This window comes from Temnothorax longispinosus, chromosome 8, assembly GCF_030848805.1.
Source record: "Temnothorax longispinosus isolate EJ_2023e chromosome 8, Tlon_JGU_v1, whole genome shotgun sequence".
Lineage (NCBI taxonomy): Eukaryota > Metazoa > Arthropoda > Insecta > Hymenoptera > Formicidae > Temnothorax > Temnothorax longispinosus.
In genome coordinates this window covers 9,380,575-9,441,522 of record NC_092365.1, presented here as the reverse complement: position 1 = coordinate 9,441,522, position 60,948 = coordinate 9,380,575, and the positions used below count along the sequence as shown (strand labels likewise).

Here is a 60,948-nt window from a genome sequence, read left to right as displayed (position 1 = left end):
CATTTTACTGAGCTCAGTCTTTTCACAGAAAACGATTAATTCGCGGCACGTGCTTCCGTCATGATGGTCGAGGATGGATCATCACCATGTGCATTCGATATCTCTGAAACCAATGATTGATTTATAGACCGGAGGTCTCTCTCGGACGTTAGAAGTATATCTAACGCCCCTGCTGGAATGATCACGGTTTACACGATATCGAACGAATTTACCTTGTATCCAGTTCAAGGAATCCTCGTAATAATGATCAATCGACCACAAGCCCGAAAGGCATTCCAGCAAAAAATTAGAGGTCGCGCAGACCGAGTCAACAGGACTTTCCATCCGCCGCAATGATAGTCGTGTCGATTAAGCCTAACAGGGCATTCCGTCCGCAGCAGTGATGGTCGCGTCGACCAAATCCGACAGGCGTTCTATAATTTTCCAATGGTGGCGTCGTCCATTTTGGCAAACAGCGTCGTAGCATAAGCGCTATGTATCTTCAATTAATACAGCACAACCCGTTAATATAGTCTTAGCGCCGTGACTCTTTATCCGATTTAACTGTTGAAAATAAATGCGAATCAGAAATATTACCGCGAATACTTTCGGTAACTCAATTCGTATAAAGAAACGTAATGGCGGAAAAATGACTCGTCACGCAGGACGATCCGAAACGTAGGACGAACGACAAACGAATGCTCGCAGAGCGGCAAGCACGCAACGGCAAACAAAATACGCGCACGCGTTGTTACGAGTTCTCGAACTCTCTGTCTCTGTGTCGCTAGGCGGACTGCGCCACGCGCGGATTATGCAACACTAACATAGAAAGCAGTAGCGGTAGCTACCACTAACGCCATCCGCTGTAGTTCAATAGAACTATAATTCTCACTAACAACTATCGCGTCGACAAATATATAATCTCCCTAGTTTTTTTTTTTACTTTTTAACAGTTCGATAAAAAAACTAGTTGAGTAAAAAAAAATTCTCCCGATGGAAACAAGAAAAACTATCGTAAAACATTGTGTATAAATTTGAAGCAAATCGGTCCAGCCGTTCTCGAGATATTCTGAGAACCGTGAACCGTGTCACATTTTACGCCGGCCACGAGAACAGCGCTCCGAGGGAATAAATTCCCTTAAAAAAATTTGTGAACGTGCCTCAATGTAGATACTTTTAAATAAAAAAAACCCGGATTGAATCGAATTAATAGTTTCCAAGATAAAAATTCCCGAATTTCACCTTTTTTTCTTGCGGTCTAATCATATGTTTCCCCTTAATTATTATAATATTCGCGCACCACCAATCGCGCCGTGCTTTTATTTAGCCCGCTATCTATATCTGATAAATATATTAAGTATAATAAAATAACTCAATAACTTTATTAATATTTATATAATAACTTTATTGATATAACATTAATATAATTATCATATTTGTATTATCTTTACAGAAGATTATAGAAGGTGTTCAAAATAACTTCCATTTTCTTCCGCACATAACGCGATTCTTCGCATTATGTTTTCTCGCACTTTCGATAACATTACGGGTGTAATTTCTTGACAGGCTGCTTCTATTTTTTGTATAAATTCGTTTCTACAAGGTGGCAGCATCTCATAAACCTGATCTCGTATGTAACCCCATACAAAAAAATCCATAGGTGTTAAGTCAGGAGAGCGTGGGTGCCATTCATGCAGAGTGCTATGGATGCCTATCCATCTGTTAGGAAATCTTTGATGTAATATATTACGAGCAAAAAGGGATGTATGAGCAGGATGGCCATCTTGTTGAAAAATAATATTTGGTAATACAGCCAATGGAACATCTTCTAATAAATTAGGTAGTGTTTTCTCCAGGAAAGCGAAATAAACTTCTGCTGCTGCTCTAACATTAATATTTTCCGGAAAGAAATACGGCCCGATAACTTGATTATCTAAAATTCCCATCCAGACATTAATATGGAATTGGCCCTGGATGTGTGTTTCTTTTCGGCAATGAGGATTTTCCTCCGCATAATGATGTTCATTATGTCTGTTTATGCGCCCATTATTGCGGAAAGTGCATTCATCTGTCCAGAGAATTCTCCTCAAGAAATAATAATTAGCGATGTTGTTTATGTCATATGTTGTTATCACGCGGCTGCGGCGAGTACGCATAATTATTTTTGAAACGCAGCGGATTGCTACTCGGTCCGTTTACCTTTTCTTCTGCGCTCGCTCCGGCAATCGCTTCTTGCAAAATTGCAAAATGCTGAGCTCGGACGAGTAACTTGATCTCATCTCTCAATTCTAATTAGAAATTCTGTAATGCCTGTTGTTCAATCGTTTCTAATATAGTTCGCTTGCTTTCTATGGTGTAATTTCTTCCTTCTATCATGGAATCGTATAATTCCATAGCTAATTTATCTGCTCTTAATCCGAATGCTCTTGCGCTTTCTCCAGATTTTTGGTTGAGTGTATTAAAATTAACACATAATACTCTAATTGCAAGTGTGTGGTACTTTTTCGGCTCAAATAACAAACTTCTAACTCTTTCTTTAATTGTGCGAAACATTGTATCTCGTATCTCTCGCGTTTGAAAATCTATCATTGCTTTTCCTTTTAATTTTGTACATACCACTGCTTTTAATAATATTTCTTTTTCTATCGGATTTATGTTTTTTATTGCGTATGACGCGGCGCTCAAAAATTCTTGTAATTTATTCGATGTTCCGTCGAACTCGAAAATCATGTCTCGTGCCTCTTTTAAACGTAGATATCCGATAGCGCGATCCGCTTAATTCCGAATATTATATGACGTTCGTCCATACGTAACTTCGAACGGGAGGTTACTTATTTGCTAGTGTCTCGCGTGAAATTCGCGGCGTTTAAGATTCGCCGTTTCTAACTGATTTACGCGATCTTGTAAGTTGCGGATTCCATGTAATATCTCGTCGAGAATGGAATCTCTATCGTCCGGCTGTAATCCGGGCATTTGGCTACGATTATTCGCCGGGGTTCTCCTTTGAGATAGCACTCCATTTAGACGGTTTATTTCTTCATCTATTTCCTCTGGGGTTACCAGCGCATTTTCATTGTTCGCGTCGCGGTTGTTAATTGCTGCTTCCGCCATCTTGATTACGTTTACGTTTTTTGGTGCTGAGTAATATTCTTGCGGGTTGAATATGTTGCTATCATACAAAGTCAATGAGAACTCTTGTCTTTGTAATAGTCTACTGGTCGTACTGTCCGCGTCTTCAGATTGTGCGTACGCGTGCGAGGGGTGAAGTCTATTTTCCTCGGAACAGTTATTATGTCCTATTAAACTCGCGTCTAAATCGTCGAATTGAAATTCGCGTTCGACTACGATGTTAGAATGTAATTCCGGTTCTGATCCGCTTTCACTTGAGTAGTACGCGTCTAAATTTCTGCGCACGGTTTCGCGATTGTCGCTTACGACTTCTTTGGTCGTTTGAACGGGACTTAACGGGCTATTTTTACGCGCTCGTCGTGACGTCTTGCTATGGAGTTACGATTAGTTTAGTTCCGTAAGTGGATTATCGCTTTCCGACATCTACGGTAATTGCGCTTTACATAAATTGCTTAATCGACTTACATTAAGGTCGCTAGTCGCATGCTGCTGGTCGGTGCTCGTGCTGCTTTATCAGTCGGTGAGCCTCCGTTGAAGTAGGTCGGTGCCGTCTCGGGTTACGCTGAACGTTGGTCCCTCGTCGGCTGCTACCGTGTGTTCCGCTGTTGTCGAATCTGGCTGCTGTGTCTCCGTTGAGGATGTTGCACCGCCTTAACGATTCACTTTTTCTGTTTCAGCTGCCGTTCCCGTCTTCCTGCCAGTGGATCCCAGACCGCTGCCACCAGTTGTTGTACCCCTTTTTTGCGGAGAGGCACTTGGATTCTTTTTGGTCCACGGAGGATACGGAGTTGATAGAAATAAACGGCACTTTTGAATAAAGGATAACTTTTAATAATTACTCTGCGTTACAATCGTTATTCGCGTTGATGCCCGTCACTGCTCTGGTTCCCGACTCTCATTACCCTCTCGTCTGCTTCTCTCGTTCCGTTTTGTTCGCTCGTTCGTCCTTTGATTTCGCTGAGTTGCCCGATCGGATGTAGGCCAATCGCGCAACTCATTATTTTGATTTCTCTTTGTCTCGTGGGCGTTTATACTAATACCGTTTCTTATAATACTCTGTTTGGTACATAACTTTAAATAATAATGTTTCTGTGGTGTATGTACATGTGAGAGCGCGGATGGGAGAGTGCAGAGAGTGGGGAGAGCCGGAGCAACGCCGGCACTTCGATGTAACGAGCCAGTCAGTCAAATAAATACTCTAGCCCACACCCGATCTCGATCGATACCTTCCCCCGCCTGAACGAGGAAGATACAGAGCAGATGGCGACGAGGCTAAAATCATTATAATCGCAGATGCGTGTAAGGGTGAATGGCGGAATCGGACGAGACGAAAAGCGGACTGGCCTGGATACATAAGCTACGTAAGGAAGAAGTACTTACGGAGCTGCGGAGCAGAGGAATTCCGGCGAACGAAATCAGCAAGTTGGACGAATTGCGCCGAATATTGAGAATAGCGGTACAGACCGAACAAGAGGCCAACGAGGAGGAAAAATCGAACGAAGACGAAATCGAAGACGAGCCGGTAATGGAATACTCAACGCAACTCGATTTCAAAATTGAAGTTGACGATGGGGAACAAATCGTAGAACGGGTAGAGTTCTATTTCGAAGCAAAAGGCATAACAGATGCGAATAAGCAAAGGGCGATTTTTCTGACGAAAATCGACGCAGAGGCCTACGCGGTAGTACGAAAGGTATGCGCACCAGCAAAACCGAAAGACGTGACGCTAGCGGAAATCATAAAAAAAGTAAACGAATACATAAAATCGAAAGCCAATGTGACAGTGCTTCGATCGAGGTTCCGGGAACGGATACAAGCGGAGAAGGAATCAGTGGCACAATACGTGGCCATACTACGGAACCTAGCAACCGAATGTAAATTTGCATCAGAAGATGAAGCAATAAAAAACCAACTGCTTAGTGGAATCCGGAATAAGGATATTAAAATTGCCCTATTCCGAATGACGGCGCTCACGCTTGACTCAGCGATTGGAACAGCAACAGCCATCGAAGAAGCACAAAAGGCAGACAAATTCAAGGTTGAAGCCGAAGAAGAGAATAACAACTCGAACAAGGAAGAGAAAACGGAGATCGACCGTTTACAAACACACGGTAGGAACTACGGGGGACTGCGAGAAAATCTGAGGAATGCGCGTACGAAGCGTTATAGACAGCCACCCTCACCAACTCAACGCAATCAACAATATCGTCCATCGACATCAGGGCCGTCAAGAGGGCCTATGACAAGACCGCGATGCTTCTGCTGTGGAAAACCAGGCCATGTGAGGGACGATTGTTGGTATCGAGAATGGACCTGCAACGGATGCGGAGCACGGGGACATCTACAAGCCAATTGCAAGGAGCGGACGCAACACGAGAAAAAGCCGGTCAAGAAGATGCAGCAAAACAAAGAATCGAGCGAGTCCGAGCCGGAGTCGGAATGGTATGCAGATTTGTTTTCGGTTAGAAAGAAATCGAGTAAATGTAATTCAATTAGAGTAAAACCACAATTTCTATAGGTTAAAGTAAAAGAGCGAGAGTTGAACATGGAGGTCGACGGCGGCGCGGATGTCTCATTGATAAGCGAAAAGGAGTACAAGGATATTTTTGCGGAGATACCATTAGTCGCCTCGGAGACAACACTAAGTTATTACGGGGGTGAAGAAAGCGAACCGATAGGAATGTTAAGAGATGTAAGCGTGAAATACGGAAAAATTAAAACGACGGGAAAACTATACGTGATGGGAAAGACCGGAAAACCCCTACTCGGGCGCGATTGGTTACATAAATTAGGGTTGTGGCCGCTAGGGATAGAGCAGTCCGAACAAAAAATAACGGAATTAAAACAAATGAAACAACAGACGAAAGAAGAGGGGAAAATTCAAAAAACGGTAGGACAGCTCTTCACTAAGTATTCTAATTTATTCTCGCCAAGACTAGAGAACTATACGAAATCAAAATTTGTGATTAGAATGAGAGTCAGAGCGGTACCAACGTATATAAAACCGCGAACGCTACCCTTCGCGTTAAAGGACAAGGTAGGCGCGGAAATCGACAGATTAGTGGGAAAGGGAGTTCTCTCACCGGTAGAAACTAGCGAATGGGGGACGCCAATCGTACCGGTCGTAAAAAAGCGATGGCAGTCTAAGAATATGCGGCGATTACAAGGTAACCGTAAATCCGAAATTGTTAATTGATAGACACCCATTACCCCGGATTGAACACCTTATTGCGAATTTACAGAGGGGAGTTTTCTTTTCGAAAATAGACCTGAAAGAGGCCTACGCGCAGGTACTGGTGAGCGAGGAATCAAAACAAATACTAACGATAAGTACACATAGAGGTTTATTCCAACCGAATAAGTTACCGTACGGCATAGCCTCGGCACCGGGATTCTTCCAAAGACAAATGGAGCAGATCTTTGCAGGAATGCTGGGCATAAATGTATTCCTCGACGACATAATTATTACCGGCAAAGCGCTGGAAGAAACCGTACAGAGAACAAGCCAAGTCCTTGATAAATTGAGCGAATGCGGGTTGAAATTAAAAAAAGAAAAATGTGAACTATTAGTCCGTAAAATTCGATATTTGGGCGTGGAAATAGACGAACACGGGGTACACGCACCGCAAGAACGAGTAGACGCAATAGATAAAGCACCGGCACCAACAACAAAAAGGGAATTGCAAGCTTTTCTGGGAATGTTAAATTACTACGCTAAATTTATCAAGGATCGGGCCACGAAACTGTATCCATTGTACGATAATTTAAAAAGGGATAAATTTCACTGGACGAACACATGTCAAAAAGCCTTTGAAACAGCTAAACAGGAACTAAAATCAACCAAGGTACTTATAAATTACGACCCAAATAAAAAAATAAGTTTAACGTACGACGCATCAGACTACGGCGTCTCGGCGATACTTGCACATGTGACTCCAGAAAATGAACGGCCGATAGCATATGCATCGAAAACAGTGTCGATGAGCGAGCGCAACTACGCACCAATTGACAAGGAGGCCCGCGCGATCGTGTTCGGCGTAACAAAATTTTATGACTATTTGTACGGGCAAAAATTTGTGTTAAAAACGGACCACCAACTGGTACGAATCTTTGGCCCAAAAAAAGGCATACCGGTTATGGCAGCACGTAGACTGCAGAGATATGCAAGTTTTTTAAGCGCGTTTGATTACGACATCGTATACGTACGTTCGGAGAACAACAGCGCGGATGGGCTTTCAAGACTTCCAACCCCAGCGACAAAGAAAAGATTAGATTCGAAAAAGGAATTTACGCACTTAAACCTGGTACAGCAGGGACCATCTACCTGTTTTAACGACAGGGTCGTCGCGAGACAGACGAGGAAAGACACATTATTAGCCCAAGTTACGAGGTATATACTGGAGGGGTGGCCGAAGCGAAAAACAATTCCAGAAATATTACGACCGTTTGAAACACGAAAAGATGAATTAACCATAGAACAAGATTGTATTATGTGAGGGTATCGGGTAGTCATTCCGGAAAAATTAAAAGACCGAATAATCAAATAATTGCACGCAACACATTCGGGCGTAGTAAAGATGAAAGCGGTTGCACATTTATTTTTCTGGTGGCCAAAGATTGATAACGATATTGAGAACGTGGCGCGAACATGCCACCATTGCGTAGAATTTAGAGACGATCCACCGAAAGTAGAACTAAAGCCATGGAAATGGCCGGAAAAACCGTGGCACAGAGTGCACACCGATTTCATCGGACCATACAAAAATCACAATTTTTTATTGTTAATAGATGCGAAAACGAAATGGCCACAAGTATTTTTAATGAAATCAACAACAACGGAAGCCACAATAAAGGTCTTCAGGAATATGTTTTCACGCTTCGGGCTCCTTTCCAGTTAGTTAGCGACAACGGACCTCAATATACGAGCGAGGAGTTTAGCAAGTTTCTAAAAAAATTAGGAGTAATACACACCTTCTCGTCAGTAAAACATCCGGCGACGAACGGCGCCGCCGAAAATTTTGTTAAGACATTTAAGAGAAAACTAAAGATACTTTTGAAAACGGGAGAATCAGTCCAAACGGCAAAAGACAGAATCTTATTTGATTACCGGTCAATAAAACATTGCACAACGGGCGAGTCACCGGCAAAATTAATGCTAGGCCGCGAACTGAGAACCAGATTTGACCTATTACGCCCCGACATAGGAAAAAAAGTAGAACGCGAGCAGAACAATCAAACACGAAATACAGGAGGAAAGAGAGTAGTACAATTTCAAGAAAAAGAGGTAGTATGGGCAAAAGATTTCAGTAAGAACGCACCGCAATAGGTAAAAGCCGAGGTTATTAAAAAATTAGGACCAGTGACGTACAAGATTATATTAGATTCGAGACTAATAGTAAAGCGACACGTAGATCAAATAGTGAGGGGACCTAAACAGACTGAGAGGGCCCTAGGGGACGAGCCGAAACAAGAAACAAACGACAAGGTTCCCTTGCGGCGGTCAGCGAGACTAGAACTCCGAAAGGGTACGGAACATTGTAAGCCGACAACGAAAAGATTGTAAACCGAGTTAAAATTAAGAAGGGAGGAATGTGGTGTATGTACATGTATGAGAGCGCGGATGGGAGAGTGCAGAGAGTGGGGAGAGCCGGAGCAACGCCGGCACTTCGATGTAACGAGCCAGTCAGTCAAATAAATACTCTAGCCCACACCCGATCTCGATCGATACCCCCGCCTGAACGAGGAAGATACAGAGCAGTTTCTTAATCCTATTTTGTAATATTAATTTAAGGCCGCAATACAATGAAGTCATAGGATTTTTGGATGAGATTGAAGGCCCAAAGCTGGTGGGCAAGACTCAGCATTATCGATTACTTAAGTTCATCTTAAATAATAACAGCCAACATCGTATTCAAGTGGTAGCGTAGAACGATGAAATAAACAGAATACAGGTTTATGTACAATCTAATAAGGTATAATAAGTAATTTGTAATTTATTTTTCTTTTCAACTTTAATACATTATTATTTTTTATAAACAATTATTAGCTATGTTTAAACAAAACAAAGTAGTTAATCTCCTTATCAAGCGATTAAATGTAATAGATTAGATCTATTAGTAAGAATAATTTAATAACTCAGTGAACAGATTAACTACTTCATCTTACTTGAACATAACCATTATACATTTCATTCCATTATATTTATGTCACAGTTAGTGTATATTAATAATTTTAATAGTACTCTAATTTATTTTTATATTATTTTTATATTTTACAGATTATACATATAGATGGTGCAAAAACAAAGAAAACAAAAATGTTAGAATTTAATCACGATACTTTACCGTATGAATTGGTTATATCTTCAAATGTTCTGATACCAATAAATTTACATATTATTAATATCTGTTAAACAGGTTTTTTTACAATACTACACTAAAGTCTATATCACTATTACACAGGCTATTATTTTAAATACACTGTCGTGATAATCAATGCATTCATGCGTCTAAATTAATATTCCAATTTTCAAAATAATAAATAACTTTTAAAATATTTTTTTGATAGGCCCGTCTTAAATACAATCTTATGTTGTTATAAATTACAAGAGCCTAATTTTTAAATTTTCTTACAAAAATACAAGTTTATACAAGTTAATTGACTTAAAATCATGTTACAGACAATCAACTTGCAACTTTTCTGTAAAAGTAAAATTTACACAAACGCTTCTCTTACGATAAATTTAAGAATCAAGCTCGAGAACCGTATTAGCATCTTAGGACATTACTTAGGACGATCTTAAAAACGGAACTATGGACCAAAGAGGGAAATCTTTTACCTTTCAATTCTGACCTCCTACCTTTCATTATACAAGATAAACAAAATAAAATGACTGTTTGAAACGTACAAGCTCGCGCAGGAGCCTGAGCTCAAGAATTATAGAAAAGGGAACGATACTTTTCTTGTTGTTACGTCGGTAAAGAGATTGTGTATTTCCATGGCAGTTATGTTATAATCAATGAATATATTGTAATAAATGTTATACAGAGAACACATAGCATAAATACAAAATAAGATAATGTTGAATTATCAATGCATAATCCTTTCTCATGTGTCACTACAAGAAGTTAATCTCTCATCATAAATGATTGTAAGAACTCAGATTTCCGTTATTTGTATCTCAATCAGAGAAAAACAATCAAGTGATTTCATTACTTAAATCTGTTTGAAGAAAGGATTATACAAGTTAAACATATTATTCAAAACACATTACATAAATATAGCAAGAATATACAAAGCATAAATAAGTTGAAGTACTGTGTCAACTAGTAATTCGTCGAAAATAATCCTTAGATGTATATATATCTCTCACTTAACAAGTAAGCAAATAAACATATGGAAAGTAAAGCAATCGAGAGAATGTTTAGGCTTATATAAATTTTGTGCGAGATTCTACAACTACAATATAATGTACTTTCTTTCTATTAATTGACACAGTAACTTCCGCAATATATCAAGTTATATAAGTATTTCAAGTAAGTATGGTAAACAATTCGATAAATGAAGAGCGAACTCAATTAAATGATAATTAACTTTTCGTATGTAATACGGTGTTTCGTAAACGTTAATAGCTGGTAAATAGCCACGGGTCGAATCGCAATATTCGTTAAGATAATATCGACTATGCGTAAATATCCGAATCATGCGTGCATCGATAATGTAAGTTAAATTACTACACATCGAGAATCAATGACTTTATTCGCGGATTGCAATCATTCAAAATGACTTTAAGTTCGACTGAGCTCAGACCGATAATTAATTCCGGAATATTTAGGCAGCAATATAGCCTTTCTGCGAGGATGTAATTCGTCGCCCCGTGAGTTATGCGAGGATGCTATCCATCGCCCCGTGCTTTCTCGAACTCTGTAATCAGACGATCGCATTTTATGATGACATTGCATTCATCATAATCCGCTTGAGAGTTGCCGATCAATCTCGTAAGTGATCTCTGAGTTACACGAGTTCGAAATGTTACCTGAAAGCATCCGCCGTTGTTATCTCTGGATAGGATAGTCATTGACCAAAACCGTGAGGGCCTGTGCAAAGGGCTAAGATGGCCGCTTCTTTCCGTTTTACCGAGGCCTCGTCGCAATGGCTAAGTTCGTCCTTCCTTCAGTCGTATCTAGCGAGGTACTTTCAATCGCCTCTGAGCAGGGCTGCAATGCCTCCTCTGATATTACGGAGACGTCCTCGTTGTTTCTGTCTCAGACTCAATAGTCTGGCGGATTTCAATCGCGTAGCAATTATACGTATATCCGACGCCGAAGTAATGATAAAAGAACGCGACTGTACGCCTCGCTAGCCGGAAGACGAATACCTTCCCGGCGGGCTTCACGTTCATCCCGACACGTTCACGCTTGCGCAGTATCGTCAATCCGTGCCTTTTTCCGGCGCTGGGGCGCAACGTGGTCGTCGCAGCGCTCGCGAAACACTTAACGCTAAAGATAACTAGGGAACTGTAACACCGATGCCATCTATGAGCATTCTACCGAATCGCCACTTATAAATCCACTATGTTCACAGATGTCTACATCTACACAATCTCTTCACGCTTTTTATTGCCCGTTTTTAACATTTCGCCCGTCTTCGTTTATTGTAGATAACGAATCAACTATGAAGTTTCTGTATCAATTGGAAAAGGACAAAGTTTAGTGATAGGTCTTTGTAATTCAGAAATTTGCGTACGTACCGTAACAACTCTAGTATGACCTTCTTGATCAGGATGAGTCTTAACAACCCGACTTAAAGGCCACTTCGCTGGAGGATACCTCTCATCAACTACTAAAACCAAAAAACCTTCTTTTATAGATGGAACAGCATTGTTCCACTTGTATACCGCAAGATATCTTTGCAGACAGTCACGTGACCATTGTTTTCAAAAGTCTTCTAGCATTTTTCTTAGGAGTTGCCACCGAGAAAGGTGAGAGACCTTAACGCCGTCTAACGATGGTTCGGAAATAGTAGTCAGAGCCTGCCCTATAAGAAAATGACCCGGGGTCATTGGATCCTCAGACTGCGGACAAAGGGGTCGAGAATTCAACACAGCTTCTATCTGAATTAGCAAAGTATTCATCTCTTCGTACGTAAGCTGTTGATCACCGGCTACCTTGTTCAAATGCGTTTTAACCGATTTAACGCCAGCCTCCCATTTTCCTCCGAAATGAGGAGCCGCAAATGGATTGAACTTCCACTGAGTTCCGTCCTTAGCGAGAAGCTTAGCTAATTCTTCTGACTCCTTGGAGCTGGCTAGAAAAAGCTTACAAAGCTCGGGCATCTGCTCCTTTAAAATTAGTACCGCAATCACTAGATAACGTTGAACAAATTCCTCGACGAGAGGTGAAACGTTTGTACGCCGCTAAGAAAGCATCAGTTGTGTAGTCCGTAACCAATTCTAAGTGTATAGCCGAAGTCGAGTAACAAACGAACAAAGCTATGTAAGTCTTGTAGGTCTTTGCATTCCTACCTTTCCATGTTTTCGTGGTAAACGGACCTGCATAGTCCACTCTCGAATGCTCGAAAGATCGAGACGGGTTTATCCTTTCAGTAGGTAACTGACCCATGATTTGATGTGCTCTTTCCTGGCGAAACCGAGTACAGACTACACATTTGAGTATGAATGATCAAACTACGACTCGACCTCCAATTATCCAATAATTGTTCCTAATAAAGGAAAGAGTATCCTGAACTCCTCCATGGAATGTACGAGCATGAGCGTCAACAATAACCAAAGAAGAAAGCTTTTTTAAAGGCGCAACCTTTGTTTTAGAAGCTATAAAGCAGACTGTGACTTTACCTTCGCTCGAGGTTACCCTGGCAAAAACAACTGCAGCCATGGCCTGTTGCGAGGCATCGCAGTATCCGTGTATTTCAATAAGTGAACTAGCTGTCCAACCTATTTATCGTGGAAATTCGAATTTCGGCGTATTGTGTAAACTATTTACAAAGTCTGTCCATTTTTTGATTAGTTTTTCCGGCAATGGGTCATCCCAATCTAACTTAATTGACCATAACTCTTGCACAAATATCTTGCCGACAATAGTAACAGGCGACAAAAAAACCCATTGGATCGAAAAATTTAGCAATCGTAGACATAACAGTCCGTTTTGTGATAGTTGTCAATGTAGGGAGCTCGAATGTAAATTCAAACGAATCCGTTAAAGCGTTCCAAGACAACTCCAGTACGTGAACAGTCTCATCTTTATTAAATGAAATCGAATGAGATGTAATCTTTCTATCGGGTGGTATGTTTTCCAAAACATCAGGGTGATTGCTCATCCATTTCTTCAACAAGAAACCGCCCGCCATGCAGAGCTTGTCCAAATGAGCAACTTTATTTTGAGTTTCCTGAATAGAATCCGCTCCGCCATGAAATTCGTCTACGTATCTACCTTTCTCCATGATTGGAATAGCTAAAGGATATCGATGTCCTTCATCCTTTATCAACTGTACGAGAGCACGTATGGCTAAGAAGGGTGAGCAAACCTGACCATAAGTAACAGTTGTGAGCGCAAAAGTTGTGATTTGTGACAATGAATCTAACCAAAAGATCCTCTGATAGTCCCAATCCGACGGGTCTACCTTCATTTGTCTAAACATTTTTTCGATGTCAGCTATGAAAACATAAAGAAAGAGGCGGAACCAGAGGAGTACGTCGAACAAATCAATTTGCAACTTAGCACCTGTGTGCAATAAATCGTTGAGTGACACGCCCGTAGTTGTTGGACTCGACCCGTTAAACACAACTCTCAACTTAGTGGTCAGACTCTGTTCTCGTAATACGCCATGGTGAGGGAGATAGTACACCAAAGAGGGCTCCGATTCTGATGAAGGCACTATCTGCACGTGACCTAAGTTTCTGTACTCTACCATAAAATCCGAGTAAAGATTAAAATAATTAGAATTTGTCTTAAATCTGCCAGACAAACTCCTGATTATTCGCAAAGCCTTATCTTTTGAGTTGCCAAGTTTAAACGGATTTGATTTGAAAGGAAGTCTAATAATATATCTCCCAGTTTCGTCTCTCTTATGCGTAGAAAGGAAGTGATCCTCGCAATCCTATTCTTCTTTAGAAAGTATTGGAATTTTCGACGAAGAAACTTCCTCTAATTCCCAGAATTTATAAACTAAATCGTAAAGTTCTTGGCTAATCGACACGTGATAGCTTTGTCTATTAACTAAGGAAGTTTCAAGCGTAGTTGGTCTCGAAATTACCCAGCCCAACTTGGTAGCTTGCGCTACTGGCGTTCCAACATCACCTTTCATTAGTTTACTTTCGAGTAAAGCAATCGAGAGAATGTTTAGGCTTATATAAATTTTGTGCAAGATTCTACAACTACAATATAATGCACTTTCTTTCTATTAATTGACACAGTAACTTCCGCAGTAAATCAAGTTATATAAGTATTATGTACGTGAGCAGGTAGTAAGTCTACACAATGTATAAAATAACTCGTCTTTATTGCGTGCGAGGCAGCGGTCATGCGACCGAGTCGGCTGTTACAATATGTCTGCCCGAAGGCTCTTATTCTTTTTGGCGGGACCGGAAACTCACTATCGTGCCCTCTTGCGGTTGTACTCTTATGGCTATCGTGCCCTCTCGCGGTTTGCACTCTCAGGGCGGTTTATTCAACTTACGAACATAACAATAAGTATTTCAAGTGAGTATGGTAAACAATTCGATAAATGAAGAGCGAAGTCAATTAAATGATAATTAACTTTTCGTATGTAATACGGTGTTTCGTAAACGTTAATAGCTGGTAAATAGCCACGGGTCGAATCGCAATATTCGTTAAGATAATATCGACTATGCGTGAATATCCGAATCATGCGTGCATCGATAATGTAAGTTAAATTACTACACATCGAGAATCAATGACTTTATTCGCGGATTGCAACCATTCAAAATGACTTTAAGTTCGACTGAGCTCAGACCGATAATTAATTCCGGAATATTTAGGCAGCAATATAGCCTTTCTGCGAGAATGTAATCCGTCGCCCCGTGAGTTATGCGAGGATGCTATCCATCGCCCCGTGCTTTCTCGAACTCTGTAATCAGACGATCGCATTTTATGATGACATTGCGTTCATCATAATCCGCTTGAGAGTTGCCGATCAATCTCGTAAGTGATCTCTGAGTTACACGAGTTCGATATGTTACCTGAAAGCATCCGCCGTTGTTATCTCTGGATAGGATGGTCATTGACCAAAACCGTGAGGGCCTGTGCAAAGGGCTAAGATGGCCGCTTCTTTCCGTTTTACCGAGGCCTCGTCGCAATGGCTAAGTTCGTCCTTCCTTCAGTCGTATCTAGCGAGGTACTTTCAATCGCCTCTGAGCAGGGCTGCAATGCCTCCTCTGATATTACGGAGACGTCCTCGTTGTTTCTGTCTCAGACTCAATAGTCTGGCGGATTTCAATCGCGTAGCAATTATACGTATATCCGACGCCGAAGTAATGATAAAAGAACGCGACTGTACGCCTCGCTAGCCGGAAGACGAATACCTTCCCGGCGGGCTTCACGTTCATCCCGACACGTTCACGCTTGCGCAGTATCGTCGGTCCGTGCCTTTTTCCGGCGCTGGGGCGCAACGTGGTCGTCGCAGCGCTCGCAAAACACTTAAGGGGATCCTAAAGCCGTCTGTAATACCGGCTTTTTTTCTTAGCACTAATCTTTTAATTGACTTTATAGAAATGCAAAATTCTTGTCTAGAATTAAAGTACGCATCAAAATCTAGGTCATGGTGGTCAAATTTATATCGAAAACGAAAAAAAATTAATATTTTTGTTAATTTTTGGTATACGTGACGACAATATTTGCTTTGTACAAAAATTCCACGATAAATATCCACAAAATTAGACCGGCATGACCTAGGAACAACATTTAAGAACAATATCGTGCAATTAGATCTAAGATTGAAAACCTAGAAAAAAAGATTACTTTATATAACTTTTATATGTGCAAAAGCACATTCAGGTTGACAGGATAAGCAGTATTGCGTGTGGCAAGAGATGGCGCAGTAATCGAACAAAGACAGATGCCTCTCGTTAGACAAGGACAGATATAGATATATGACAAGAAAACAGAATTAGAAATGTTGACATTACCGACGTCGAGGAAGTTCAGCTTTCACTTTAGGATCCCCTTAATGCTAAAGATAACTAGGGAACTGTAACACCGATGCCATCTATGAGCATTCTACCGAATCGCCACTTATAAATCCACTATGCTCACAGATGTCTACACCTACACAATCTCTTCACGCTTTTTATTGCCCGTTTTTAACAATGACCAATTTTGATCTTCAAAAATATTGTTTTTAAAGAAAAATGTTTCAAAAAAAGTTGCGATGTTTTAAAGGGGATATAAGTTGAAGTTATAGGATATTTTATTACTATTTTTTGAGATATTCAAAGTAAAAATCTAAATATCTTTTAAGTGATACTCTATCATGAACTAAATATAAAAAAAACTAAATATTCGAAAATTACCAAATTTTCCTTGAATATTTAAAGAAATATTGTTGCGCTCGCCGAGTCCGCGTTCACGTCTCACCGCTCGTTCTCTCACTCGCTCGCGCAACCGGCACTCGCGGTCAATGAGGCGACACAATATTAGAAAAGGAAAGACTCGTTTATTAGAGCAAACGGATGTAAATACAGAATCGAGCCGTCACGTTCGCTCGGAGACGGAGGCTCGGAACAACAACAACCGAAAAACAGTAAATCGATAAATCAATAACAGCTGGTCGTCAGGGACGCTTCGCAACTCGCCGCCTTGTAACGGGTGTCAGAGCACGGGCGCAACAATATTAAACAAATAAAAAAATAATTCAGATAAATGTTGTTCATTAATTAGTAAGAAAAGATAATACAATAAAAAAATTCAGGTTTCTGTTTAAAAAAATAAAATTGATCATGAATGATGTTGAAAATCGTTACCTACAAATAAATTATAACATCAATTTATGTCCTCTTAAAAATATTAAAACTTTTGTTGAAAACATTTTTCTCTAGAAACAATAATTTTGAGATAAAATTTTGTCACGTTTTATTTTATATCTAACTTAACTCAAGTGACATGTATTTCAAAAAAAAAGATGTGAAATCTTGATTTTCTTCTTCACAAAATTATATTACCTAACTTAACTCAAGTGACATGTATTTCAAAAAAAGATGTGAAATCTTTAAATTAAATTGCGCCAATTGTAAAGAGAATATGTATATTGCTTTGAAAGATAATTGTTATGCAACTACTTTAAAGAAATAAAACCCAAGTAGTATCTTCGTATTCCTATTCAAGGGTCTTTCTATTCTAACCAAAGTGGTAATAGCTTCTTAATTCTCTTTAACAAATTTTTAATATTACAAAGAATCATTATAATTACAAAAAATTAAAGAAGTAACAGTACAAAATAAAAATATTTAATTAAAACAAAATAAATAAATTTTTCTTGTAAAAAAACTTGGCGCTGCTAGACTTTGAAATTTAAACATTAGTACTAAAATTTTTGATTAAATAAAAAAACAATAAACATAATTTAAGGAAGAATGCGACAGGAGAAAAAAAGCAGCGCCAAGTTTTTTTACAAGAAAAATTTATTTATTTTGTTTTAATTAAATATTTTTATTTTGTACTGTTACTTCTTTAATTCGTTGTAATTAAAATGATTCTTTGTAATATTAAAAAGGGCCTAGCGGAGTAAGCATGTGAAATCGGCCCTTGATCATACAAAGCTGACATTAATGTCACAAGTTAGTACCAATATGATAAAACTTTCCACCAAATATTATTTTTAAAAATTCATTTTTTTAGAAGTAATGCAGAGAGAAAGTAAAATAAAGAAATGTATTTTTCTCAAAAACCACTTGACCGATTTTGATGAAAAAAATATGTTATGTAGACTAATACAACTAATTACCAAAAAAATGTCCAAAATGTTTGCCAAAAAAAACAAAAAAAATATTTGAATTTTTTAATATTTTTTTAGGGTGATATTTTCGAGGTACCCCTTTGAATTTTTTACGAGAATTTCTCTTAAAATGTCCACTATAACATATTTTTTTTTCAATTTTTTTAAAATGGTGGAACATAGTTAAAAATACGTAAGCGTCGCATCACTCCGGCGCACAGTGCAGTGCCATTCCGCGTTGCGGGTGTTCGATGTAACTTTAATAGCACATATGTACGTCTGCAATTAGCCTATAATGTGTATACTTTTTAATTTTTATAGTTTCCAGAGTTTACCACGTGGAGGTTGCAGAACGGTTTTAAACTCCTTATCGGGGTGCTTTTTTAACATGAGTCCCCTCGCCTCTCACTATATTTCCGTAAAATCGGGGTGCTTTTTTAACGTGAGTACCTTCGCCTCTCACTACGTTTCCGTAAAATCGGAGTGCTTTTTTAACGTGAGTCCCTTCGCCTCTCACTACGTTTCCGTAAAATCACCGTCGAGCTATCGTCTGGACAGGAGACGTGACTATGTCACGTCACAGTGTGCGTGCAATGTAGCGTGCTATCCTTGTCTATATCTTTGTCTATACAAGGACAGATACAGTCAATAACATGGAAAATGGTAATTTTGTCGGTTATACAGACGGCTCCAGCATCCCCTTAAAGCGTATACGGGCTGACGAGTTAATAAATTTTGACTACTTTGATCTCTCATATCTCTGGAATCAATTCTCACCTCAACTTAAAAATTTTTTGTGATTGATGTCTTGTCATAAGGTATCATTTGATACACAATTCAGTTCCAATATCGCGGGACCAAAAATAGGCGAAAAAACCACTGATTTTGGGGTCACTCTTTAAATGTGAAAAATATAAAATTATTTCAATAAGTTCTCGAATCGTCCCCAATCAGAAATAGATATTAATCACGTAGAAACGAATTTCCTAATTGGTCTGAGTTATTCGATACAAATGTTCTAGTTTAAATGCGACACTACTTTGTAAAATGTTAAGTTATTGTTTTCTCTACTCTACGATCAATATAGCAATCTTTATAAATTTCTTTCTTTCTAAATATAAATATTCTACACAATCGAAAAACTATTTTACAACATGAGTAAAAAACGAAGTCAAAAAGCGAAATAATCAATTTTGATGCGATTAAAGGGGATTAAATCATCAATGGCAATTGTATTAAACTCTAGTCCATACTGACTAAGAATCGCGGATTATGCGTGAAAATTGTAGAGTTTCTTGACAACTCTTATGTACAGATGGATTCAAGGGTTTCTAGCTTCATCTGGTCCCATGCTACTTGTTCAGCATGTCCGTTTATTATCAGTTCTTCAGTAAGGAAAATTAGCTTAAAAAAAATTCAATTAATTTCAATTAATTTGCGCGTCTGCAAAAATATTCTCAAAGATTGGATAATAATAACTACTTACCCTATAATTTTGTATCATAAAATAAATATTAGTTTGAATGCGACCTTCAATCTGAGCTTGAGCAGCAACTCCCTTTGAGGAACAATTTTGTACCACATTGTAAGTTTCTGCCGACCATTTACCTGCAAAAGAGTAACATCAAAGTATAATTACATATCCAAAGATAAATAATTTTGAGTAGAGAACAATAATCTGGAAGAATAGTATACATAACGTCAATATATAGTTACCGTTCTTTGGCTGAATATTTGCTAAAAAGATTTCGATGGCTTGGAAGGGTAGGCTCAAATAATTATATTATACATCAATGACCTTACAAATTACTAAACTGCCAGTAACCACCGTGATCGAATAATCGTACTACGCTTCTCTCTCCCGATGGATCTGGACGTTCAATGCATCCTCTAATCCATTTGTTACTCCAATATACAGCCACATAATCATCTTCTGCAAAGTAAAAGGTATTGTATTGTTACGCCCGCTCGCGCCCGTGCCGAGACGTCGTTCTCGTGGGCTGAAATTGGCTTCGCTCCGCAGAAGTTTCAAGCCGAAGCGCGTCCCTTGACAACGGGGACGCATAGAATTATTGATTTAATTACCGCCTGTCAGATTGATCTGGTGACTCGAATCGTTCGGTCCGGTTTCCCAGAACTTTCTTGTATTCCGTTCTGAGTTTAAATAAACCCGAGTTTTTGTATAACGAGAGTGGTTATTTCTGCGATCCCGGAAGTACGCGGACGCGTTCGTGAGTGCGCGCGACACGAATAGCGAACGGAGCGTAACACTTTTTGGGGGCTCGTCCGGGATCGCGCGTGTGAGTGTGTGTGCCATGACGACGCTAGTTGCGACGAGAAAGAGACGCCTGGTGGACTCTTCGGAGCTTGCGACGGAGTCGGCAGCTTCAGAGACGGCAGCTCTCCAAGCCGTGCTACAGGAGATGCGGCAAATGCGCGAGGAGCAGGCGCAACGTGATGAGGAACTCGCCGCAATGCTTCGCCGGCACGATGAGGAGCTCCAATTTTTACGGGGAGACCGGTTGCCTTCTCAGGAAACACAGCTAAGTCCTTCCAATATTAGAGCGAATCGCGGTCCGGAAGTAGAAGCCGTTGGTGTGGGAAATGGCGCGCGCAGTGAAATCGGATATAAACTTAAACCTGACACGTTTGACGGTGTGGTTCCGTTGCGAGAGTTTTTCTCGCAATTTAATTTAATCGCACGCGCGAATCAATGGGACGATGCGATCAAAACCGTAGCTTTAGCGTCGTGCTTAAGGGGAAAAGCGCGTTCTGTCCTAGAATCGGTAGAAAATTTAGAGAATTTGGGTTACGAAGAACTAAAGTCCAAATTAGAACTACGTTTCGGTGAGGGGCAACTTTCGCAAAATTATTATACTCAGTTTACGAACAGAAGGCAAAGATTCGGGGAAGATTTAGCTACTTTCGGTCACGAATTGGAAAGGCTCTCTCGATTAGCTTATCCTGAGTGTCCCTACGCGGTTCGAGACAAGATCGCGTGCGCTCAATTTGTTTCTTCCCTTTCGGACGGATTTGTTAGAAGGACTCTTCAGCTAGAAGGGATTACCTCGCTGAAGTTGGCCATAGAGAGGGCAAAGGCCGTCAAAATTATACAGGGAGGAAATTTTGAAAGAAGGAGAGATTTTGAGAAGCGATTTGAGAAGGGGAAGGATAGGGGCGTGAAGAGTAATGAAAAGGAGGACGGAGATAAAAAAGTCGAAGAAAGAGGAAAGAAAGGTTATGGTTATGAGCGGAGGGATTGGAATAGAACAAAAGAGTGTTGGAATTGTGGAAAGGAGGGACATTTCCGGTTTGAGTGTCCTGAGAACAAGGGAAACTCGGTTTAGTTGCTCTCGGCGGGGGAAGAACAACTGAAGTGGGCATTACCCCGAGTGTTAATTGTTCTCAAACTTTTTCTGTTAATCGAATAAAGTCAAGTTCAAATTATTTTAGTTATAAGGGGATGTTGGATGGTAACGAGTGTTGTTTCAAAATAGATACGGGTTCGGATGTTTCGATTCTTAGTAGAAGAATGGTTAGAGAGGGCAAGCACATCATTCAGATTAAGGACAATTCTCTTAGATATCCCACTGGAGAGGTAGTTCCCATCGAATTTAAGGTCATGGCAAAAGTTCTCTTGGGAAAATATTTCGTGGAAATTCCTATGTATGTAATAGACATGGATGATGATTGTTTATTAGGTGTAGATTTCTTAAGGAAGATAAATTTAGAAAATGTTTTTGAATTTGCTTTCATTTCTTCGGAATCCGATAAAGAAAAGGTTTTGAGTTGTTCTCGAATTCAAGTTTCTTCCGAAAGAGCTCCATTCTTGAAAGAACTCTATACTAATAATTCCTCAAATTTAAATAAGGCTCAGAAAGAAATTTTTACGGATTTCTTAGAGGAGTATCAGGATGTATTTTCCGAGGAGATTGTTGCTGGTAATTGTGGAGTCGTCGAACATGTCATCAATTTAGAAGATTCTTCTCCCATTAAGCAGGTTCCTCGTCGAATTCCCTTACGAATGCGAGGGGAAGTAGAAAAGATTATTGAGGAAATGAGAAAGCAAGGGGTCATAGAAGAGTCGCAAAGTCCGTGGGTTTCTCCTGCTGTTTTGGTAAGAAAAAAAGATAGAACGTTGAGATTTTGCGTCGATTATAGAATGGTAAATGCAATAACTAAAAAAGATTCGTTTCCCTTGCCTAGAATAGATGACATTTTCGATCAGCTTTCGGGAAACTTTTGGTTTTGCACTCTGGATCTTAAAAGTGGTTATTGGCAGGTAAAGATTCGTCCTGAGGATAGGGAAAAGACTGCCTTTTCTATTGGACGTGGATTATGGCAATTCACTGTAATGCCTTTTGGGCTGTGTAACGCTCCTGCTACCTTTGAGCGTTTAATGGAAAAAGTATTGCGAGGATTATTATATAAAATTTGTTTGGTTTATTTGGACGATGTAATAATTTTCGGTAAAAATTTTAATGAAATGCTAGAGAATTTAAAGAACGTGCTCTCACGGTTACGTTCTGTTAATCTTAAAGTAAACCCTAAAAAGTGTATTCTCTTTGCAAAGGAAGTAAAATATTTGGGACATATAGTCTCTTCAGGAGGTGTTACTACAAATCCGGAAAAGATCTCTGCTGTGAAGGATTGGCCGATTCCACATAACAAGAAGCAGCTTCGAAGTTTCCTAGGGTTTTGCTCATATTATCGGAAATTTGTAAAAGGATTTTCTTCTTTAGCCAAACCTTTATATGCTCTAACAGAAAATCAGGTTAAATTTTCTTGGGACGAGAAGTGTCAAAGTGCATTTTTAGAGTTGAAACGAGTGTTATCTTCTTCTCCAATGTTATCCTTCCCGAGTGGGGAGGGAGAATTTATTTTGGACACTGACGCTTCGAATATTGGAATTGGCGCAGTCCTTTCACAAAAGCAAGAGGGAGTAGAAAAAGTCATTGCTTATTTCAGTCGTGTACTTAGTAAGTCTGAGAGGAATTATTGCGTTACTCGTCGAGAACTCTTGGCGATAGTCGATTCTATTAAATTTTTCCGGCATTATCTTCTAGGGCGGAAGTTCTTGATCCGTACGGATCATGTTTCTCTTAGGTGGTTGATGTCCTTTAAAGACTTAGAAGAGCAATTGCCGCGTTGGCTGGAAAGACTCCAGCAATATGAGTTCGAGATTATTCATCGCAAAGGTTTAATTCACAAGAATGCCGATGGGCTTTCTAGACGACAATGTGAATCATTTGGTTGCGAATATTGTGTCAAAGTGGAGAGAAGGCAGATTGAAGAATCAAGAAAATCAGTCGCTCGTATTATTCTCATAGGAGAAACTCTTCAAGATTGGCGCAAGGAGCAATTAGAGGACGTTAGCATTGCTTTTATTTACCGCGGGAAGGAAACGGGAATACGTCCGTCTCGTTTTGAAATACCCGCTGGAAATGTCTCCGCCCGAATATATTGGTCTTATTGGGATGCTTTGAGTTTAAAGGATGGGGTTCTTTATAAGAGATGGGAAGCACCGAATCTCAAGTCAAGTATTTTTCAGCTTATTGTTCCTCGAAACCGTGTTAACCAAATTCTAGAAGAAGCGCATGATTCTTTTTCTGGAGGACACTTTGGAGTCAATAAAACTCTTGAAAAAATCCGAAAGCGGTTTTATTGGGCTACCTGTAAACAAGATGTGGAGGAATGGTGCAAAACTTGCAAAGTTTGTGTGTCAAAAAAAGGCCCTTTGGGGAAGGGAAAGTCTCCATTACAAATTTATAATGTTGGGGCCCCATTCGAAAGATTACAAATGGACATACTTGGCCCTCTTCCTATTACTACTTCCGGAAATAGATATCTCCTCGTCATTGTTGACTGTTTCACCAAATGGGTAGAAGTTTTTCCTCTCAGGAATATTAGGGCAAGTACAGTGGCAGAAGTCTTCGTTAATCAAGTCATTTCTAGACACGGGGTCCCTTTAGAAGTCCATACGGATCAGGGGAAGAATTTTGAGTCCAAATTTTTCGCGGAATTGATGAATCTCCTTGGAATTCGGAAAACGAGAACAACTGCTCTACATCCGCAATCGGATGGACAAGTCGAGCGGCAACATCAGACTATTGTTAATTATTTGGCGAAGTATATTTCTGAAAATCAGAAAGATTGGGATCGCTGGGTCCCTATGTTTTTATTGGCTTACAGATCTTCTAAACACGAGACTACTGGAGTAACTCCCGCCGAGCTGTGTTTTGCCCGAGATCTTAGGTTGCCGTTAGATCTGCTTTTAGGAAGTCCTCCGAGGGGAGGATCTCAGTCAGTTGAAGGTTTTATTGGGAATCTGAAAGAGAAGTTGGACAAGATCCATTCCAACGTTAGGGAACGTATGGATATAAAGTCTTCACGAGCAAAGTCTTGGTATGATCGAAAGGCCAGGCAAACTCTTTTTCAAGAAGGGGAGAAAGTTTGGTTTTATAATCCTCGTAGGATGAAAGGTAGAGCCCCTAAATTGCAGAGCAATTGGGAAGGACCTTTCTTAATAGTGAAAAAGTTGAATTATGTGGTCTATTGTATTCAAAGATCTGTGAGACATAAGAAGAAAATTGTGCATGCGGATAGGTTGGCTTCTTTTTCCGAAAGACATTAGAGTTTGATAGGGATATTATGGACTAGGTGGGGGGAATAATTTGCGGGGAAGGTTAATTACGGTAGAAATTAAGATTGTTGTGTTGCATTGTTTACTGCGCGTGTTATTTTGTTCTTAGATATTTACGGAAGCCGAAGCGGTCGTAACTCCTCACCGAGTTGGACATCTTGGGAGCTGGCTTGTTGCCGAACCTAATTACCGGCGAAGGATAAGACTGCCTCTCTCACGGTTGTTTGATCCGTGGTTTTTCTGTGAGACATAGGGCAAATGCCGAGGTAGGGACTTGGGGAGTCTTTCGAGACGTTGGGTCCACGGTAAGCTTCCCCCCCCCCTTGTCCGAAGATTTAGAAGAGGAGCAGCGACATCTCTGACGACTTCGGGAGCTGAGAGGAAGAGGCCTGTGTTGGGAGGCGAGATCTCCTGCGAGGGAATTGATGAGGGGTCGCCCTGGAGTCGGCAGGGGGGAGAGAGTATCTTCTTCCGGAAAATGTCGATTGGGGACTCGCTCCATGAGGAAGAGGACATGATCCTGGACTCGAGAAGAGGACGGTGCCCGGTAACCTGTGGCAGCAGCCCAGGGTAGGGCAGGAAGCCGTGAAGAGGACATGATCCTGGACTTCCAGAGTACGGTTGGGACCGAGAAGAGGACGGTGCCCGGTAACCTGTGGCAGCAGCCCAGGGTAGGGCAGGGGGCCGTCCCGGTACCCTGGAATACAGAAAAGTTCGCCCAGTCAGGAAACTGCCCCTCCGGATTGTCGGGACGACAATCTGAAGAGGGGGGGCAGTGTTACGCCCGCTCGCGCCCGTGCCGAGACGTCGTTCTCGTGGGCTGAAATTGGCTTCGCTCCGCAGAAGTTTCAAGCCGAAGCGCGTCCCTTGACAACGGGGACGCATAGAATTATTGATTTAATTACCGCCTGTCAGATTGATCTGGTGACTCGAATCGTTCGGTCCGGTTTCCCAGAACTTTCTTGTATTCCGTTCTGAGTTTAAATAAACCCGAGTTTTTGTATAACGAGAGTGGTTATTTCTGCGATCCCGGAAGTACGCGGACGCGTTCGTGAGTGCGCGCGACACGAATAGCGAACGGAGCGTAACAGTATAATCAGAATATCCTGATTTTTTTTTATTCAACGTGTTAAGATTATATCACTTACTTTTAAATACATCTGGAACTGACAACAATTCATTGTTATACCAACCAATACATCATGCTGTCTTCCAAATTTTGCAAAAGGAGAAATGATGAATGAATCGGAAGCTGAACGAAGAGCCAATTTGGCTTGACAGTGTGAGAGATGTCATTATTAACACTCTCAACCAGGGACAGGGGCCGTTGAATCGGGACATTATACACAACTTCGATCACCTCGGCTATTGTGCGATATATATTCACGCCAAACCGCATATATAACATTGTGTTATTTTTACATTTAGGAAAATTATTTCATATTAACTCAATAGGCTTTAAACTTGCATACATAAGTGAATCTCACGTTTTATGTAAAATTTTGTAAGAAACCGATAATCTAACTTATATTACGTTTACGCAAGCGTTACTTAATTCTATAACTACTAAGTAATACAATAACTTACGAATGATACGATAATTCCTCCGCATAAACGAAAGATTTTATAGTAACTACGATGATATCGTTCGTATAAGTTACTACAGAAGTAATACTCACGTAAACGTAAACTATTATAATTTCTGTCACATGCACTTAGTCGCGTAAAAGAGTCACGGTGCGGTCTCGCTTCGCGTCGTATAATAATAGAATAATTACATTTAAATAAAACAATTACCTTGAATCAGAAAAAATATTAATCGTCGCGTCGCGTAAAGAGTCACGGTCGGTATAGCTCCGTGCCGCGCACGTACTACCGTGTCTCTCGAGATAGGTTAACTTAGTGACAGCGCGCTGAACGCACTATCTGCACTCGCGCAGTACACACACGTATAACATATGTGCATATCGAAACTGGCGATACTAGCACCGCCCTGATGTCGAAAAAGTGAAAGTGGCATTTCTCTGTTATACATATGTTATATATATGTTATATGTGTCATAAGACGTCGGCATTAGGAGGAAGTATCTTAAAATAAAATTTTCTCATTTGGACTTTGCGTCGCAATATCTCCGCTCGTAGGGCACGTAGCGGAAAAATAAAAACACACCGCCCATCCCCCCAAGTCGACCCCAAGCTATCGATCAAGCCTACTTAGAACTTGATCCGTTCACTCGTTATCGAGATTTCAACATCTCGAGTACTCGCAACCCGTCGCGTCACGTAAAAGAGTCACGGACGGTCTCGCTCCGCGTATACTTGGCACGAGACACTGCCGTGTCTTTTGATCTATCCTGTATAAAAGATGCTTTCTATTTAGTAATACAAGTAAACACAAATACTGTTCTATCTCTCCCGCTATTTTAACATTTAGTAAGTAATAATGTCACTTAAGGTGGTTCATGCATTTAGGTCAAATGTAGTTAGCCCGGAAAATGTGATATGAAATGAAAGGTTAGGTTAACGTTCCTAGAGTGTGTCTGTAAAATTTCGGATTTTTTAACCGATTGGTTCCGGAGATACATGTCCGTAAACTTTGCCAATTTAACGCAGTGGGGGTAGACCCTATGCGAAAAACGAGGCTAAAGCGCTTATGCTGCAAAAATTGCAATACTTCAAAAATAGATGAACGAACCAAAAACTGACGAAACGATGCAATAAACATTTTGCAAGATACTGGACGAAAGCCCGAGTTCATTGACCGAACCATATAATAATAAACCAAGCAAACAAAAAAAGATTGAAAAGAATTAAAACGGGATTGCCAGAAATTCAATTAAGGACTTTCCGAATTCCATTCTGTCCAAAAAAGGGATTAAAATAGTTTCAATATCATGGAATTTCTTATTTTGGAAAGAATTTGTTTTTTTTGAATCCCATCCAATTCCGACACAAAAATATTATACCACTGAATGCCAGGTTAGGGATTGGAAAGTGTCGTGATGAATTCCATTGAATACCATTGATTCCGTTAACAAAATGAATACCACTAAATGCCAGGTTAAGGATTGGAAAGTTTCGTGATGAATTCCATTGAATACCATTGATTCCGTTAACGAAATGAATACCATTGAATGCCAAACTAGGAATTAAAATTTTCCGTGTTGAATTCCATTGAATTCCGACTACTCCGACAATGAAATAAATACCATTGAATCCCAAATTTGGAAATCAATATGTATATATCGAATTCCATTGAATTCCGGCGATATTTACAACAGAACAAATTCCATTTTATTCCAAATTAAGATTGAAAAACGAGTACAATACGTTAAATTTTTAGTTTTATCCCATCGTTATTTGAGTCTATAATATATATTGAATATGTCATTCCTTATCACTTACAAAATTGAAAGTCATTCTTATAAATTAATTGTAATTTTAAAAGTTCCGTATTAGTCTAATTTTTGGTAACTTTGGGATAAACAGACTAATGTAAAACATTAAATTTTTTAAATATTCAACAGTCGGTATTGTTACATTGAAATAAAACGTTTTATTTACAAAAATCATATTAGACAATTTTTATTGCAAATATATATACAATTAAGTTGACAATAAAATAAATTATATTATTTTTCGTTTTTCAGCGTACAGCGTGAGCTCGATGAGGAGAATTGTATTCTAATCTACCCTCTCAGATAGCACAAAGATTCGAAAAAGAATTCTTTTTTATGTCACTAATTCTGAAATCTTTTTTAGATGCAAAAAGAATTTTTCTAAGAAGATTTCTTTTTGCATCTAAAAAAGAATTCAGAATTCGTGACATACAAAAAAATTCTTTTTCGATTCTCTGTGCTATCTGGATACTCCGAGTAACAAGCACACTGAGAGAAAAAATTTTTTAAACGAAGTAAATACATTTACTTAAAATTATTGTTTTTGATTGAAGTAAATATTCATTTTATTTAAATAAAAATATCTAATTCCAAGTAAATATGTGTATTGTATTAAATAAATTATTTTAAGTCATTACATTTTCTACATGTAAGTAAAGATTTCATGAAATACAGAATATTATTTATTAAACAAAGTAAACTGTTATTTCAAGATGAGAAATCTAACTTTCTTTACTCTAAAAATTTCACCTTAGAAAATGTTTTCTAGAATTAAAATGACAATTTTTTTAGTTGTATGCTCTTTGACACTTAATATCTTGTTATAAGTAAACATTTATTCTTAAACAAGAAAATAATTTTTTTCTATGTAGTAACATTTTTTTAAAAAAGAGTGTAATATTTAAAATCTATACGCCAAGAAAATAAATATTTAAATCCAATGAAATAATTTCTTAAAAGCCATGTAATAAATCATTTTCTTGAATAAAGTATGACTTTTGTGGGTTATAACGTTTCCTTTTCTTAATTACAACATTTTACTTTCTTGAAGAAAATTACTTCTTAGATGGCTTCTATCAAGGAAATATTCTTTTAAACCAATGTGGCGGTACGCGCCACCAGTGATACACGCCCGCGCGGAAAATGGGTAGTTCGCATCAACGCCGCTTGGCGTCGCATCGCCCGCACATTCTCTCGAGTTCAAAATTCCGCACCGACCGGTATATAGGGAGACTCCCTACGGGATTGAATAAGATATTTTTGGATATTTTCAGGCGCTAGTCGCCTAGGGCAAGAGTTTCCAAGCTCTAAGCTTACACGGCGCCAGTCGTCCCACCACAAAAATAAACGTTTATCTAAAAGCATTGAAATTTATTATCCTTCCCTATTTTCATAAAATTGTGTGTGTGTGTGGTCATTACGGGAGGAATTTAAAACAATTTCCTAAACCATCTAATGCCATGCAATTCCATAACCTTTACGGATTCCATAGGATTGGATGGAATTGAAAACTTCTTTTTTTGGATTCCATGAGATTAGACCATCTCATTTCGAATCCCATCTAATTTCATCTAATTCCAAAAAAGGGATTCAAAGGTATTAAAAAATTTTAATATTTTTTAATCCTTTTTCGTTTGCTGGGAAACGTAATTTTTGATTGACTAAATCGACAACACGGAAATCGACGGAACTGATGGCTGGACTCGAGCGGCACTAGCGGCAGCTTGGCAACGTCGCACGTGTCAGCTGATGAGTATAGCGCACGGAGGTATAGATTCTATTCTTTTCGTTTCGTCTCGAAACGTCTCTTATGTCGAGGCTGCTCGCTCCAGCTCATATTTCACACTTGTATCGCTTGTACGTACAGGTTATGTAGATTGCGACGACGAAGACTGCTGACTCAGCTGATTGCAACGTTGCCGCGCTGCTGTTGTACATATATTCACACGGCTCACAACTCTAGTAAAAGATGTGATTTTTGTCTCAATATTTTAATTACGTAAAGGTCGTATAACATTAAAGATGTCATAAATAATAAATTTAATTATATGCTGATTTTTACGGACAAAAATCACACTTATTTATCATTAATAAGAATAGTTGCCTATTTGACTTGCAAGTACTGCATAAACCACCTTAATGGAAAAGCATTCAAAAACAGCGAGCATTTGTGTAACGTTCTAGAGTTAATCAAAAAGTTTAAGCAGGGAAACAATTTACAACCCATTTCCCTAAAAATAGCAATTATATCAAAACCCATTTTTGAAAATCTACTATAAAAACTGTGACAGAATAGCGCTTCGTTTCAGGATAGTTTTGTGCAGAATAGGACATAAACACTTCAAGCAAACTGAAAACTTTATTACAGTCGACACACTAGACTTGTGCCGTTCAGGCGTACCAAAAAAAAAAGTACAGTGGCCTCTCTAGCGAGGAAAAACATAAACATAAAAACTGAACCTAGATAGGCAAACTCACTAGAACGAACAGTCAGACATAGAACTCAGGCGCACTGAGATTTAAAGAACACAAAGACATTTTTAATATATTGCCTATTTATCAAACTGTAATATAATAAAACAATTAATCAATTATTTTAATAGACTAACTTTCTTCTAATAATTCCTGCTGTTTTCTTGCATCAATATCTACCTGATCCTCGATTATTCTACTACACCCAGTTTTTCTTAAATAATAATAGCTTTACTAATGACCTAGAATTAATTCACTTATTTATTACGGGGGAGTCCCCCCGTAGCCCTCGGCGGGGGAACAGGTGGAGCGCAGAAAAGGAGAAAAAGAGCGTAGGTTTTATAGAGGAGAGGGAACGTGAAGGAAGAAAGGTAAGAGTGAAGGAAGCCGAAAGGAGGAGGAGTAAGTGGGGGCGAGGTGGAAAATAAAGCAGGACGGCAGAAATCTGTTCAAGCTGAGGAGGCCTGAGAGAAAGGTTAGGATGACGGTGAGCTTGGGCGATAGAGAAGGTGGCACCAGAGGCGAGAGCGACAGAAAAGACCGCGCGTCTTCGCAACGTGTGCGACGGATAAGCGGCAAGATTGAGAGATCGAAGGAAGGGATCGATAGAGCGAGGTGAACATGTAAGAAACGCATGTGGCGGCAGTAAAGGCGAGCTGTGGGACGAAGCAAGCGATAGTAGGAAGTAAGCGGTGATTATTGAAAGAATTGTTTGCGGAAGGATCAAAGGTAAAGATAGGCAGCAAAGATGAAGGAGAGAAACAGATGGCGGCCTTTGAGAGGAGAGGAATGCAAGAGGGCACAGTGATGTGCTAAACAGAGGGAATAAATAATAACCTAAATTTTGTTTACAGATATCGCAAGAGGAAAAGAAAGGAAAAGATGGACGGAAAAATGGAGTGCAAAGGAACAATAATAATAATTGACAGGGAAGCGATAGAAATAATAGTGGAAGGCGAGCAGCGAAAATGATGGAGGACTTTAAGGAGGAAATAAAAGAACTGAAAGAGGAAGTAGAGAGGATGAAAAGGAAGGTATACAAAACGGAGCAAAGTTCAGGTAAAAGAAAGAGGGACGAGAGTGAGGAGAGAAGGGATAAGGTATATAAGGGAAAATGGTGGTACGAAGATTATGAAGGGAGCGATGATGAAAAAAGAAGAAAGAATGTGACAATTATGGTCGAGAAGGAAAGATGAGGAGGAAGTGATTCGAACTGGTATAAGGTGAAGCAGCTATTTATAGAAGGACTTAAGGTGAAGATGGAGGTGTAGGAGGTAAACATGATAGGGCAGAGAGGAAATTGGATAACAATTCTGGTAAAGATGGGAAGTGAGGAGGATAAATAGAAAGTACTAGAAGCAAAAAGAAAAGAAGGAAGCAGAATGAAGGTGAAAATAGACGAAGACAAGTCGGTGGAGAAAAGGATCAAAGAAGGAAAGGAGAGGGAAAAGAGAAAGGAAAAGAGAGAGGAAGAAAGCGGGAGGACAAGGAGATCGGTAGAAGACGAGATCGCGGAGAGGATGGAGGAAAAACTATTGATGGACACGGACGAGGACGAAGCGGACCGGGGGAAAGGATCGGAGGGAAGGCACTGGAAGGGGTAGGGAGGGTAATAGTAGTATTGTAAGGTTGCACAAAGGCCAGGTTTCGAATAGAATTAAAATGGGTTACGGGTATATGTAAAAGGTTGGGTACGTCCATGTAAAACGCCATGTAAAATGTATGTAAGTAATGACTGAATGTATATTTGTAAAGGTTTTTGGGAACGTTTTCCTGAAAAAAAAACGCCTTTCCAATCCCGGAAGGGAAGAGAAATAAAGATTGAATTGAATTGAATTGAACTCACTTATTTATTATCAATACAACAGTTCTTTTATCGTCAAGATCTCTTCCGTTGGCACAAAAATAAAATAAACCATATTTGATTTGACTTTGAGATGTAAAATATACGTATATCTAGAAAATTAAAAAATATACATTAATCAAGCAAACAAATTAGAAATAAATCAATCCTACACATTATCTTCTATCAATCACAACATTTAATAATATAATAAATTTAAATTATTATTAAGTACCACTAACCTCGTCCGTCACCATAAAAGAGTTTTGGCAAAGTAATACCAGAGAGAAGAATGAGAGTGGTCATGCCCGCGTTTTAGGTGGTCCCCGTCCACGAGCGCCTCTATGTGCACAAAACGTGCACATTGAACTACGTAGTCATGTCCACGAAAATTTCTGATGGGTAACGCGTTATGTGCACGCTCTATTGGTTCTGATCCGTGCTATGTGCACGATGTATTATAAAAAAATCTACGAACTTATAATAGATAATGAGGCTATTTTCACACAATACATGCGGCGAAAGCTTCTATAAGGAAGTCATATATTGATTAAAACATAGGAACCAAAAGTGTTAAATAGGAACGAATTAAGAAACATTCAATGCACAAAGTCCTGTTTCTCAAGAACAAATTGGTCGTTATAGCGTTAGCTTTCGTAGAATTAATTATGCATAAAAGAGCTAATATAATCCTTCGTGAAGCACCTCAAAATTATAAAACATGATGTTACCTGTTATTAATTTAATAATGTATGCCAACAAAAAAGTATCTTATTAGGAAAACATTGTCAATGAATATATTATATATAAACAGATGAATAAAGTGTAGATAAAGTATATCTTTTATAATTTTTTTTTAAATTATAAAAAGGCAGAAAAGGAAGAGTAAATCCGAAACCATTAATACCAAATAAAGTCTGTTATATTTATATCATCGTAATCAAGGACAGAAGTCATATGTTATAAAATAACCGCATGAGATATGGTACGTGTTACAAGGAATATAATAATTTTAGAGATATATGTATATATATATATAGTTATAGAAATATATTTTTCACACACACGCATATAGAATACATATAGAAATACATATAAAGATACATAATTATTTTAAAAATAAATGTTTACATGTCGCTACCGGTCTTGCCGCCCAACTCGCGACGCATCTCGCGACGCGCCTCGCGACGCGCCTCGCCACGCGCCTCGTCACGCGCCTCGCCACCCGCCTCGCCTTCCGCCACCCCGTCCGCCACGCCACCCGCCTCGCCACCCGCCACCTCGGCACTCTCGGCATTCTCGGCATTCTCGACAATCGCCGCTTCGCCACAGTCGCCATTCGCCTCTTCGCCCCCCGTTTCGCCCCCCGCTTCGCCTTCTGCCGCCTCGCCACTCGCCTCTTCCTCGTGCTTTTGAATATCTAGATAAAACATATAAAAAATAAATAATACATTATCGTAATATATAAAACGTCAAGAAGTGTTATGTCGAAAAATAATGTCATTTAGAGAGAAAATTTGAAATTTATTGAGATTCAATTATCAATTTTAAATTTTTAATAAATTTTCCAACATATTAGAACATACACTGTCTTTACTTTTAATTTTTAATTGAGATAAAAAAAAGAGAAAGTATAATAACTTAGAATTTTTTTTATCTGACTATTTTTGCAACTATATGCATTTCAAAATATTATTAAAAAATGCCGAGATATACATATTGTTCTTTGCGAATCAAGTGCTAATAAAAATTATTTTCACATTCCTGTGATGAAAATAACATGCATTAAAAAAATTATAGAAGCATGTATAACTTACATTTTATTTCTCTCCTTCAAAAAACGTCCTCCTCTCTTTTTTCTTTTTTTAATGTTTTCTTTCTCTTCGTCATCCTTTGTCTCTTCCTCTATTCCTTCATTTCCTTCCTCTACATCTTTTTCTATTTCCATGTTGTCTTGCTTTTGTCGCTGTTTCTTTTCCTTTATTTTTGCCTCGTCTGACCTATATCTTAATAATACACACGATAAATAATATATGATTGATGAATAATGACTTTTCAGTGACAAATGTAGTTGAATTCGAGGTTCCTGCACTGATGAAAGCAGCCAGTATTGATTCGATTAAACAACTTCAAGATTGGTCAGAAAAACCTGATATGTGTGGCAAGATTGATATTATTTCAAAAATCACTATGATCGTTTGTAAGTAATGTTAATTTATAAAAATAATAAGAAATAAAACTTAAATATTAAGTGAGCATATATATTACTATCTGCAGTGTAAAATATTTTTGTCTATTTTCCGGAGTTAACACTAATATCATCAGCGGTGAAAAGTCTTCCATCACAATACCAAAATATTGGAGTTTCTCCGAGATGAATACAGAGGAAGGCCCGACCTTTGTTTTCTCGTACTCTGTAATGAAAGTCGAAAATGCCGTGAGAAGTCCAGTAACAGAAAGAAACATAGTGATCGACAGTGATAGAACACTTCATCACTACGTTTACGGGCGTGCTGTCGCTACAAAAGAAAATAATCTCAGTGAAATTTTAGACGATATAAGATTGCTACCACAGTATTTGAAATCGTTCCAAAATAGGAATCTGTGCAATGGTCTGGGTGCCATTAACGTTCTTTTTTTGCCAAGTGATAATGTATTCAGAGACTACGTTAATCGATGGCGTCACAAGGACTGCACTATGATCACAAAACGTAAAAGATGTGATCACTGTATAAAAATGCGACAACAAATAATCCAGAAAGAAGCGAGGTCGAAAAATATTAAAACAGTGAAACGTGTACTTCGAGCGTCAAATCCTATCGATAACAAGAAACTCATTGCTTTACAGAAAAAAATGTCTTGTGAAAAACGTGCAAAAAACAGAGCCAAGCGGCGTATACAATTACTAACTCAATCATTGAAAGAGAAAGCCAGCGAAATCGCTTCTATTCGTGCCAAAACGTTGGACGAAAAGTGTTCGAAATTAAACATCTCAGCTGCACAACGTACAGCGCTAAAAGAAATTATCTCTGCTGCGTCGAAGAGAGACACAAAGAATCGTCGTTACTCTGAAGAATGGACAATGTTGTGCATGATGATGAATATACGCTCGCCAAGCTATTATGAGTTTCTTCGGAAAAATAATATTTTACCATTACCTTGTATAAGAACAGTACGCAGCTATTGGTCACTGATAGACATTAAATGCGGCTTTGACGAACAGTTTCAACGATTATTGAAGAAGCATTTCGAGGATAAAACACCTTTGGAGCGACATGGTATACTTTTATTGGATGAAATCCATTTAAGAAATTCTCTGGCAGTCTGTTCGAGAAACCTAACTTACGTTGGGTTAACAGACTTTGGTCAAGAAAAGCCGCAGTCTACGGACATTCAAGATCAAGCTACGCACGGTCTTGTGCTTATGTTTCAATCTTTGGCATCTTCGTACACTCAACCGATTGCTGTATTTGCTTCAAAAAATCCAGTCAAGGGCGAAGAACTCGCCAAATTGGTATTAAAAGCTATAACTTACCTGGAAAACAGTGGAGCAATGATACACGGTGTTATCGCTGATGGTGCGGCAACAAATGCAAAGATGTGGTCTCTGTTGGGCGTCTCAGGTACAATGGATTGCACAAAAACATGGTTTACACATCCTATCGATGACAACCGAAAGATATTCGCTTTTTCTGATATACCTCACGTCATCAAAAATATTCGAAACCGGCTGTATAATAAAAGACAATTGCGGGTAAGTTTCAAATAAAGGTAGGTACATTCGTGTATAAAAATAATGTAATGCTGCTTATCGAAAATCAACAAATTTTGTACATTTGATTCTGCATAGTATTTGAATGAAAAAACGTTTTTAATTAATAATTGTAAAACGATAATAAAAAATCAATTCACAAAATAAAAAGAGAATACATATAATTTTTGCCGTGTTATAAATTAGATCCGCTTACGCTTTACAAAATCGTACCTGAAAGAGTAACTATGCATACGCGCTTTACCATGATAATAGATGCATCCGAAAATCGGAGAGTAAAAAAAAAAGTTTATTTAATATGCACGATTATTACATCCAGAGAATACCTGAAAAAAATATAAAAAAAATTTATTCAATTAGTAAATTAAAGTTATTTGTTTCAAATTATTACTTACCTCGATTGATGAACTCCAAAATAAAGGAATAAAGGAAAAATACCTAATTTACGGCATCCTGGAAAATAGGAAACTAATTTATATATCTGAAAAAAATTAATTAATTTATGCAATAAATGCTGTTTGCTGAATTATCGTTACATGTATAGTAATTTAAAAAATCTGTAATTGAATTTCTGTCTACAAAAATAAACTCTGTTTAAATTATGATATACACGAATGAGATCAGTCTTGCATGAATAAACGGTACAGTATATAGAAAACAATAAATAAATATTTTTACTAAACATTTTTGCAGATAAAATCGTCGGATAAATACATACGTTGGGAGTACTTCAAGATCTTATTCGATCTGGACAGTAAATATCCAGGAAATGCCAGGGCTTGTCCTAAAATAACACAAAGACATGTTATATTGGATACCACCTCGAAAATGCGTGTTCGACTCGCGACTCAGGTATTTCTTTTCTAATTATACTATAATATTTGTATTGTATTTCATGGAAAATAAATCGTTACACATTTGCACATTTATAGATTTTTAGTCAATCTGTTGCACAAGGTTTGGCCTTTTATTTATCACGTGGAATCAAATCTCTCGCCGAATGTGAAGGAACAATTAAGTTCTGCACTCGAATAAACGACATGTTTGATGCGCTAAATCGGAAATCTCCGAATCAGGGTCTGACCCCAGGGACCAAAGACTTTCAAGTAATTACATGATAATTATTGAACAGCCGTAACGCTTTATTAAATAGTTTACAACCGATTTAATATGACCTGATTCACTATATCTTCAGGTATTACAAGATGCGCTCCAATGGTTAAACGAGTGGGAACTTGCCAAAGTACAATGTGACATAACGGCTGATGAATTCTTAACTGTACAAACGTCTGAAGCTTTGCGAATCTCTCTACAATCAACGATCAATTTGTGCCCCTATCTCATTAAAAAATACGATTTTAAATATTTACTAACCGGGAAAGTAAATCAGGATAACTTGGAGGTAATTAAACTTCTATACTTGTCCGAATTGGGTGTTACTCGATCAAACATGCTCCGACTATGAATACGGGTCATAGTCCTCCAGTCATTATACTTACGGTGAATAAAGAATTCTACAGTGATGGGGCGGGAAGATATACTTATTTTATTTGCTTAATCCTGGAATTTGAAATGTACCTGACAGAGAAAAGAAAATTACTTTAATTGAAGAATTTTAAAATGACGGAAGGGGGAGAGAAATATTTACTTCGTTGTGCAATTGTCGAAAGTGGAGAATACCTGAAAAAGAAAATCAATTATTGGCAAAAGTTAACCGAATATACAACATTTGTTATCTTGAGTTCTTGTTACTTACCGTGATTGAAGAATCTTGAAATAAGAGAACACGGAAATATAAGTACTTATCTCATATGCTTGACTTGAACAATCGCACAACACCTGAAATACAAATTATGTAATAAGTGTAATCTTCACAAGTACCAGTCATTATTGATAATGATGTGCGTGCGTGCCCACGCGCGCGCATGTCATTGCATCTATGTACAACCTATGTTTGTATGTATTTTTATTGTAGAAATTTTTTGGCACTATTCGACAAGCTGCAGGATGTAATGATCATTCCAGCTGCCCGACGTTTTTGCAACTGTACAAAATATTGTCAGTGTACAGTATCATAAAACCTCCTAAATTTGGAAACTGCACCGTTTCCGAACAGACTTCGCCGCAAATTCTAATCTCGCTACAGGAGCTGAAAGATATTTACGGGCCAAAATCTAAGGGAAAAAGTACAGAATATCGACAACGTGTTAAAGAAAAATTAGACCAAATTTTACAATACCACGACTGGGAGGCGGACGATATCATAGATTATAATAATCTTGAGCATGATTCCACCCTATCCGAGACCCTCGATTGTGTAATATATTTTGTGACAGGTTTTTTATTTTAACATGAACTTTTCTCTTAAACTGCTTACAATCGTTTTAACAATTCGTAGGTATGTATCCATTATAATAAGAATCGTTGCTTGTAAGATTTGTATAATAAACTCCTTCAATTACATATATATGCATTGCTTTTTAGCATGTTAACATTGTAGAATACTAACAATCGCCGCTTGTAAGATTTGTGTAATAAACTCCTTCAATTGCATACGCTCTGCTTTTAGCATATTAACATTGTAGAATACTAACAATTGCCGCTTGTAAGATTTGTGTAATAAACTCCTTTAATTGCATGCGCTGCTTTTAGCATGTTAACATTGTAGAATACGGCTCATCTATATTCACGCGGAAATGATCAACATCGCTAATATCTAACAAGTTTACATTGATTAACAGGTTATTTGTGTAAACAAGTATTAAAAGTATACGGCACATGCACGAATTGTCAACGAGCTGTGAGATCAGATTCCCCTTCTACGTCTGCGGTATCACAATTAGTCAGCATAAAATCCCGAGGTGGACTGATTCATCCTAATTCAAGATTTTTCGATCTTATCCGTCACGTAGAATCGTGCTTTGCTAAATATGCCTCTCATCGAGATGTTTTTGATTGTGTGCTTGAAGAAGTTTTATCTTCTTACAATTTTACTTTCCCTTGCACAGAGCATGCTTCTGAGATTTTATCGTATGCGATAGTGTATTACATACTTTTAAGGATGAGACAAAATACTTTTCAAGAAAATGTAAAAAACCCAAAAGTTTCTGCGACTAAAAGAAAATTGTCAAAACTAACAAATTCTTAAAAGTTTCACAGTGATACAAATATTCGTGCGATGACTCTTTTTCGTGATATGATTATTATAAGCATTCCGAATCTTAAAAATCCAACGTACAATTATTAAGATTATAATCTGAATATATATATATATATATTAACATCATTTAAATAAATAGTGCTGATATTTTGATATCGATACGAACGCTTAATATCAAATATAAAATAAATTTATTATTGTTCAAATTAATATTAGGCATTACATTATATTTTGTTCTTTGCAAATAAAAGTTTTTTTATACCCTTTGTATATGATACAATTATATAATATATTTATTTGTATTAAGGAATATAAAAATACATTTAAAAATGCCCAATCTTCGGCATTGTAACATAAAAAAGCATAAGTGAAATGTATAAGACAATTTATATACAAATCCGAGATATCCACTACCTTCCCAGATAACATGCATGTTGCATAAGATATTTTAAAGATATCTTAAAGATACCTTAAGATATTCTATATCTTAAAGATATCTTTACGTCTTATATGCAACATGTTATCTAGGTTATTTTATTGATTTTGTAAATCGCTAATAGAAAAATTATATCAAAAGTTTTTTGTATTTTGGAATTTATATTATTTTGCAATCATAATAAATACGAGGTAAGCATTGAGGAGCAACAGACATATGTATATAGGTTGTTAGAAAGAGATTGACAATCTGTTTCTATCTCTCTCCCACTAGTATTTCCTTCGATCGTTGCGCCTCTCGTGGCACATAAAGCGATTTAGATTTCACTTCAATAAGACGACCACCCCCCACCACTAAAATTTGAGCTCGTTGCTAGACCTGTATACAAGACCGTGACTTTAATATATGTGAGAAAATATATAAAAGTTTCGAGATATTTCAATACATTTTACTATGACAAAAAAATTCTTGAAAATATGTGCAATAGAAGTATACTACCCCCTTAATAAGAAAAATATATTTTACTGCGACTAAAATGTTATTTGATTCAATTAATTGGCTTTAATATTAATGATAGTAACATTTTTCTATAGAATTATCTTACCTATATTAATAGTTTTTAATATGAACGTATTTTTCTTCAAAGCGATTGCTAGACATGTTTTTGATTGCATTTAGTAACTTTGGTGGATAATTTAGTTCTTATTATGTCATCGTGCAAGCTAAAGCCAATTCCTAAGAAAATTCAGATTTTTAATATCGAAAAAACCAGCATACTGCAAGCAATTTACTTGCAAAACAGAGTGTTCCGCCAAACAAATGCAGTTTTTCAATCAACATTCTGATGAAATATTTCGCTTTTGTCTTTGGACACGTCACAAACAATGTTTACATCTTGTTCAATTTTTTTAGTCAAAGACTGTAAAAAATAAATAATTTACATTGTATGCAAAAAATATCGGGTTTTGAAGTTTTATTTCTGAATAAATATTTTTGAGTAAAATTTCTCAATGTTATTCGTTTAATTTCAGACAAGTATATTATGCAATCTTTGTATTTCTTATTTTCATATTAATATTAAAAAACCTTTTTTATAACAGTTATAGGGATTACCATGTGGCCCGTCATTTTTGGGCGATTCTCCTGACTTACAAGCATGAATAGATTATGAACCACAAATAATATTTTTAAGAATCAACTTGAAATGTTTTTAAGACGTCTGAAATATAAGATAAATGTCTAAGTTGATTACATTACATTATATTAGGTTGACTATTGCTGTATAGAATAATTGCTGTACGAGTTATATTTGAAAAAATTAAAAAGTTTCGATATATATAAAATTTAAAACTATTTAGATAGTAACACAAAAAGATTAACGTTTTTAATTTATATCTTATACTTATTTAATTACTTACTTATACTTACTTAATTGTAAACATCTCCCTTAAATCGATTCTTCTTTCTTGTGCCACACACGGAGAGAATTTTTCGTTATATTTTACCGTTAAATTCATTACAAATTTGGGACAGCTTGGCAACCAAAAAATTTTTGAAATATACAAAAGACATTTACAAACAACGTGATAAAAATTACCAAGCAGAATGGTAATTTGAGAAAAATTATTGAAATTTCTTATATATTTTAGTAAAATTAATAAAACATATTTTATATTTTAATGTAATAGATCGATATTAATATTTTTTATTATAATAGATGTTAATCAAAATTACTCGCATAAAATTCTTTGCGATACATGTGTCCCACAACTATCATGATTTTCAGGGTAAATTGTAAGAGAAAATTCTCTCTGTGTACTTTATTATTTTTTTATATTTTATGCTTTGCGGAGTAAAATATATAAAAACACATTGCATCCTGCGTTGTGCGCAGTAACAAGTTAAAAAGCATTTTGCGCTACGCGCACCAAATTGTAATAAAATGCATTCTGCGCTACGCGCAGCAAATTGTAATGAAATGCATCCTGCGCTGTGAAATGTTAAAAAGCATTCTGCGCTGTGCGCAGTAAAATGTTAGAAAGCATTCTGCGCTTCGCGCAGCAAATTGTAATGAAATGCATTCTGCGCTGTGCGCAGTGAAATGTTAGAAAGCATTCTGCGCTACGCGCAGTAAATTGTAATAAAATGCATTCTGCGCTGTGCGCAGTGAAATGTTAGAAAGCATTCTGCGCTACGCGCAGCGAATTGTAATAAAATGCATTCTGCGCTGTGCGCAGTGAAATGTTAAAAATAAGTATTCTGCGCTATGTGCAGTAAGTTGTAGTAAAGTGCATTTTGCATTTTGCATTTTAAAACATAGAAGAATGTGTTTCAACATGTTTGAATTAATATACAGATATGCTTTATTAATATATATATGTGCTACACGTTATTTTTAATTACTGACTTTTTAGAATTTTTAAATATTTGCCACTGCATTTGTTTCTTACTTGCTCTTCATCATTTCTTTTTTCTGCCTTATTATAATTTATATTTACTTTTTATATCGTTTGTTATAAGAGATAGTGCTCAAGATAATCTTTTTTCAATTTTTTTATTGTAATATCATTATAATCTTATTTGTTTTGGAAGTTTTTGACTTTTCGTGCTTTTGTATCGCAACTTCTACTTTTGTCAAGACGATTGTTGTATCTTGTACGTGAATATAATTTAACGTTTATCATAAATTTCAGTGCTTGCAATCGATGGTTATAACACATATTGTTTTTATCTAACCATTCAGGATGTATTTCATTCGTTAAATTTACGCACTCATTCGATATCTTATCTAGGATCTGTATAGATGCCCAATAATGTTCCCAGACACGATTGCCGTTAGCTGTGTCTCGATTACTTTCGCAAAAAGAGCTGTTGGTCTTCTTAACTTCGTTATAATAGGAGCGTCTTTGTTGAAAACACAGCGATTTATCGACGAATGAAAAATGGCGTGTTGCCATCTATGGTATTCGCCAGTAAGCAACTGATTCCGTAAACACTCTACGTAAACACTCTATAGAGACTCATACATGGGTCTAGTGACATTGGTAGTGCATATGTTTCGCACGCAAAGGCGCTGCAATACTGGGTTTCCGCATCCGTATGGCGCTGCGATACCTGACTTCCGCGTTCGTTACGGAAGTATCGAGCTTGCGTAGCAACGATCGTCATTGTATCAATATCTTTCGTTCACGATCGTTATTATATCCACATCTTTCGTCCACAAAAGTCGCGCGTTTCGAGTCGTGTCGTGTATTTTACCCGTTTCTAATATTCTTTGTAAAAAGGATATTGAGTCGTTCAATCAATCGTTTAAAGTTATACTCAATCGTAATTACAACGACGAATATATTACATACGGCAGCACGACGTAAGGAAAGGCGACTACCGACACTGGAAAATTATCTGCCATTGCCAGATATAAGGAAAAGGCATCCGCCATTACTAAAGAAGGAAGGACGATTGCAGAATACATTCGATGGAAATATATTTCCGACTTTTCACCTGAAGGGCGGTATTCCTCCTCTTTGGAGTCGGCTTTCACGTAAAGTGAAAGTTCGCACAGGTAACTCTCGTTATTCGTAAGGGGACCACTGATAAAGTCGCTACAAACGTTAGTTAATGACTATCTTTGGTTCCAGAATATTCGAGAGCTTTCTTTCATATTGGATTTTGGATGTATAACATCCATTCTTGCGTTTCGGCAAGGCATTCAATCCAATATTTTCGATCAATCGGTGGCCACTGTTTAAGACAAGATTCTTCTCATTTCACTTGAGTAATCAAGTATAAAAAGAATTTGGTTGCAACCACGCGTATTTAGTATATTCGCTTCTTTTCATTGTACAATTACGTATGTTGTATAAAGATTGTAAGGATTCGTTAAGATATTAATTGAGAATTAACTCATCGAAACTGTAAAGTTAATATTTCGTAAAACAGTACATGTTCACATTATTTAATGCACTCTATTGTGATTCAATAGTCAGTATATTCTTTCTTTATCATAAGTTGAATATCGTTAAGTTCATTCGAAACGAAGAATTATTTCAGAAACATTATCCAATGGTTAAACCATGTTATGCACGATTGATGATATCTATATGAATATATGTCAGGTTGATTATGGATTAATGCATTGAATTACCAAAGGAAAAAGGGTATATTTATTGGTTAAGAACCACTTATATTTTTAACATTGATTTCTCAGAAATCTATTTTCTTCATTAGTAAGATACCAAATTAATTTATGCATTATTCCATTTCTTCTATATATATTAATTAGATTTTGAATTTATACTTGTATTATATTGTATTTTGAAATGTTTTGCATTAATGGTCCTTTCACAAATATAATTTGTTTTTCAAGGTTTTCTCTTATGCGTTACAAATATTCAATGATTTTCAGTGCTTCTAATTTATTTAAGTGAAATTAGTCTTGCGTAATTATTGTGTTGGAATTTATGAAAGAAATATCTCCGGCAACGGATATATATTTATTAAAGTGAACGGACTATTAATAATTGAGTTTCCTGATACTTAAATTATGTATTTCATTTATATGTGATTTATATTAATACCGCGTTATACTCTCAAAAGTTCTAAAATTGTATTCAATCAATATATCGAAAGGTTACTTTTCAAACGAATTACACTAGTTGAGTTTTCTTAATAACCAGTACGATTTTACGTTCTTACTGGAGCGTGTACAGTCTTCATCTACATTTGAATATTCTCGAAATTCAATATACTTTTCATCGTCTGTCGCGTCATCCATTGGCGTTTTCATCATATCGTTGCGACAATTGTCGCAATTTGTTTTTGCAATACTTCTTCGTGCTATATATCCAGCAAAAAATGTAATAGCATTTTTATCATAAGAAGTAAGTAAATTTATATTTTCAGAATTATCCACAATACCATATGTTTCTAGAATTTGTGCATCTTCTATAAGTACTTCATTTTCAGGCTCAATGTCATCTTGTATAGTATCATGATTCTCATTCAGGGCATTCTCTATTGTCTTTACAAGTTGACTCGGTGGATTAATGAGAGATTCAGCTTCGGAACACTTTTTTTTTCCCGAAGGGGGAGAAAAATGCCTCGCGCACTGCCCTGACCCGGTTTCAGGGACTGTGTGGGGCTTGCACCCACTAAAAAACCCCCTGGACATGCAGCACAATGGACTATAGTTACGTGACGCGGGAGACCTGAGGTATTACATCACGAACACGTAACAGTTTTCTCGCAGAGGCGACAGAAAACACGTAATCCACAGACAAAAGACACACGAGGAGGTCAAACCAGGGGTGTTTCATTCCCACAAGAGAGGCGCCTCTAGTTGAGTTCCCGAACGCATAGTGGTGCCCGCGCACGGCCACATGCGCCGGTCGTTCAACCTCCGCCTTAGAGAACCCCCATGATGATGACCGTGACGCCGCTTACGGGGGAAGTACAGTGGGGAGCATTAATGAGTTCCGTTACCCGGTGAGCTACGGTGCCGAGCGGTGCAGGCGAGCGCGCTACGTTACCGTCACGGTCGATAAAAGGTTCAAATACAGAACCGCGAACGCGTAAAAATGGTCAGTCACGCTGTATTGCTCGCGCGTGCATTTGATTAAAAAAACATGTTTAATACAATTTGATGCACACAATTAATACGTATTACATACAATATAACAATCATAGGTGAATATGTAATTATAATTGTATTATTATGCATCTGCAACTATTATTCCACCGACTAAGTATGTGTTTACTGGAATAATATAATTACAGATAATATGATAATTATAATTACAACATTATTACCTATAATTATTCTATTGTATACGTAATGCATGTGTAATTATATGAAAAATTGTTTCGCGATATTTTATAATTTTTACGATGTCGCATTATCTTCCGTATCTTATTTATAAGTAAATGAAATATTAAAATTAAAAGCTAAGTAATGTTACGGCCGATATTCCGAGCAATATTAAAGTATTAATAAAAAGCTAGATATATATACATTTTGAATTATAATTATCGAGTCAACGTTTTGACCTACTTGGTCTTTCTCAGCATTACATTCAAACTTACAAGTGATATAAATAAAAATAATAATAACTGTTGAAGTTCACATTATCAACACTGAAAATTATAGTCATCGCCGATGGAACGATTACGACACGCAAAAGAAATAAGGTCAAAGCCAACTTCGAATTAAACGCCGTCACAGGCCACATAATTACAATAATTGTTACCGATTACAATAAATCTTGATCTGAGTTGCAGCTGACGGAGGTGCTAATTTCGTGCATTTTCTGTATATTTTAAAAGGTTCTGAGCGCAACACCGATCTCTACTTCCATTTAATATCGGACATGACAATTTCCGACGTTGAGCATGGCTGATACCAGGATCATATACAGAGGACTGCCCCTTTTAAAATATACAGAAAATGCACGAAATTAGCATCTCCGTCAACTGCAACTCAGATCAGGATTTATTGCAATAGGTAACAATTATTGTAATTATGTGGCCTGTGACGGCGTTTAATTCGAAGTTGGCTTTGACCTTATTTCTTTTGCGTGTCGTAATCGTTCATCGGCGATGACTATAATTTTCAGTGTTGATAAAGTAAACTCTAACAGTTATTATTATTTTTATTTATAATACTTGTAAGTTTGAATGTAATGCCCTGAGGAAGACCAAGTAGGTGGAAACGTTGGCTCGATAATTACAATTCAAAATGTATATATAGCTTCTTATTTTAATACCGTAATTAATTAATATTGCTCGGAATATCGGCCGTAACATTACTTAGCTTTTGCTTTCGACGAGCGATGACACGTCCTATTTTTTTATATTAAAATTAAATTATTTAAATTAAGGATTAATCGGATACGAAATCTATTTTGTAATATTTTTTGAATTCCTAAATTCTTCGAATTTGAACATTAAGTTTATAATGCGATTTTTATCCATTTTTGCTTTTTACAAAATGTCTTTTCTAACATTGAAATATTTTCTTTTATAAAAAGAAAATATTTTTATATGTAAGTGATGGTATCTCGTGTTTATGGTAATTGGATTTATTTTCTGCGAAAGAAAAGCCATTTTTTATGTGCTATAAATTGTGAAGAAATATATAAAGTCTGCGATATTATCACGTAGCTGTTAACCATTATTTTCACAAATATTATATTATTTTTATTTTCTTTTTTATACAAAAAATTAAGGATTAAATGGATAGAAAGATATTCGTAACTTGATATATGTTGTCGAGATGTTTCGAGTTTCGAGATGTTCCTTGTCTTAATGTTTAGTGGTTCTGAAAAGAACCGATTTGGTGGTTCTAAAAAGAACCGATTGGATGTTGCTGAGGTGTTCCTTGTCATAATATTTGGTGGTTCTGAAAAGAACCGATTGTTTTACTTGGCCCTGGAGCGAATTTTAATAATCCGTCCAGTAACCATCTCTCCCGATCACCTGATGCAGTCGTCGATCGATGGACTGACGAAGATTGGTGAAGAACTCAGGTTTGCCTCGAAGTGCTTCCCATTCATTCCTCGCGTGCTCAAACAGAGCTTGTTTGGTTCTCTCATGGCCAGGATCCCACGTATTCACAATTTTCGCCCACACATTCTCAATCAAGATGAGATCTGTGGATTTAGCTGGCCAATCAAGAACCACAATCTCTGGATGTTGTTCGAACCATCTTCGCACTGCGGGAAGTATGAACTGCAGAATTGTCCTGAACTAATCGAAATCTCGGTACATCTTCTGCCGGGAATATATTTCGGACGCTCGGAAGCAGAACGTTTTCCAAAATATCGATGTATTCCTCACTATTCATATGTGGCGATATTTCAATTAGTTCACCAGGACCATACGCACTCATCCATCCCCACATTGCACAAGTAATGCGCCCACTTCGCTCTTGAGGAATGACATACCTCGGATCAAACCTGCGATTATCGGGTCTCCAAACACGATCACGCCGATCAACTGCAGAACAAAAGACTTTTTCATCCGTCCAGATAGTGACATCCCATTCTTCCGCAGATGTCATTAGCTCTTGACGCGCAAAAGCAACGCGATTTTCGCGATGTTTTTGCGTAAGCGCGATTTTTTGTGCAGCACGACGACAGTGAACATGGGCTTCATGTAAACGTCGTCGTGCTGTCCATCGAGAAATCGGTAACTCCAAGTCGTTAATGGCATTTGATACCGGAAAAAAAGGCTGTAAATCTACCTGGTTGACTAAAGCATTATTTTCTTCCACAGTTGTTTTCCGTGGTCTGTGATTATGCTTACGATGATCACGCAGAGCTTCTTCACCACCTTCTTGCCACGCATGAATCCATTTTCTTGCCGTCTTATCGGAACATGGAATTCTGATGCAAATCTCTTCGAGATTTACACCTCCTTCCTACAAACCGATTATACGGCCACGCTGGATTTCGCTCAACATTACTGCACCAAGTCGCAAGACAAAATGCTGACTGAGGCAACTATGCGCAGAGCTTTTGTTTAACGTCATTAGACAAAAGACGATCGCCACGTATTAGCGTCTTTTGTTTGTTGATTCGACCGGATTCGGTCAGATCAAAAGTTCGGTTTGAAACTTGATGACTTTAAACTATCATAACAGAAAGCGTTCCTTAACATCGATCAAAGATTCTTAGCATTATCGTGGCAGATTTTAATATTTTATTATCATTTTTCCGATCTTTTAATCTGATCCAAGTCGGGTCGAGTCAACAAATCGAAAATCGAAAACGCTATATGTTAGTGCACGATACATCATATTATCGAAAAAAATGATTACTGGACGAATTATTAAAATTCGCTCCTGGGCCAAGCAAAACAATCGGTTCTTTTCAGAACCACCAAACATTAAGACAAGGAACATCTCAAAACTCGAAACATCTCGACAACATATATCAAGTTACGAATATCTTTCTATTCGTTTAATCCTTAATTTTTTGTATAAAAAAGAAAATGAAAATAATATAATATTTGTGAAAATAATGGTTAACAGCTACGTGATAATATCGCAGACTTTATATATTTCTTCACAATTTATAGTACATAAAAAATGGCTTCTCTTTCGCAGAAAATAAATCCAATTACCATAAACACGAGATACCATCACTTACATAGTAAAAAGCAAAAATGGATAAAAATCGCATTATAAACTTAATGTTCAAATTCGAAGAATCTAGGAATTCAAAAAATATTACAAAATAGATTTCGTATCCGATTAATCCTTAATTTAAATAATTTAATTTTAATATAAAAAAATAAGAAGTGTTATCGCTCGTCGAAAGCAAAAGCTAAGTAATGTTACGGCCGATATTCCGAGCAATATTAATTAATTACGGTATTAAAATAAGAAGCTATATATACATTTTAAATTGTAATTATCGAGCCAACGTTTCGACCTACTTGGTCTTTCTCAGGGCATTACATTCAAACTTACAAGTAATATAAATAAAAATAATAATAACTGTTAGAGTTTACTTTATCAACACTGAAAATTATAGTCATCGCCGATGAACGATTACGACACGCAAAAGACATAAGGTCAAAGCCAACTTCGAATTAAACGCCGTCACAGGCCACATAATTACAATAATTGTTACCTATTGCAATAAATCCTGATCTGAGTTGCAGTTGACGGAGATGCTAATTTCGTGCATTTTCTGTATATTTTAAAAGGTTCTTGACGCAACACCGATCTCTACTTTCATTTAATATCGGACATGACAATTTCCGACGTTGAGCATGGCTGATACCAGGATCATACAGAAGATTGCCCCTTTTTATTAATACCCTAATATTGCTCGGAATATCGGCCGTAACATTACTTAGCTTTTAATTTTAATATTTCATTTACTTATAAATAAAATACGGAAGATAATGCGACATCGTAAAAATTACAAAATATCGCGAAACAATTTTTCATATAATTACATATGCATTACGTATATAATAGAATAATTATAGGTAATAATGTTGTAATTATAATTACCATATTATCTGTAATTATATTATTCTAGTAAACACATACTTAGTCGGTGGAATAATAGTTGCAGATGCATAATAATACAATTATAATTACATATTCACCTATGATTGTTATATTGTATGTAATACGTATTAATTGTGTGCATCAAATTGTATTAAAAATGTTTTTTTAATCAAATGCACGCGCGAGCAATACAGCGTGACTGACCATTTTTACGCGTTCGCGGTTCTGTATTTGAACCTTTTATCGACCGTGACGGTAACGTAGCGCGCTCGCCTGCACCGCTCTGCACCGTAGCTCACCGGGTAACGGAACTCATTAATGCTCCCCACTGTACGTGGGAGGCCGTTTGGCCCCCCCCCCACACGCCCCCAAGACGCACAGCCATACCATACAGGGTCTCTTCATTGGCAGAACGAGTCACCTCGTTCGAGGAAATCCGCGCCTCCAAACAACACGTACACGAACCGTCACGGAACATGCACGAATGAGACAAACAGGAATCCCCTCTCCGGAGGGGGGATTCCACTCGGACAAAGAATACGAGTGCGAGTTCACGCACCCGTATCTATTAGAAAAGGACCAACCCACAACCAACACTAAAAGGCAGATCCGACTCGCTCGGGTCTGCGTTAGAAAGGACGCGCTTCCCCCCCCCCCCCAGGCCCCCTCGTCGCACGAGTGCGAGGGAAGGGGCGAGGGGAGGAGCACGAATAATTAAGGAGGAGAGTCCCCAAACGCAAGAAAGCGAGAAGCCCCGGGGGACGGCCAACCGCGGACCGCCGCCACGAGGGCTACCGGTATCCGCCGCGTAAGCGGCGGAACCGGAGCCCGAAAAGCAGCGAGCGACAAACCACGGCCGACCGACCCCGAAAGAGAACCCCGCAGCCCAGCGAAGGAGCCCCCCCGATCGGAAAGTGCGCCAGTCCACGGGGGCACCCGACGAGGCCACAGAAGGGCGACGGGTGCCGACCGCCCCCGGCCGACCACCCCCCCAGGGATCCGGGAGCATCGCGCCAGGCGATGCGCCGGACCCCAGGGGGGGACAGCCCGAAGCCGGCCGGCGCCCGACACCCACCAAGGCCACCCCAGGAGCCCCCCGCAGCAGCGAAAATGGAATAAATCACTCGAGGTGAATCGGACTCCTGAAAGATACTCCAACAAATATCCCAAGAGAAAGCGTCCTCTCGTCTCTCCCCCCACATCGCGCAACGCAATTCCGTACAAGTCCCTGCTTCACAATCTGAGACCGATTCGACGCGGTGGCGGGAATCTCCTCCGCTGATCCCACGAGGCAAGAGCGCGCTCAACCTCGGTCCCAGTAGGGAACGCACATACTAAAAGTACCTAAGGGTGGGAGAGAGAAGGAAGATCAAGCAAAATAATAAAATAAACTAAGCGCACGCAGTATACAAATCGCAAATATCACGCAAACAGACGCGAGTCACGCAATCTAAGGGAGTGGGGCATTCGCAGCGTTCCCCCCCAAGTTCTCTTGCTGTCGTCTTCTCTCATCTTCCTCTTTCTTACGGAGGACGCTTTCCGCAAACTTCGCGAAAGCACCCCAAGCCTCCCGAGACGCACACATCGCCCCAACAAGTCTGGGTAAAGAGAGGTTCCGACCCACCACGGCCGTAAGTTCGCCTCGTTCGAGGCTCCAATGACTGCACGCCTCAAGGGTGTGTTCAGCGGCATTCAGCGGGTGTGTCCACATCCAGCTCGCAGTAGCGGCAATTGGGTGATTCGGAAGGACAGGAACCCTGTGCGCCGGTCCAGCCAGGCCTCAAAACAGGGAGAGATGGCCTCCCTTGTGCGCTTTCCGGGCAGAAGCTCGTTGTTGATGTAGGTAGCCCATTGATCCTTTAGGACCAACCACTCCTCTTCACGAAACTCCGAGGGGGCGTCAGGGTAATATTCTCCGGAATCCTTTCATGCCGTAAGTATACTCGGCGGAGACATGCCGCATATAGATGAATCGGTGGGACTCTGGCCAGCAGCGTAGCTGCTGCGTAAGACACTGTCCGATACGCCATTACCGTTCGAAGCGCGATGAGGCGTACCGTGCAACCGCACGCGTCGTGTCGACCAACCGACGCCGACGTGGAGGTGATGCCGTGTGGAGCAACGCAGGACGCGCGGGACGAGCCCAGCGACGAGACCCTGAGCCAGTCCACCGGGAGGAGACCTCCGCTGACGAGGGGGACATCCCCGATTAAGTTTAAGTTGCGCGAGCGCTCCGAGGACGGAGTCGGGACACGTTTCTTTTCTTTGCGTTTTTTCAGGTCATGATATATTTATTTTCTTTCCATTTTATTTAATAAAGTCATCGATTTCACCCGTCCGGCGCAATTAATATTAAGGCATGCGACAGCGGTCGCCGAGCAACGGCTCGTATAGCTACTAAGACATTTCCTTCCCAATCCACCAATTTTAGTTTTCGTTTTGGCACGACGATGCCCGGCCCGACCAGGAGCGAAAGAATTTAATTTTTATTTTGAACAGGTGCGTGGATTGCGGTAACGCACTGATAAGTTAAATGGTCGAGTCACACACAATCTTCATAGCGCGGGCACTTAGTGCACGTACCGCGCGTGCTACGCGAGTAGGAGTCAGGATGCCAACTCACGGGATCCCCAAGAGGGGGCCTACGCAAAACCAGCGTGATCCGAATACGCAGACATAGGGTTTGGATGACAACCCACGAAAACGCGAACGGGAAGCCATAGCACAAAACAACTGAAGATGCATCCAGAGGGAGGCTCAACCGACCCCTGGAATCGATCGCGAGCGAAATCCGAGCACCCGGAAGTGCAGTTCGCACGACAATCAGCGAATTCGCGAACTGGACGTCGGAGCGGAAAAGAGCCGAAGATGCGTACTGGGGAAGGTTAGATAGACCCTAGGAGTCGATCGCGAGCGAAATCCGAGCACCCGGAAGTGCAGTTTACACGACAATCCGTGAATTTCTGAACCGGACGTCGCAGCGAAAAGAAGCCGAAGATGCGTACTGGGGGAGGTTAGAGAGACCCTAGGAGTCGATCGCGAGCGAAATCCGTGCACCCAGACGTGCAGTTCGCACGACAATCCGCGAATTTGCGAACCGGAAGTCGTAGCGGAAAAAGGCCAGAGATGCGTCCTCGGGGATACCTAGTACACCCGAGGAAAGAATCGCGCCCGAGATCCAACCATCCGGACGGTGGGTTGCCACGACAGTCGTGTAAACCTATAGACCTAGACATCGGCTACGAGAAGTTAGGCCGGAATACGGTTAGTAGGGACTGGGAGAATAGGCATCAGGATCGCCGCCATTGGCGGACACGTAGAAAGCGACCTGGACGTCGTCTCCAGGAAGTCGACCCGGAATCGGCATTAGGGACGTAGGAGAGGCCGTGCGCACGGGTCGGCGCCCTCAAAAGTCAATTTTTCGAAGCGGTGGAAAACCACTACCCGGGAGCCGATTAAGCGTGTCGTAAATAGTGTACTGGCGGCGGAAATTTCCATCGAGAACATCTGGCACACACCTGGCGAGACGAAACTCGTAAACAACTATTGTATCTGCGTAGAATGGAAAGTTACCGCGAGGAGAAAGCGGCCGAGACCCCATGGTGGGGGTAAAACTTCGGAGGTAGGGAGCCCGAGAGAGGAATATTCCTCGTGGCAGTCTCTCGTGGCGCTCGAATGGTAGCTATCTTCTCGCGCGTATATCTCGGCGTGTCGCGGTAACTATCGCGAAAACGTAACGGATTACGATTGTAAGCCTACCACAGTGTCCGAAACAAACGGGAACGCCCGCATATAGCGTTACATGACGCCGATACGAAAGGCGTACGGTTTTTTCGCGTACCGGAATCGTGAAATCGCACTTTGCGAGACGTGCGACCGCCATCTTGCGCGGCATCAGTAATTGTGAACCACCACCATTGTGAAACAATAGATAACAATAAAAGCAATAATTATTTGCAAAAATATATATAAAAATATCAATTGCTTACCTTCAACTTACCTGAACAAGCGGCTGTCGTCCATCTTGTGTGTTAGCGGTGTCCGAGCTTCAAGGTCATCATTGATTCTGCATCAGAGGAGGCCATAGATGAAGAATCCGCAGACGAAACCTGAAAATAAAAGAGAATTAATTGCGTTGACTTAACTTAATGCGGGGACTTACCCGATCAAGCGGTTGCCCGGCCATCTTGGTTCCACGAACGAGGCAGGCGATTGATAGATAGCGGAAGCGTTAGGCAGAGCAACACAGAGGAGGCATCCGTGGCGGGAATCTAAACAGTGAAAGGGTTAAGGAGATAGACATATATATATATATATATATACCTGATCAAGCGGTTGTCGTGACAACCGGTGTCCCTGGCTGGCCGACCAAGGTCATACCTAGCGTATCTTGAGCACAGGCGACACTGACAATGCAGCCGTGGCGAGATGAAAAAATAAAATTGTTTAAACAAATTGTTCAACTTTTGTGTCGTTTGCATTACGAATACCTACCTTCTCGGTAGTTTAAGGTTAAACCAAGTGGCGACCGATGACTTAGAGGACAAAATCGCGTACCCCGTAGCCCGATTACGTATCGTTCGGTTACAACCGCACGTTGAAGCACCTTCTGCTGGTTCCCCGAGGCCATCAGCTCGTCACTCCAGATCGGAGCCGCGTACAAAATGATTGAAGTGATGACCGAGAAGTATAGCCGTCTTTTGGCCTCTATGGGACCACGCAGATTGGGCAACACTCCATAGAGTGCACGACTCACTCTAGTTACCTTTTCGGCAATGTATTTAAAATGTATGCAAAAATTAAGTCGCCTATCAATGTACACCCCGAGATACTTCATGTTATTCTTGACCTTTATTCTATGGCCTTCCACCTCGACGAAAGCACCGCGCGGGCAGCTACCGAAGAAGACGGCCTCCGACTTGGGCCAGGAAACTTTAAGGCCCAGTAGGCGGATGTTAATGAGGATCCGTTCTAGGCAGTCCTAGATCAGCTCGCACACCTCATCGTAGCTATTGCCGACGACGACCAACAGGGTATCGTCAGCGTAACAAATAATATGACAGAATTTGTATAACCTGGTCTTCAGAACGGCGTCAAAAGCGAGGTTCCAATGGTTCCATAAGAGGGGGCCCAGCACCGAGCCCTGCGGGACCCCCCGGTGAACGTTCCTGTAACGGCGTGAGCCGTCCGCGGTGAAGTAACGTATTCTTCTACCCGTAAGGTAGGACTCAATAATGCGTCGTAAGTATTTTGGGAAGCCCTTTACACGGAGGGCCCTTCTAATAGCGGCGAGTATGATTGAATTGAACGCGTTTTGTATGTCCAAAGAGAACGCCATAGCTACCTTACCCTGCGCTCGGGCCTCTGAAATTATGATCCTTAGGAGATGTAGTGCGTCTGTGGTAGAGCGCATTCTCCGGAATCCAAATTGATTCTCGGACAAGTTGGCAGCGGGAGTGCGGTCCATGTAATCAATGAGGCGACCCACAATAACTCGTTCGAAGGTCTTGCCTGTCTCATTTAATAAACAGATAGGTCTAGCTTTCGGGATCTCACCAGGAGCGTCCTCTCCTTTCGGGATGAGGACGAGATCCGCTAGTTTCCAACTGCGTGGAAAGACTCCGTATTTGAACAAGATGTTGAAGCATTGCGCAAGTCTTGCGTGCATTGACACAGGTAGCTTCTTAAGTACCGTTGCTCTGTAGCCGTCCGGGCCTGGGGCCGTTCCAGTGTTGACTTTGGCGGCAATGGCCTCTTTAACCTCCTCGCTTGTGACAGGAACTCTATCCGCTTCGCAATCCCCCAGATCAACGGGGACGAGTGGGTTGCCCAGAGGGAAAAGATTGTCCAAAACCTCCCGCAGAACATCGGGAGCCAGAGTGGCGGTGAGGCCTGGGGCAGACCTTCTTAATTTGCCCAGCACGATCCTGTAGGGGAGGCCCCAAGGATCGTCGTCGAGAGTTTTGACGAGCTCCTGCCACGCCGCGCTTTTAGCCCTACGTATCGCGTGTTTGAGCGCCTGATGGGCAAAGAAATACGAATTTCTCTTAATATCAAATATGTCCGGCGGATCCCGAGGCCTGCCACGAGTCCAGACGCGTCTCGTTCTGTTTGCCTCAGATCGAAGCGAGACAATCTCGCTGCTCCACCAATATGCCGGGGGCGCATTCCCACGCGCACGGAGTCGAGGAACGGCGGCCACACACGCACTGGTGATGCAAGCATGAATCCAGCGATCGGGAACTGAATCGATCATATGAGCCTCGTCACGAGGGGTGACGGCACAAGTCCACTCAATGGATTCCTTGTACAAATCCACGTCCATGTTTTTATAGTCCCACCGAGATGGACGTGCGGGTCTGTAGGGCCGAACGCCGGACTCAGACAAGAGAAAGGTGATATACCTGTGGTCAGAGAGAGATTCGAGGTCATCTCTGACCGACCAATTCCGCACACAGTCAACCAAGTCCGGGGAGCTCCAGGTGAGGTCAATGATTGAAGCGCCCCGTCGGCTCAAAAAGGTAGGCTCATTTCCTACGTTAAGCAGACGAAGGTCCATCTGTGCGGTCCACTCCTCAAGGATATCACCCTTAAAATTCGCGGTGTGAGAACCCCAGGAAACCGCATGCGCGTTGAAATCACCACAGACCAGAGTCCTGCTGCCAACCACGAGTGAGCACACATTGGAAAGCTCGTTAACAAAGTTGGTGTACCCGGCGAAGTCTATATTTGGGGAAATATAGCATGACACAATGTGTACACTCCCATATCTGACCACGACAGAGGACTGTCCCTTCGCGACAAGAGCGGCCGGAAAATCCGCGATCCTAGGGTTGACATATATAGCGGCCAGTCCGTTGTGGCTACAGAACCATTGCTGAGAGCTGGGTGTGCGGGCTGGCTCGGAAACCACGCACACGGCAGCCCTCAGCTCCTCGGCCTGGTGTAGAAGCAGATCTTGAGCCACTTTGCTCCGATTCAGATTCGTTTGTATAAAGGTCGTCATTGCGTGCAACGAGTCCAATTAGTACCGATTTCTGGTCTATTAACAACTTCCCTTACGAAGCATCCTGCGGAGGAACCGAGACGATGGTCGGCCGGTCTGCCCGCTTGCGCACATATTACACAGTGGGGATTCTCGGAACAATCCCCAATCTTGTGTTCGCGACTGCCACATCTGAAGCACGATCCAGAGCGGTCTTCAGGAAACTCACAGGTGTTCCTCGCGTGGCCATAGCGCCAGCACTTGAAGCATTGCAACGGTCTCGCTTCTAAAAGCTCCACGCAAGAGATCGTCCAACCGATTCTGATTTTACCCGACGAACCAGCCTTTATTGCGGCTGCAAGTGGGCATTTAACCCACGCGGAGTTTAGCCCGTTGCGCATAGGTCTGATGTTACCGACTCTGACGCTCTCCTCCGCACAGTCCCCCGCAACAGAGACCGCATTCGCAATATCCCCCACCGTGATGGAATCAAAATTCCAGAGCCGAAGCTCTCCCATCGCGGTAGGTCTGTTGACACGAACCGGCATACCCCCCAAAACCGTTTTGAGCCTTTCCGAAAAATCATCAGCCTTCGTGGCACCATCTTGACCAGGGATCTCAATTATCAATCCGCCGTTGACACCGCGTCGAATCCTGGAGTCCGCAATTCCGAGTTTATCCAATTCAATGTTATTACGCGCCTTTTTCATGATATCGGCGTAAGTCACATTGGAATCCGTGCTGGTGATGGTGATCGCCACTCTCAGGGACCGATGGCGGCCGAAGGGAAGCGATTCCCGGAGGGCGTCATTGGTACGGGTTTGGCGAACCCGGGAGTACCCGAGCTCGGATAGGCTGGGCTCGTTAGTCGGCGTGAAGACAACCAGCCTAAGGAATGGACACCCCGAAATCAAACCACCCCTTTAACAAAAATGAAATGGATGGCAAAAAAGGAAGAGATGTACCGCCCCAGGTTGATCGGACGGCCAGGAACCGGCACGGGGAATGTACCGTCCCGGCATCTGACGACGGGCTACCTTCTGAGTTGCGGGCGAGCTCAGGAGGGGAAAAAGCTATCGCTCAAGGGAGTCAAGGCTCCGGTCAGAATAGGGAAAAGGGGGCACGCACGCTAAAGCCCGGCAGCAATGCTGGGCCAGCATGTGCCAAAGGGGGCTCGAGGATTCCGAAGCCGTCTGTGACGAGTACAGGGGTCTCCAAGTCATCGGGTAAGGTGGTTACGCGAACAGCGAGCGTTAGGCTAAATCCCTTGGACAGATCGGGGTCCAGATATGGACCACGATCTGGAACAAGCAAGCCAAAGGAGGGCGAACAAGACAATCCGTTCGCGGGAGTATTGGATCAACAAGGGGGATCCCAAATGCCGCAGGAGGAATGTGTCGAAGTGTCTGACGACGCGTTGGTCGAGTCGGGTGTGCCGGCTGACATAAAAGAGTCTAGACCACAAGGAAGACCAACCACGACAGGAGATTGCGTGTGTAAGAAGGTCGAATGGGCCAAACGGAAGCTTGCGAAGGAACAAAAGAGGCTAAAAGATTTAACAAATCCGATGGTGCCGGCAATTCTTTCCAAGAGGAGAAAGAAATGCCAGTATAAATACATGGAGGAGCTGAAAGAGGCTCCGATAGAGGACTTAGCCAGAAGGATCGTGGAGCAAGTAGCCACAGTCGATAAGGTCAAAACGACCAGTAAATCGCTAAGTGGCCGGGATATGGGTAGCCTGAACAAGGCGGCCTCCATAATCGAGGCAGCTGCTACTCACCTGATTGCCAGGATACAACCGGGTGAGAGAATAGCTGTGGAAGTGGAGACGGAGGAACTAAGGAGGAAGAACGCTGAGCTCCAGGAACGAATGCGTCAGCTCGAACTCCAATTAAATTCCCTCAATCAAGAAAAGGAAAAAGTGAGGGAAGAGGAGATGAGGGAGGACTCTCCCTCGAGACCATACATTCCGGGCGAGGCACCCATGAAAAGAAGGGCAAGGAGGGCGAAGAAGAATACTGTCTATGTGAAAGACTCGTCGGACGAGGAGGAGGACGAAAAGAAGGAGCGGGAAAGGCTGGAGAGAAGAGTCTGAGAGGAACAGACTCAGGATACTCGAGGGGGTTGCCCGAGAAGGAGCGGATCCGGCTCATAGACTCTCCTTGGGGGGTAAACCGCCAAAGATCATTGAGCCGGCCATACCTCCGATGGAGGTGGTAATGGAAACGGCCTCTGAAGGGAGGAACTGGCCTGAGGTAAATACGCGGGTAGAATCCAATAAGGGAGGGAACGAAATGGAAGCCAGACTGAACCGCAAAATAGACTAGCTTACGGATAAGCTGGAAAAACTTAGCGGAGTTGTGGGGAAGCTGGCGGAAATTATGGGAAGCAGTGGACCGGGACGGGAAAGTAATCTCCCATCGGTTCCTAAGTCGACAGGTGGTCAGCCAGCGCGGAAGTTGACTTCGGTAGCGGATCCAACGCCTCTGACGAAAAAAGGGAGCAATAAAAAGGAAAAAGGGAAGGATAACCGGAGGAAGCCGGGGTCGAAGACGAAGAGTGAGGTGCCAACTAAAGCGCGACAGTCACTCTCCATGGAAATACGAGCACTTCCTCCTCCTCTCAGAAGGATACGTGGGTGGACGTAGTAAAGAGGAAAGGAAAGGCTGGAAAGGGAAGACTGAGCAGAAGCCGCAAAAACCGCAAGCTGCCCGGAAAGCTCCGGGGAACCCCCCGCTGGGCGGTAAAGGCAAGAGCGGTGCGGATAATTCTGGGACGCCCGCTGGGAGTGGGAGCAAGAAGGTAGGCCGACCGCCGCGTTCAGCGGCGGTGGTGCTAACCAGTCTGAAAGACGAATATGAGTCTCTTATGAAGGAGGCTCGTCAAAGGATATGCTTGAAGGACATTGGAACCCTCTGAAACCGAAGAGGGCTCAAACGGGGGCACTTTTGATAGAGTTCCCGGGGAAAGAAGGAGCGAACAAAACGGACCAATTGGCGCCAGTATGTCCGATCTCTTTGCAGGTCGCGAAGGAGTGTCCGTCTCGCGGCCGCAAAAGATAGATAGATAGATCGTGTTTGCACAAGCTCGCGCACAAGCCTGAACTCTAGATTCAGATGAGGAAGGAACAAATAATTAAGAATCCGGTGTAGTTGAGAGAGAGATTGCATTTAATAAATTCAGTATTTTAATATGACTCGAATGGGCAGAATTAGACACAGAATACCAACATTCGTTGCTAAGGAGAAGGGAAACTGCCCGAAAACCTTCCCAGTATTCGTGAACAGGTATTACATAGATTATACAACATATAATGAATATACAATAAATGAATAAAACACGCAAAGGAAACAATTCAATAATTATTATAGTACAGTCCTTTCCTGTTATTGAGGATGAAATAAAAGTTGAATTCATTGAAGCCTTGCTTCGATATATCCTCAGGTTAATTATAAAAGAAATAGTTATGGTACGTAATCTCAGAGTTTCTATTGACGTAGTCAAAAATAAAAAGGAACATGTAATTTCAGGATAGGACTGTTCAACAAATAAATCAAATCAATAAGCATATAAATTCAGTTCAAACACAATTGAAATAGTTATGGAATCAATGTATCAATCTTTGAGTCTTAAATATAAACTATTTCTCTTTAACTTGTTAGAATTTACCATATATCAAAATCTTCTCTAGAACCAATAATTCTCTTTTAGCAAAATCAGGTATTCAATACAAAAGATAAAGTATAAGAATTTCTCAATGTATAGCATTCATAAAGCTTATTGTTTGAATCGACACATTAATTCATAATAGCAGAAACGAAATATTTGATCAGTCAGAATTAACACAATACTTCGTAGAATAATTATCAAGTTCATGAGAAATTAGTCTCCGAATACTTATGAGAATAATCATCGAATTAATGAGAAACAAGTCGCAAAATATTTAGTAGAATAATCATTAAATCAAGGAGAAATAATGCTTACAGAAACGCACGGAAATGAATAATTAATAGTTTGTGAATAACGCAAGATAAACTTTATGGTTCGCACAGAACGCAGTTTCAATTGAATACGTATTTCAAATGAATATAAAAATTGTTCGCTAAGTAATATAATACATCATAAGAAAAAATTGTCTAATCA

General features: G+C 40.0%; 4 protein-coding genes across 4 annotated transcripts; 1 reads left to right on the top strand and 3 right to left on the bottom strand.

Annotated features, from left to right (window-relative positions):
- Positions 1-1,436: 1,436 nt before the first annotated feature.
- On the bottom strand, positions 1,437-6,433 carry LOC139817200 (uncharacterized). Its single transcript, XM_071785090.1, has 3 exons — positions 6,291-6,433; positions 5,746-5,797; positions 1,437-2,118 (listed from the first exon to the last, which is right to left on the bottom strand). Exons 1-3 carry the CDS (start codon positions 6,313-6,315, stop codon positions 1,437-1,439), a joined length of 759 nt encoding a protein of 252 aa, XP_071641191.1. The 5' UTR covers positions 6,316-6,433.
- Positions 6,434-12,043: 5,610 nt separating this feature from the next.
- LOC139818252 (uncharacterized) lies at positions 12,044-12,442 on the bottom strand. Its single transcript, XM_071786869.1, has one exon. The coding sequence runs from the start codon at positions 12,440-12,442 to the stop codon at positions 12,044-12,046; it is 399 nt and encodes a 132-aa protein (XP_071642970.1).
- Positions 12,443-13,164: 722 nt separating this feature from the next.
- On the bottom strand, positions 13,165-14,037 carry LOC139818251 (uncharacterized). Its single transcript, XM_071786868.1, has one exon. The coding sequence runs from the start codon at positions 14,035-14,037 to the stop codon at positions 13,165-13,167; it is 873 nt and encodes a 290-aa protein (XP_071642969.1).
- A 20,214-nt stretch (positions 14,038-34,251) lies between these two features.
- On the top strand, positions 34,252-36,700 carry LOC139817791 (uncharacterized). The gene has a single exon (XM_071786089.1). It carries the CDS (start codon positions 34,806-34,808, stop codon positions 36,198-36,200), a length of 1,395 nt encoding a protein of 464 aa, XP_071642190.1. The 5' UTR covers positions 34,252-34,805; the 3' UTR covers positions 36,201-36,700.
- The last annotated feature ends 24,248 nt before the right edge of the window (positions 36,701-60,948 follow it).

Bases quoted from the DNA above. Each gene is read 5' to 3' on its own strand.
- LOC139818252 (XM_071786869.1), bottom strand. From the start codon at position 12,442: ATGCCCGAGCTTTGTAAGCTTTTTCTAGCCAGCTCCAAGGAGTCAGAA.
- LOC139818251 (XM_071786868.1), bottom strand. From the start codon at position 14,037: ATGGTAGAGTACAGAAACTTAGGTCACGTGCAGATAGTGCCTTCATCA.
- LOC139817200 (XM_071785090.1), bottom strand. From the start codon at position 6,315: ATGGGTGTCTATCAATTAACAATTT. The intron at 5,798-6,290 runs CGGATTTACGGT...CACGCTTACATC, and splicing joins TGTCTATCAATTAACAATTT to TCTTAACATTCCTATCGGTT. The intron at 2,119-5,745 runs GTCTCCGAGGCG...TACTCGCCGCAG, and splicing joins CCCCGTAATAACTTAGTGTT to CCGCGTGATAACAACATATG.
- LOC139817791 (XM_071786089.1), top strand. From the start codon at position 34,806: ATGAATACAGAGGAAGGCCCGACCTTTGTTTTCTCGTACTCTGTAATG.